Genomic DNA, 72,089 nt, shown 5'->3' with positions numbered 1-72,089 from the left:
GAAAAAGTATTTTTTTCCTTGAGATGAGAATTTTTAGGATCTCCCTGCTTAGTAACCTTTAATAGGCCACACAACAGTGCTAACTATAGTCATCATGTTGTACATTACGTCCCCAGTGCTTATTTATCTTACAACTGGAAGTTTGTACCTTTTGATCGCCTTCACCCGATAACCCCAACCCCCCACCTCCTTCCTCTAGTAACCACAAACATGATCTTTTGTGTGCGTGTAGGAGATCAGACAATATTTGTCTTTCTCTGGCTGACTTAGTGCACTTCAAAAGATGCCCTCAAGATCCATCCCTGTTCTCAAAAATGGCAGGATTCACCTATTTTTTATGGCTAAATAATATTCCAGTGTGTGGGGCAGGGTAGGTAGCATAAATATATATACCGTAAAGTCCTGGTGCTATAAGTAGTACTGAGCTGCCATTCCAGCTCTAGACTTCTTACTTCTAGAGTTCTTCTTACATGAGGAAAACAGAATTCTTATTTATTTAAGCCACTATAGAAGACATGATTATTTGCATCAAATACAGTTCTTAATGATGCACTCCATCTGCAGCTTAGAACTGGCTTTTTCAAGTATATACGCTATGCCACATATTGCTGTCAGCATTTTACATGTTTGTCATGTAAAATCTCCATAACTGTCCTATGAAGTAAGTGTGACTATCATCCTAATTTTATGTTAGAAGGAATAGAGATAGCTAACAGCTCACAGCAATAAGATTTAAATGCAGGAAATGGGGGCTTCAAATCCCAAACTCAACAATTCTGTATATAAAGCCAACCACGCATGAGGGGGGCACTTGACAGGATGAGCACTGGGTGTTATTCTGTATGTTGGCAAATTGAACACCAATAAAAAATAAGTTTATTATTAAAAAAATAAATAAATAAATAAAATAAAGCCATCCACGCAGTATCTGGTCCAAAATAAGTGTTCAATAAGTGGATGAAGTTGCTGACATTATCTTTGGCAACCACGTTATTATTAGATCTACAATAACAGAAATTTGAGTCCTCTGGCCTTCCTATCAGTCTTGCTAGAGACTATCTATCAATTGGCCGTTTAAGGAAAATAGCAGTTGGAATATTTTTTATCAATTAAATCCTTTTTCTATTTTGTAATTCATTAATTTTTGCCTTCACATTTTTAAATTACTGCTATTCCCTTTAATTTTTTGCATTTTTACATGATTTCAAATTGGTTTACTCAATGATTTTAAATATATTTTATAATAAAGCTGGTAAGGGCAATATATTTCCTCCCTAAGTATGGTGTGGATGTCAGTATTGATATACTTAATTCTAATTTTTTCCTTTTTGACTTAACACATAATTAGGAGAAATAAAGTAAAGCTGATTTCTCATTGATCAAGTTATAGCTTTTGATGGAATTAAATCAGTTACTAATTTTCATTTTAACTTGATTATGATAAAATGTTTATTCCTTGGGGAATTTATTTATTAAGTTGCTTCTTTGTGGCCTCATCGATTATCAATTTTTATGGATGTCCAAATGACACAGAAAAAGATCTATATCTTTTTGTAGGTTTCAAAGTTCCATATGCATCTATTAACCTTATCAATAATATTCCCTTGATCTTCTATGTATTTATTTGATCACATAGTGCGGGAAAATTGTCAAAATCTCTGACTAACATGTTTCCATCATCTCTTCCTTGTATTTTAATTGCTTTATTTTGTATATTTTGAGAACAGATTATTCAGCACATAAATATTGATGTTATATTTACCATCATTGTGAATTGTGTGCTTTTGCAATATAAAGGGGTTCTTTTTATTCCATGTAATTATTTTGGCCTTTGTCTGATTTTAATGTTCCTGAGCCCTGATTTCTTTTCTTTTCTTTTCTTTTTTTTTTTGGTTTCTTTTCATTTGCTTGATTCAACTTTAGTCTTTGTGTTTTTTATGCATTCACTTTTGTTCTCATAAATATTATACTTAGCCTTACTTTTGTCTTCTTGTTCTCTGTTTTCTGTTTTTATGTATCTTTTGTTACTTATTTGCTGTTTTGTTTTCCACACAGACAGCACTTGTCTGCTTTTTGTCTATTTCTTTTGAAAGATTTTTTTTTTTATTTTTAACTCTGCGGTTATCCTCAGAATTTTTCAAAATTATGTTCATGTAATTGTAAGAGTGACAAGTGATACAGAAATCTATTTAAGCCTTCGTATTTGGAAAATCTCCCCTCCACCTATTTCAGTCTTTATAAGTATTATCTCGGATTTTAAGTCCAGGGTTTCATTACATTACAGGCATACCTCAGAGATATTGTAAATTTGGTTCTGGACCATTGCAATAAAGTGAGTATCTCAATAAAGCAAGTCGACTGAACTTTCTGGTTTCCCAGTGCATATAAAAGTTATATTTACATGATATTGTAATCTATTGAATGTGCAAATGGCATTGTCAAAAAAAAAGTACATATCTTATTTTAAAAATAATTTATTGCTAAAAATTGCAGGCCATCATCTGAGCTTTCTGGAAGCCATAATTCCCAATCAACATAATAGATATAACAATAGTAAAAAAAAAAAAAAAAAAAAAAAAACAATAGTGTAAATATTTGAAATGTTGCGAGAATTACCAAAATGTGACACAGGAACATGAAGTGAGCAGATGCTGTTGGAAAAATGGTGCCGATAGAACGGTTTTCACAAACTTTTAATTTGTTTTAAAAAAGAAAACAGTATCTGCAAAGTAAAATTAAGCGAAGCACAACAAAATGAGGTATGCCTGTCTTATTTTTGGTGTTTTCATCTATCTTTCAAGAGTAAGTTTTTACAAAATCTTACACTAATTTACATTTTTTTAAAAATCTTACACTATCTTAAATTGCTCCAAGTTACACTACTGTGTTTTCACCTCATGGTCACTGCACTGATTAATTTTCATCAACTGCACTTAGCAAGAATACACCATCAAAGTAAGAAATTACCTTGATATTTGGAGGCACAGGGGTGGCTTGGTAGGTTGGGCATCTGAGTCTTGATTATAGCTCAAGTCACAATCTCAGAGTCGTGAAATGAAGCCACACAGAGCTCCATGCTCAGTGGGAAGTCTACCCGGGATTCTCTCTCCCTCTGCCCCTCCCCACCACATATGCACTCTCACTTTCTCGCTCTAAAATAAATAAATCTTTAAAAAAAAATTTTTAAATTACTTTGACATTTGAAATATGGATGGACTGTTATGCCTCAACATTTGGCAAATCTTATCCTAACTTTTTATACCATACAAGAGAAATTTGAGTTAGGTTGGTCTGAGCTGATTGTCTTAGAATATTCACTTTTTATTAAGATATAATTAACATATCACAGAATTCACCATTTAAAGTGTACAATTCAGTTGTCTTTAGTGTACTCCCGAGGTTGCGCAACCATCACCACTATCTAATCCCAAAAGCTTTTCATCACCCCAAAAATAAACTCTGTACCCATTAGGAATCCCTCCCTCCTTCCCCCTTTTCTTCATCCTCTGGAAATCATAATATATCTTCTGTCTCTATGAATTTGTTTTTCCAAACATTTCATATAAATAAAATCATACTAGGTGGTCCTTGGGCCTGGCTTCTTTCACAAAGCATAACGTTTATAAGGTTTATCTGTGCTGTAGACATATCACTGCTTCATTTCTTTTTATGGCTAAATGATCCATCATATGGTGTTAATACATTTTGTTTATCCATTCATCAGGTGATGAATATTTGGGTGGTTTCTACTTGTAAGTGATGCTGCTATGAATATTCATGTATAAGTTTTGTGTAATTATATGCTTTCAAATCTCTTGGTTATATACATAGGAGTAGAGTTTCTGAGTCATATGGTAACTCTGGTAACTCTTGTTTAAGTTAAGAAACAACCAGACTATTTTCCAAAGTGGCTGTGCCACTTTACACTGTAAGCAGCAATGTATGAATCCCTTTCACTTTCTTCAAAACTTGTCAATTTCTGTTTGTTTATTTGTTTGTTCTTATTGCCGTTGTAGTGCGTGTAGAGTGATACCTCGTTGTGGTCTTGATTTGCCTTCCCCAAATGAAATTAAGCATCTTTTCATGTATCTAATGAGCATCTGTACATCTTTAGGGAAATCTTTTCAAAACTTTTGTCCATTATTTAATTGCATTATTTGTCTTTTTATTGTTGTTCTAACCTTTGTATATTTCCATACTAAATCCTTATCGGGTATATGATTTGCAAATATTTTCTCTCATTCTGCAAGTTGTCTTTGCATTTTCTTGGTAGTGTCCTTCAATGTGCAAGTTTTTAATGATGTGCAAGTTTTTAGTTTTGATGAGGTTTGGTTGACTTACTTTTTCTTTGACCGTGCTTTTGATATCATATCTAAGAAACTGTTGCCAGTTTAAGATCAAGAAGATATATGTGTACGTTTTCTTCCAAGAATATTGTAGATTTGGTTCTTAGATTCTTATGGAAAATTTGAGTTGTATTGTAGTATCAAATAAAATAGATGGAAATGGATAGTAGTTCATAGAGTAGACCTACAGCTTAGAAAATAGATATTTGGGGATGCCTGGGTGGCTCAGTGGTTGAGTGTCTGCCTTGGGCTCAGGGCGTGATCCCGGGGCCCTGTGATCAAGTCTTGCATCGGGCTCCCTACATGGAGCCTGCTTCTCCCTCTGCCTATATCTCTGCCTTTCTGTGTCTCTCATGAATAAATAAATAAAATATTTTTTAAAAAAGGAAGCATACTTAAAATCTTTACTTTTGGGAGTATAAATAACACATATAAGCTCAATAACGAATGGACTAGAATACACATGAACAAATATTAATTCATTTTCTACATGCTTTAACATATCCCTAATGTGGTTTAGATTTTATTTTTAATTTAGCTTTTAAAATGCTAACATGCTTTCACTGTCAACCTGCTAATGTCAGTATCTAGGTATATGCACCTAAATTCTGTGTTCATCCATCAATATAGTCAATTTTTTACATTTGTCTTTTTTGGTTTTGATGATAGATTTATAATTACAGATTAAGTTAAAGCTAAAAAGTCAGCATCTTTAATGTAACATTCTTTTTTTTTCCTTTTTGATTTTGTAGTATACAGAAAAATAATATGGCAACAAAATTTTCCCAACATTTTTACACCTATGAAAAATTTTTGCTTTTTCACATCATAGTCCTCATCAATCATCAATTTGGTTATTCATTCCAGCCCCTTTGCTAGGCACAAGTCAGCATCTTCAATTTGAGGATATAATGGAAAGAACGTTGTGTCAACTCTGCTTTGGGGGTTGAGAAGACACTATCGAATACTATTATTATTACCTAATAATGGAGGGAGGGTAGAAGTTTGATAGGTATAGAAGGATAGATGTAAGCTTCTCAGCTATCTTATTTTATTTTTGAAAATGAAAAAATCTCCAAAATTGCTCAGACTAGCAACACTATGTTTATTATTTTGAGCAATATTAGAGCCCCCAACACACAGTATAGCCTGAACCTTAGCCAGAAAATGCAGAGGTAAATAGTAATTATCTGGATGTTTTTCTTCCTTCACTATCCTTCACCCCACAAAGATGATAGATGATGATAGATTAGATAGATAGATACATTAAAAATAAACCTACTAGTAATTGAAAGGTAACTGGAAAAAAAGAAATTAATTAAAGAACATTAAAACTAGAAAGGAAGAAGTGATGGTTATAAGGAGCAAGGAAGGACTTCCATTTCCAACCAGGATTGATAAAGAGGAAAAGGACTCACCCTCTTTAAAAACTTAGAAAACCTGGGCAGCCTGGGTGGCTCAGCAGTTTAGTGTCACCTTTGGCCAGGGCATGACCCTGGAGACCTGGGATCAAGTCCCATGTCAGGTTCCCTGCATGGAGCCTGCTTCTCCCTCTGCCTGTGTCTCTGCCTTTCTCTCTGTTTCTCATGAATAAATAAATAAAATCTTTTTTAAAAAATTAGAAAACCGGACAAAATGTGTGACACTGTTTTTAAACATTGGATGATAGGGAAACATAGGAAGTGAATCTAACAATTTTCCCAGCCAACTTCCTGGAGAGAATTTCTATGCCACAATGTAGGGGGACAGAAACCCAAACAGAATCCCATGACTTAGCTGAGTTAGGGAGACAGAATGCAGAGTTTAGGGAGACGGAGGGCTAGGATTTGGGGCCAAATACCAAAGAAAGAACTAGACACAGAAAGAATTCCTTCTAGAGGTCTGAAAAAGGATTCTCTAAAGATTTTGCTAAGAACTGACCTGTAGATAAGTATAAGGATGTTATGCAAGATCAGAAAAAGTCCCCCCTGTAAGAAGTAGGAAAAACAAACTCTTTAGCCTCGAAGAAGGCTTGGAATAGTTCATTTTTTTTCAGGAACCAATGTGCAAATACATCTCAATACACAGGGAATTCAGTAGAGTCCTAAAGAACATACATATTGCATTAGGAGTGAGATCAAACTAGCCCTAAAGCAAAGACATCTCAGGACCAACCCCAGCAAAGCTTAAAAGTAAACAAAGAAATTATAAAACTCTTTCAAATCACTTAGTATTATCCTAAAACAAATCCCAGTAACATTTAATGGAAGATTTTAAAAATTAACATCAAAAAAACAAAATTCATTTTATCCAATATCTAATCAACAGTTATTGGGCATGCTTTCTGGTTCTGGGATAAGATGGAATAGAAATTTCTCCCTATTCCTCCAATTGGGTATAGCTAAAAAAAAAAAAAATACAGAACAAAACAAAAAACCCTGAACATTATATATAAAGCAAGCATAAGACAATTTTGAAATATATAGAGAAGAAGGCAGGCCAGCTTGGTGTCCAAAGAACACCACCAATGAGTTCCCTAGGTCTTCCTTTGGCTTAACATGTCCACACTGGGTGCTAAAGAATCCAGGAAACCAGAAATGCCAATGGATACAAACAATAAACAAAAAATCTTCAAGAATATTCTGCTCTTTTATTCTAGCCAAAGGACAAGGAAGACTACTTTTAAACAACCACCACTTTATTTCAGCTAAACACTATGGAGAAAAACCTCAGCTCCATACTTTCCCTCAGCAAATGCTGCATGGGAAGTCTAGTCTTCCATCTTCACTGGACTGTAATGAGGCCAAGTTGATGTTGGATTTTCTGATTGGGGACCTAAAATTTCATCACTGTCCTGCAGTAATGAGCCCTAATTTCCTTATGGTATCAAAGGAGACCATATAAAGAATGGAATTATTTAGGTAAAATCATTTATATTCATTTCCTTGTTTAAAATTATATGAGTAGAAAGTATGAGAGAAAAATACAAACAAATGACACATTTCAATACAAATCTAATATTTTAATATCAATTTTGGTCTAGGTCAATGATTCCTACCTTCACAGAGTTAGAACGTTTTTCATCCTTTTTGAGTTTCATGTTGTTTTTAAAATTAAATTCCATTAAAATCAATTCATTTTAATTTTTTAGATTATGCATGTAAAGAAGTAGGAAAATGACACAGAACAAAATAAATAACGACACAGTAATGACACAGATGATAGAAGAGCATGAAATGAGACTATGTGCTCAGTGTGTGCAAGAAGATATAGGTATCCACAACGTGATGAAGAGAGAAATGAAGGATACAAAAAAAGACCCAAGAAGAATCTCTAGAGATACAATATGTCAAATGGAAAATATAATGGATTGGATAGATTATCCCAGCAGATCATACACTGGAGAAGGAAACATCATTGAACATTACTGAAATTATATAAAGGGAAACATCAAGAAAAAAGTATTAAAATTAACACAATGTCAATGAACCATGGAACAGATCTAGCAGTACTATGTATGTAAAAATGGGATCCCAGAAAAGAAAGCAGATAATATTTTTGTAGAAATAGCGAATGAAAAATTTCCAAATAATGATTAAAACTAAAAACTAACATGTCCCAGAAGTTCATGAAACTCAAGCAAAAGAAATGTGATAAAGAGTACATCAAAGTGCATCATAGTCAAATTTCTAAAAACTGCTAATAAAGAAAAACATTTTTAAAGCAGTTAGAGAAAAAGGATGCATTACATACAGAGGAACTATTGAAAACTATGAAAATAGACTTCTTGTCAGAAATTATGTAAGTCAAAGGACAATGGAGAGATATCTTTAAAGTTTTAAGAGAAAAACTATCAGTTCAAAAATCTATGCACATCAAATATAATTTTTAAAAATAAAGATGAAAGGAGAAATTTTTCATACTAACAGCAGCTGGGTGAAATCATCACCGCAGTACTGCACTATAAGAAATGTTAAAGAGGGATCCCTGGGTGGCGCAGCGGTTTGGCGCCTGCCTTTGGCCCAGGGCGCGATCCTGGAGACCCGGGATCGAATCCCACATCGGGCTCCGGTGCATGGAGCCTGCTTCTCCCTCTGCCTGTGTCTCTGCCTCTCTCTCTCTCTCTGTGACTATCATGAATAAATAAATAAAATCTTTAAAAAAAAAAAAAAAAAAAGAAATGTTAAAGAAATTACTTCAGGCAAAATTAAAATAAAACTGTACAGAAATTTGGATCTATACAAAGGAATAAAAGTGGAAATGATAAATATGTGGTAAATATGAAAGGCATTTCCTTTCTTTTTAAATCTTCTTAAAAGATAATCAGTGGTTTAATGGAAAAATAAAAATGAATTGTGAGATTTATACTATGTATAACTATGAACATTGTGTGAACTGCCAGACACTGATGTCAGGAGCGTAACAGAACCTGAGGGCAATAGAAACTTCATTTTTGGAATCCTCCCAGATTTTGCCCCATGCATCTCTTCCCTTGGCTTATTTAATGTACCCTTTCCCACAACCACAACTATGAATGCCATAGCTTTAAGTGAGTTATATGAGTTCTAGTGATTATCAAACCTGAAGTTGATTTTGGGAACCCCCTTGAACTTGCAGTTGGTGTTGGAAACTTTGAGAAGACTTGGAAGCATAAAGGATTATACCCTCAAACGTTGCATCCCGGCAACTCCAGGTAACAACACAGAAGAAAAGTACAGACCAATGTTCCTGTTAAATATTTAGGCAAAAATCTTTAACATAATTTTAACCAACAGTCTTAAACGTCTATGGTGAATTGATTTTCAGTAAAGGCACCAAGGCAAGTCAATGGAAAGAGAAACGTTTTTTCAACATAAGGTTCTAGAATGATGAAAATCCACATGCATAAATAAATATCCATCATTACCTCTCAGAAATGAGCTCATATAATCTAATGTGACAGTTAAAACTACAGGAAGCCCAGAAATAATATGGGGAGAAGTCTTTGCAGACTTAGGTTAAGCAAAGTTTTCATAGAATAAAAGACAGAAAAAGCATAAACCTGTAAAACTGATATATTGAACTCAACGAAGTTAAACTTATTTGCTCTTCTAAAGACAACAAAAGGCAAGCCGCACTCCAAGGGAAAGTACATACAAAGCATTACATACAGAAGGTTAATACACAGAATATTTTTTAAAGAATTATAATTCAATAATAAAAAAATGAACATCCCACTTTCAAATTGGAGCAAGAAAATTTTGAAGCAAACAAATATATATGGAAGGTAAATAAACATGTAAAATGCTATTAATCATTAGAGAATTGCAAATAAAGGTAATTTGACACCACTACACATATTAGAATGGATAAAATTTTAACTTTGACAATTCCAAGCATTGGTGAGAACACTGATACCATCTGGAACTCTCATTCATATCATTATGGGAATGAAAAATGATACAAATATTTTGGAAAATAGTCTAACACTTTTTATAAATTTAAACATTACTTACCATACATGCTAATTATCAATGTGCTGTGTTAGGTTCAAATTCATCATCATTCAGTAGAAGGCACAAAAGAGACATTGCAGGAACTAGGGGTTTCTCTTCTCTGTTCTGGTCTGCTGTGTTTTGTGGGGTTTTTTCCTTGTTCTTGCCGCACAACCCATCAGCAGTAACTATATGGGGTTATCCAGTGCTGTATGCTCCAGGTGCCCAGAACTTTCCACCCTTTGCAACAATTTGAACCAAACAACTGCCTTGTTATGGTCTTCCTGATGTGGACACAATATTCTGACAACTTCATGCTCACAATAGCAATGCTACTGCCTCTCTGTACCTGCTCCCCATCTTCAGCTCACCTATAACCCCAGAACATTATCTCTTAATTGCCTGGCAACTATGGACCAGCTTTGACCATAGCAACCTGGTGAACCTCTTCACCATCCAGTAGGCCACAATAATACCTTGTCCAGTTAAGTTTAACTCCCACTAGAGGAAGGCTCCCCCTCTCAACTTTATCATTCTGTGGGTATTCACCCTCATTCCTGTAATACCCTTTAGAGTTCCCTTTATATTTGTATAGTGACTTTCCTATTATAACTTAATAATTCCTTATACTCCCACAACTTAAATTACTATGTAGTTTCTTCTCCTGATTGAACCCTGGCTGATAGACCATATGATTGGTTCATCTGCTCCTAGGAATTTGCTCTAAAAAAGACACATGTAATTTTTATTTAGCAACTTTCAAGATTTTCTTTGCTTTAGATTTTCAGTGGCTTGATTGGATGTGGTCATCTTTGTGATTATCCTGCTGGAGTTTGTCAGTTTCTTGAACCTGTATATTCAAATCCTTCAGCAAATCTGGACTTTTTGAGCTGTGATATCTTCCAATATTTTTTTCTGCCACATTGTCTTTCTCTTCTACTTCCTGAACACTAATCATATATATTTTAAACATTTTGGACCTTGTCTCTGTAACAAGTGTCTGGGTTCATTTTTTATATTTAAGTACTGACAGCTTTTAAACCAAGCCCTTCTCCTTTCCCTTTCTATCCTACATATGGAGAAGCTGATAAGAAAGCCTCTTTAGATACCAGCAGGAGACTCAAATCACTACTCTGTTGCTCTTTCCAAATCAGCTTGAAAGGACTGCCCAGCTCTCCCAAATGGCCTTGCTGTATAAATAATAAACTTTTCATACCTCTTAGTGTATGTGTGTGGGGTGGGGTAGGTATCATCAGTCCTTAAACAGATTTTGGGTTGTGGATCCATCTACTGTTTTAAGATGGATGGCCACAGTAGTCTTACAAGGACTTCTCTTTTTTTTTTTTCTGAGTTACAGATTAAATAATTTATATTAATTGTTAATCAGTTTTCAAATAAACTGACTCATGTTCTAAACCATATATGTTGTTAAGACCCTAAAAGATTATTTTTTGAATATTGCATTTTCCTGTTCTACATTTTCTGTTCAGTCCTTTTTTATAGTCTGTATTCCTATCCCGAAGTTTACTACATTTTCATTTATTGTGAACATATTACCTTTTATTGTCAACATACAATTCTATACACAGTTATCTTTCAAAATGAAGGAAAAATAAAAAGCTTATCAGTATATAAATATCATTGTGTTGTCATTGTGTTGTACCCTGAAATGAACATAATGTTGTGTCAATTATACCTCAATTTTAAAAATAAAAAAAAACTCAGAAACATCTGGAAAAAAATTATCAAATAAAATGGTAGAGAAGCTATCACCAGAAGACTTCCAATAAAGGAAAATTTCATGAATTTATGAACAGGAGGGAAATAATCCAAGAGGAAAAAATCTACTCTGCAAGAATTATTGATAAGCTAAATATAATAGAAAATATGTAAGAAAAATATTTGAAAAATTGATTAAATGAAGAAATAAAAGTAACTTATAATTTAGCTAGAACTAAAATACCTGTCAACAATTGGATGTAATTTCACGGGGCTGATCAAAACTAATGTATTCTAAGATGCTCCTATGATTCAAGTGTAGGGAATACTCTTGGGCTTTGTAAATATCTTTGTAATTATCTTAGGCTTTGTTAAAAATACATATTGAATAGTTAGATTATGGATTAAAAAATAAACATAGAATTTCCAAACAGGTTTAAGAGGGAAAAATGAATAAAATGAATAAAAATAGACAAAAGAAAGTAATAATCAAAAAGAAGGCAAGGAAGTGGAGCTACAACAATAGAAATGGGGAGATATCATGGAAAGCAAACAATGATATAGCCCAATCCAAATAAATAGTACAATAAATGTAAATGGACTACACCCTGCAGATCAAGACAAAGATGGCCAAACAAGATTAAAATTCAAAATATTATACGTTGCTTTAACAAGACACATCCACGCCCGTCCTTGCGGACCGCTCCCAGACACCATGCCACAAGGAGAGTGACCTCTTCCTTTGTTTTCACAATGGAAGACTCGGGAAAGACTTTCAGTTCTGAGGAGGAAGAAGTGAACTACTGGAAAGATCTGGCTATGACCTACAAGCAGAGGGCAGAGAACACGCAGGAGGAACTCCGAGAATTCCAGGAGGGAAGCCGCGAATATGATGCTGAACTGGAGACGCAGCTGCAACAGATTGAAACCAGGAACAGGGACCTCCTGTCGGAGAATAACCGCCTTCGTATGGAGCTGGAAACCATCAAGGAGAAGTTTGAAACTCAGCACTCCGAAGGCTACCGGCAGATTTCAGCCTTGGAGGATGACCTTGCCCAGACCAAAGCAATTAAGGATCAACTTCAGAAATACATCAGAGAGCTGGAGAAAGCAAATGATGACTTGGAAAGAGCAAAACGGGCCACGAACATGTCTCTGGAAGACTTTGAGCAGCGTTTGAATCAAGCCATTGAAAGAAATGCCTTCCTGGAGAGTGAGCTTGATGAGAAAGAGAATCTCCTAGAATCTGTTCAGCGACTGAAGGACGAAGCCAGAGATTTGCGGCAGGAGTTGGCTGTGCAGCAGAAGCAGGAGAAGCCCCGGACCCCCATGCCTACCTCGGTGGGAGTCGAAAGGACAGACACAGCTGTGCAGGCCACTGGCTCTGTACCATCCACTCCCATAGCTCATCGGGGACCCAGCACTAGCTGGGTCAAGATGTTGCTTTAGGAAATCCACGGAAGCTGAAGCCCCGGTGTCCCTTTGCGGGAATCGTACCTTTCTTCCCCTCTTTAAACTAGGTTTTTGTGTTTTGAAGCTAGTTTGAGAAATAGGAGCAAACAGTCACATTAGCCAATGAGGCCATTGCCCGTGGCCCCAAGAAATGTTGTATGGTAATCCCCATCCTCCTTGCTGGTGTGTTGCAAATGGGACAGGGACAAACCGGAGCCTGTGGAAAGGGTGCTAAGGTGTGGATGCTGAGGCTACCCCATCATTGTGAGCTGACCAGACCCCCGAATGGTTTTGAGATGCGTTTTTAATATCTGGAGATGCCGTAAAAGTGGGATGTGAGCCCATCTCAGACTCAGGCTATCTTCTAGAACAAAACTTTGCTCTGTGGCACAGGAAGGGTCTGTGTGATGAAATCATGTCTAGGAGAGCAGAGTAGAATAGACACATGCCTTTTAAAAAAGAAACTAGGGTGTAGTGTGCCTCTGGGACATCTTAATCTGCCTCTTACTGAGGCATTTGGAGGTGTGCTTGTTTCAGAGGGGATCTTGTGTAGACCAAGTCAGTTGGAAAGTTCGCATCCTCTTTAGATCAATCCTGATCGTTAGTTTTCCTGGAACTTCTGCCCTGGCCTGAGGTTGACTTTTGCTTCAGGACCCTGACAGTCTTTGGGGTGGCATGGCCTTATGAATTCAGCCCTTAAGAGCAGGACTTCATTCAAAGCTTTGATAAAATCATCAGGGTGACCTCCAAATAAGATTAAACCACAGGATTGTTGTGGAGTTTAAGGGAGTTGTCTATAAAATGTCAATAAAGCTATAGAAGATATGACTACAAATTAATAACTTAAAGCTAATATTTAAATGGAACTGTACTCCGGATATGGAGAAGATACATTCTGTATAGGTCATACATGAAATTATTGATGGTATGGAAACACTGTGAACCATGTGTTAAGCCACAAAGCTAGCTTCCAATAATTTTAAAGAATTTGTATCATACATCACAAATTCCCGATGACAATGAAATTATCTTAATATTTGGTACAAAAAAAGGTAACTAAGGAAATAACACATGTTTGGAACTTAAAAATGCTCTTTTAAATACCTTATTTCAAAGGAAAATTCATAGTGAAATTGGGAAATACTTAATATTCAATAACAAACTCATGATAAAAGGTAGATATGCCTTCAGAAATTGCATTGATTGAACAGAAAATAAAATTGTAAACAATTTTATGTTAGCAAATGTAAAAATGAGAGGAAATAAAACTAGATGAAATGGATAGATTCCTTAAAAATGTGGCTTACCAAAACAAACACAAGAAGAAAAATATAGTAATAGTCCTCTTATCATTAGAGAAATTAATTCATAACTAAAACATTTCCCACAAATAAAATACCAGTCCCAGATAACTTTCCATAGGTCTCCACCAAACAGTAAAGGAAAGGGCAAATCTAAGATTCCTCTTTCAGAAAACAAAAAAGAGGGAATTGCCCCCAATTTATTTGATGAGACTACCATAACCTTGATAACCATTAAAACAAACAGTAAAAAAATTGGAATGTATTCAGCAATCTCATTTATGCATATTGATGCTGAATTTGTAGAGTAAGTATTATTATTTCAAACTTAGCAGGAAAACCTAACTATATCCGTTTTTAGGGCTGCTATATCAAAGTACCAAACATGGGCAGTTTAAAATAACAGAGGGGAGCTTGAGTGGCTCAGTCAGTTAAGCAACTGACTTGGCTCTAGTCATGACCTCAGAGTCCTGGAATCCAGCCCCAAGTGGGGCTCTGTGCTCAGAGAGACTTCTGCTTGTCTTCCTCTCTCCCTGCCCCTCCCCTTGCTCGTGCTCTCTCTCTTTCTTTCTTTATCTCTCTCTCTCTCAAAGAAATAAATTAAAATCTTTAAAATAAAATAAAGTAAAATAAAATAAAACCACAGAAACGTACTCTCTCATGGTGCTGAAGGCCAGTGTAAGCAGGGCCATGCTTCCTGCCATGTCATTAAAGGATACTTCCTTGCCTCTTCTAGTTCTGGTGGTACCAGGCACTCCTTGACATGTGGGAGCATAAGCCCAATTTCTGCCTCCATTTTCATATGGCTGTCTTCTCATCGTGTCCCTGTGTCTTCATATGATCCTCTGCTCTCTTGTAACAAAAACAGTCAGACTGCATTAGGGCTCACTGTAATGACTTGATCTTAACCTGATCGTAGCTACAAAGACCTTATTTCCAAATAAGGTCTCATTTATTGGTACCAGGGATTAGGATCTCAACGTCTTTTGAGGGGACACAATTTAATCCAGAGCAGTGACCAAGTTGTGTTTAGCCCAGGAATATAAGACAAGTTCCATATCAAAAAACTGATTATTACAATTCATTATACTAATGGATTAAAGGAGCTAAACCTTATAAATTTTCTAAGCATATGCAGAGAAAGTGATAAAATTCAATATGTCTGTGACTACTAAAATAGGAAAAAAGGAGAAAACTCTTAGTCAACTGAGGAATCAGAAGGAACTTCCTAAACTTGTTAGATGAATATTACAAATATATAGAAAACAAATCTCATATATAATTACTGCCATGGAAAAAACAATCTACAGATACCTGTTATTCCTATTCATTTTTAATATTTAATGGCTGTCCTAGCTAGTGTAGTACGATGGGATGAAAATAATAAGAAAACAAAAGAACTGGTAAAAACAAAATCAAAACTTATCATGAGTTAGTGATTACTGCTTTTTTTCTTAAAGAAAATTCAGAAGCATCTCTAGGTAATTTTTTCTATCAATGGTAGTATAAGTAATTTTAGTGGATAAAACATCAATACAAAAAAGTTCGATTGAAAATATTTAACACTAGCAACAATCAAAAACAGTAATTTTAAGAACCTACACAATAGAAGCAAAAGCTGTATGGTGTAACGTTATAAGGTGATAGATGGTGGTGAACATTGAGTAATGTATAGAATTGTCAAATCAAAATGTTGGACAACTAAAACTAACATTATATGTTAATCACTTCAATTAAAAATTAAAATTAAACTGTACTTGGAAATAAAGTGAACTAAATGCAAGGATGTGCTTTAGGAATAAAATTATATAGTTTTTTTTAAGATATTTAAGACTTTTAAGTGGATAGATATTCCATATTCTTGAAGAGACTCAATATCATGAAAGTTAATATTCTCCCACAAATAATTTATAGAGAATTCAATCCAAATCCTAACCATATTTGTTACCACTGAAGTTGCAAGTTTATTTTACAATTTATGTGAAAGAGCAAAAACCCCTGAATAGCCACCAACTTGGGGAGGACTCTTAAGCTAATGGATTTGAAGACTTATCATAAAGCTATGTAATTAAGATCCTGTAGTATAACTAGATAAATAGATTCCTGGAACAGAACCGAAAGTCTAGACACAAATCCATGCAAAATGGACTGTAATGATTTAATAAATCTAGAGCTTCATATCAGAGGGGAAAGGGCTATTTGAAAAAGTTCTGGGCATTTTAATTATTCTTATTGAAAACTGTTATTAGATTTCCTACATCATATCATATACACACACACACATGAAAAAATTAGCTACTAATTGATTGAAAATCAATGCGAAAGACAAAAGCATAAAACTTTTAAAAGATAACATAAGGGGCGCCTAGGTGGCTCAGTCAGTTAAGCATCTTACCTTGGGCTCAGGTTATGATCTCATGATCAAGCCCTGAGCTAGGCTCCATGCTCAGCGAGGAGTTTGCTTCTCTTTCTCCCTCTGCAGCTCCCCCTGCTTCTGTTCTGTCAAATAAACAAATAAAACTCTAAAAAAAAAGATAAAATAAGAAAATATCTTTTATGACTTACAGAACTATTATGCAAGACACAAAAACGTACAATCTACAAAGAAAAAGATTGATAAACTTGAACTCCATTAAAATTGAAGATGTCTGATAATTAAAAGTTACCATAGAGTGAAAACATAAGTGCCAAGGGTGGAGAATATATTTGTAACACACATAACTGTAAAGAACTTATGTTAAGAATATTTCAAAAACTTCTATGAAATCAAGGAGAAAAAGCTAAACAACCTAAGTTAAAAAAGATTTGGATAGACTGTATAGAAGGGGAAAAAATAACAATACATGGTAGATGGATAATAGGTAGGTAGATAGATAGGCAGATAGGTTGATAGGTAGGTGCGTGGATGAGTGGATGGATGGATGGATGGATGGATAGATAAATAGATGATAGATGATGATAGATGATAGATAGATAGATAGATAGATAGATAGATAGATAGATAGACCAAAAACAGTGTTCCTTAGTAATCAGAGAAATAAAACTTAGCCATAATGCTATATTGCTTTACACCTATGGTTAAAAAAACAATTTTTAAGTTCACGCAACACAGTGTTGGCAAAATGTGGAGCTACAAAATCTCCCACCTACTGTCGACAGGCACACAAAGATAATCACTTTGGAAAACAGTTTGATACTTCCTAGTAAATTTGAACATAATTTTTCCAGCCTAGGATTCAACAACTCCACTAGTTAGTACATACTTGAGAGAAATTCTTGCACATATATGAAGAATATGTATACAAACATGGTCATAGAAGCATTGCCTGTAATTGTAAAACCTGAAAGTGTGTAATATCAATCAACAGAATGGAAAATAATTTGTTATATACATATAATTGGGTATTAGATAGCAATAAAATAAAATATCTGTTACTTACATTAACAGATAAATCTCAAAACATAACACTGAACAAAAATAAGCAAGTTAGAGAAAATTATATCCAGTTTTTTTATTATATAAATGTCAAACAAGTAAATCAAAATAATAGATTATTCACATAGATAGGAAAACTATAAAGAAAGGCAGAGAAAAGATGAATACAAACACCTTGATCCTATTACCATTGAGAGGAAAGGAGAGGGCACAATAGAAAGAAATCAAGGAGGATCATAACAAAAAGAATATCAAGGCAATATTTTATTTCTTGAACTGGGTAATAGATTCATGATGGCTCTCATTATTATTCTTTACATTGGACATAAATTTTTATGTATTCTTTTGTATGTATAATAAATTTAACAATAAAAAACTTTAACAAGGGATCCCTGGGTGGCGCAGCGGTTTGGCGCCTGCCTTTGGCCCAGGGCGCGATCCTGGAGACCCGGGATCGAATCCCACGTCAGGCTCCCGGTGCATGGAGCCTGCTTCTCCCTCTGCCTGTGTCTCTGCCTCTCTCTCTCTCTCTGTGACTATCATAAATAAATAAAATTTAAAAAAAAAAAAAAAAAAAAACTTTAACAAAAAAGTAAAGACCCAAGAACAGAAAACACATTTTGAATAAGAAAAAGGAGACACTCACCCAATCAGACATTAAAACTTTCTAAAGTTACCAGTTTTAGGACTAGGATAAGAACAGACAAATAAACCAAAAATCAATACAAATTACCTAGGAACAAAATAGAGGCTAGAAACGTGTATGTGGGAATTCGTTACATGATAGAGAAGTATGGAAAATCTCTGGGAAAGAATTCATTCATCAGAGGTGGGACAATAAATACACAAAAATTATATTTCTTTTTTTTGGAATAAATTATGCAGAGCAGGATGAGTGAGTGGTTAAGTGTCCCATCACTGGAGTCAGGTGGCCCCATTCTGATCCCCTCTCAGGTACAATAGAATCCAGGGCCGGGGTGGGTCACCTCGCCCCTCTCTAACTCAACCTCATGCATTAGTAAAACGGGGATGATACAATCATAGTAACAGACTCATAGCCTTGTTAAGATTAAGGAAAATAATCCTTTTTAAGTGCCCTGTTTGGACGAAAGCTACATAAATGGCCAGCTTCCACAATTTAACGTGATGGGGAGAGGGAGACGGTTTTTAGAATCATTATTTGTTACTTTTCTGTCTCAATCAACAGACTTTGAGTTCGAGCAGCTTGAAAGTAGCAATTATGCCTATTCAACATCATATATTCAGTGCCCAACACAGAACTTGCCATGTGATCGATGCTTAATAAATATGCATCATGTTGCTCTGATGTGAATTAAGAAGGGAAGGGAATGTAGTGCTGCTATAAAAAGGAAAGAGTCAATGTGGGTGCCAGAAAATGCCACAGCTTTTCACTACTGTGTGGAGAAAAACAAAGCAGTGTTTTAAAGGCCAAATTTAATGGATTCCCAAGGTTATGCTACTGTGAAATTATACTACTGTGAAACAGGAATTAGAATCAGTCAATCCAAAATGTAAAATACCATGGAAGATAAGGTAATAAAACATAGTATACTTTAAATGAATAGTCCAATTAGCCAAACACCAGGGAGAACTTAAATCAGAATGTAACTTTATATGAGCAGAACAAGGAGCAACTATTAATACCGACAAGTAAAAAGGACCAAACAAAACAAAACAAAACAAAACAAAAAAAAAGGAGGGGAGAAGTACAGCAATTATGTGATAATATGCCATCTCATAGGATACCTAACCACCAAAGACATAGCGTAATGCATCCACATAACTCCTTTGTAAGATACTTAACATGCATAATCCATGACTAAAATAAATCAGCAGAAATGAAACCTGATGAAAAACTGTATGCCTACTTTCAAAGAATAGTATCTGTGTTAAATCAGCAAGTGTTATAGCAGGACAAAGTTCACAGCTGCTTAATTTTATAATATGTTGATAGTCACTGATTTAATGTTTCAAAATAAAACAGGCAAAAAAAATAAAATAGGCATACGAGAAATATATTATTTAATTGGCATCATTATAAAAAACACTAAAGAAAATATTTTATTTTGAAATCTACATCAGAAACACTGTTTTAGGTGACATTAAAAAGTTTCACAATATTTTGCCTAAAAAAGTGTGATATAAATATACTATCTATAAAAATTTATAGCGAAATCTTCAAAATACTTTGCCTTCCTTTAGAAATATATAGCCAAGAGGTTTACATGTCAGGAGAATTATGATGAGATACTTCTTTTGCCTCCAAAAAAGGATATTTTCAATTTCATGACCAAGAAGAGAATCTAAAAAGCTCTGTTTCTTCTTGCTTTTTCATTATCATTCCAGAAATGATTGACCATATATCAAAACTGGATCTTCCAAGCTATTACGTTTCACCATCTGGTTAACCTTATCAGTAAAGCACTAGAAAACAAACCTCACACATTAGAATTTCATCCACTCTGCGGAGTTATCCTGATCATAAAGAGTTGCCCAAAACTGAGATAAATTATTATGGAGACCAGAAATGGGTTACATTAACTATACATGATTGAATTCAACTAGAAGAATGGCACCTATAACAAACCCTAAGGTATAATGCTGCTGGTGGTGGTGTGCATGTGCAGAACAGAAATGCTGGTCGTTCACTTCATGTTTACCCGATGCAGCATGAGTACATTTACTATATATTCAGATACAAGGACATTTAGAGTTTTTGAGTCATTAGCAATAATTATGCTTGATCCATAAGGGCATCTCAACATTCTGTAACACCCACCATGCACTTCTCCAATGTTTCCGGACCAAATCAGATTTGATACAAAAATTGTCAGGATCCTAAAGTTATGTCGAAACTAATGCCCCAAAAGTAACGGGAACAACTCATGAAAACTGTAGAACTGAGTTTACATTTAGGATGAGAGCCCAATGCGCTATCCAAACTGTAGTCCTAGGAAATATACATTTCAGCCTAAAAATTAATAAAATGGTCCCAGAAGATTTTAATGGAATTAAATGGAAGATAGCACCCAACATTCCTGTATCCTTTTCATCTTTGCCTGTATTAAATGCAGGAAAGAAATGGCTTTACAAGTGAAAGAAATTATTTGTGATTTAAAATATTCTGGGGATAATACACAAAGAAAGTAAGGTGCAAATGTGATAATAAATGCTCATATTGCTTACTTTGGGGAATGTAATTATCGTGGCTGTGGTTATGATTTTTGGTAGTTCAAAAGCTACCTTATCATTTCGCTACACACAGTATGAAATTAAGTTTGGTGTTTTGCCCACAAGAGTACTCCATGTCACTCCTAACACAGTTTCTCCTTTCATTCTCACAGAATGCCAAGAACTTCCAAAATGCATTACCATGCAAATGTCTCGGGTGACTTTACTACACATTTATATTGCAAGGTAATCAATAAATTATTATTTCAATATTTATTGGAATCTCAGAATAAGAAAGAAGACAGATTACACAAATTCATCTTCTGTGATTAATGGATGTTCTAGCAAAAGGCATACCCTGATGGAGTAGGTCAGTATGCAGACTATATTACTGAATATTTCAACCCGGGTTGTAAATATAGTATCTGTTTCTCTTAGGGACTGTCACACTGAGTGCAGTATAAAAGGCAATAAATTTCAACAGATTAATTAACTCTTTGGTTACTGGGGCTGTGTGTCACCTATCCTGGCACCTAATAAAAATTCCTTTAATGCCAAGACATAAAGAAGGGCCTCTTTGGAAATGAGTTATTAACAGCATTTCATGAATAGATGGAGAAATTGTAACTGAGCCATTTAAGTGTCATAAAGTGCAGCAAAGGCTGCTGGAGGCCTCTGAGGGACGCCGAGCAATACCATAACAATCAAATCTGAGATGGAAGAGGGATTGAGCTGTCCACTCAGAATTTTTATATTGTCAAAGAGCAGCGAGGAAATAATGTGATCAAGAAGTGAATTAACCTTGTGTGTGAAAGAAAGGGGATGATCTGATGGAAAAGGCAGTAAAGTAAAAATCACTCCATAATGCCTGCATTGCAGGCGAGCCATGAGGGGCTCCTAATGTCTGCAGGCTGTCAGAGAACAGATTCAGACCTCTAAGTACTATAAACCCATTACCTGCATTAGCCTGTAATTGGAATACATTTATTCATGCTTTTTTAGTTCTTCGGGGTCTATGTCTTGTATACCCACAGAGCATTAATTCCTATAAATGTTCTATCTTTGCAGACTCCTGCAAACAAGGAGACGGTCTTGGGTGAGAATTAACATTCAGTGAAGCAAAAGAAGAAGAAAAGTGCTCTGCACGGAGCAGGAGGTTTGTATATGCACCTTCCATTTCGTACTACACTGTTTAATTCGGCACCTTGACTGTCTCCCCCAAAGATTCTCTGGATGCTTTCTGATAATGTCCAGTTGCCACGTTCTTCAAATTGTTATATTTCACGGGGAGGGTTCCCCACAAGCAGAAAAGAATATCAAATACTAACCAGCTGTTTCTCACTAACGCTTGCATAACTATCTTGCAAAATGTAAATTTTTCACTTTCTCACTTGAGATTGAATATATGACACTTATAAAGTTCTACAGAAAAGGCATGTAGTAAAAAAAAAAAAAGGAAAACCCATGTGGAAATAATAATATAATTTAAATCAATATTTTTTTTTACTAAAGACAGCACCTTTATCCTAGGTCACTTAGCAGAACCAAGTAGGTGCCTGGCACATAGAGCCTCTACCATGTACCAGGCACCACTCTAAATGCTTTAAATATATTAACTCAGGTCACCTTGAAGACTGCCCTGTGAAGTAGGTACTTTTACTACTATCTTCATCTTATAAATTAGAGAACTGAAGCACAGAGAAGGTATGCAAATTCTTGAAGGTCACACAGCTGCCTTGAACACCAGCAATTTTTCTAGGAGTCTGGATTCTTAGCCATTTTGCAAAATTGGCTCACCAAAAAATAGTTAATAGATCCCGCATACTACTTAAATTACTCTCCCCAAGCAGTGAATATTCTATTTGTGCTATAATAGTTAAACTTAAAATTAAATATGAGTGTCTGTGTATGTGTATATGTGTGTGTGTGTGTTGTTCTTGGGGACTTGACACCTTCAGCTGTCCTTTTCTTCTATCTCATCAAACATTCTCTTTTTCTGTCAGGGAAAGTTGTGCCCTAGTCTTCTGACTTTATGACTCCATCTCCTTGATCCTACAGCCCCTTAGTGCTTTCTTCAACCCTTCACAGCAGAGCTTCTCTGAGGAGTTGTATTTGCATGCTGTTTCTACTTGCTCCTGTCCTATGCATTTTCCAATCTCTTCCAATCTGCCTCCTTCCCCACCACTCCACAGAAACTGCAATGTTAAATTTTAAGGTTGCTTTTGAGTCTTGTTTTTCTTTGACCTTTTGACAAATAGGACACAATTACCCACTCTCTCCTCCTGCCTTTGTGGCTTCTAGGCTACCACTCTCTGCCTTCCCTCCTACCTCCCACCTACCTGAGTTTTTCTTCACTGGCTCCTCTCATACCCAGCTCTGAGATGTGGAGGTTCATCACATTCTCTCAGACCACCACCAAATAAATAAAGAAAAAAAAAGGAACTACTTTTCATTCAGTTGCTTAAGCCAGAAATCTAGGTGTCTTCCAAAGCCTCTTCATTCTCCATCTCGTTTGCCAGATATTGGCTTCAGGGCAATATTTTATCCAGTTCCAGCCACCAAGTATGAAGGAAAGATTTTCCTGATCTGTACAAAGACACATAAGAAGTGCCTCTCTCATCCAGGTGATGGCTCACACCACAGCTACAGGTCTGTGGCTCTTTGAGAAGACATCACTGACACGGCAAGAAAGGCAGAGCAGAAAGTGGTGAGCACCTGGGTACTTGATTGTGCTCCAGGATTGGCCAGCCCTACAGCTGTCTTACCTCTAGACATACTATGTCTTCATACTATGTAGTGTATATTATGTACTACAACAAACTCCTCATGGTTTAAGATGCTTTTTAGTTAGATCTTATACTATTTGAAATCAAATGCAATTTGACACATTCCTCCTCCATCAATTATCTGCATAGTAAATCACCTCCAAATTTAGTGGTTCAAAACGATAATAAATGTGTATGTCTCACCGTTACCTTAGGTCATGAATTCAGAAGTGGCTTAGCTGGGTAGTCCTGGCTTGAGATTACCCATGAGGTTGGAGATGTGATGTTGACTAGGGCTGCAGTCAACTAAAGGCTTGTGGGGGGGTGGGGGGGAGCAGGGACATCTAATTCCAAAATGGTTCATCTGAACACATCATACCCATTCACAACTTTGTGCTTGCCATTGGTGGGGACCTCAGATCCTTCCCGTAGTGGATTCTCCATAGGTTGCTGAGACATAACATGGGATTTTTTTGGTCACTGATTTAATTTCTTTGCTGGTTGTTGATCTGTTCAAGTTTTCTATCTTTTCCTCTTCCAGTTTTGCTAGCTTATATGTTTCTAAGAACTCATTCAGTTCTTGCAGGTTTCCAATTAGTTGGTATATAGTTCTTCATAATATTCTCCTATAATTGTTTATATTTCTGTAGTGTTGGTTAGTATTTCTCCTCTCTTGTTGGTGATTTTATTTATTTGGTCCTTTGTCTTTTCTTTTTCATAAGTATGGCTAGAAGTTTACCAATTTTATTAATTTTTTTTAGAGAACAAGCTCATGGTTTCATTGATCTGTTCTATTTTTTCTAGTTTCTATCTCATTTATTTCTGCTCTAAATTTTTTAGGAATTTATTTATTTATTTATTTATTTATTTATTTATTTATTTATTTATGAGAGAGATACTGCAAGCTAGGGGAAGAGCAAAGGGAGAGGGATAAGCAGACTCTGAACTGAGCACAGAGCCCCATGTGGGGCTCGATCCCAAGACCCTGAGATGACCTGAATTGAAATCAAGAGCTTAACTGACTGAGCCAGCTAGGTGCCCCTATTTCTGCTCTAAACTTTTTTATTTCCTTCCTTCTGCTGGCAAGATACAGAATCAATGTACGGAAATCTGTTGCATTTCCATACACCAATAATGAAGCAACACCAAGAGAAATCAGAGAATCCATCGCATTTACAATTGCATCAAAAACCGTAAAGCTAGGAATAAACCCACCCAAAGGGGTGAAAGACCTGTACTCTGAAAACCAGAAAACACTAATGAAAGAAATTGAAAGGCATTCCATGCTCATGGATTGGAAGAACAAATATTAAAATGTCTATATTACCTAAAGTGTTCTACACATTTAATACAATTTCTATCAAAATGCATGTTTATTTTTAAAATCTAAATATTATCATATTTTGATAAAATATAGATATTGATCTCAGAGCCAAAGAGATTTTAATTAAGTGGTTCACTCTGAGGCATATTTTCTAATGTCTTTTGTTTATGTAAGTAATAAATACATAACTTATGGATTTTCCTCCTGTATTTAATTAAGCATTTAAATATTGCACAAAAGAAAAATATATATATTCTTTAATTTAGAAAATAACAGAAATGGCCTTCAATGGGTGAATGGATAAACAAAATGTGGTAGATTCATATACTAGAATATTATCAGTAGTAGAAAGAAATGAGCTATCAAACTACGAAAATACATGGAGGAACTTTAAATTAAGCATGTTAATAAGTGAAAGAAGCCAATCCAAACAGGCCACATACTAGGTAAATCTAACTATATGGCATTCTGGAAAAAGCCAGAGGTTCATGAGAGAGGAAGGAGGGATGAATAGGTGGAGCATAGGGATTTTTAGGTCAGTAAAACTATTCTGTATGATACTGTAATGGTGGATACAAGACGTGTCATTACACATTTGTCCCAGTCCATCGACATCAAGAGTGAACCGTACTGCAAGCTATGGATGTTACTTAACGATCATGTATCAATGTTGGCTTATCAATTGTAATAAATATATCAATCTAAAACAAAATGTTAATAATAGGAGAAACTGGGGGAAGGTACATGAGAACTCTTTGTAGGTATGCAAAAATACAAAGTGTGTGTGTATATATGCATATATACTTTATATAATGTACACATATCGCATATTCTATATATGCATATAGAGAGTACACATTATATATAATGAATAAGAGGGATTGTAATAATTTAGTGTTAACTATGTGGTATTAAGTATTAAGGTAGCTGAAGACAGAGAAAGGGGAACAGAAAGAGATAATGAGGTATAAAAACGAAGTCCCCAAATGTGAGGGATTGTAGACGTGGATGAAAAGAACATAGTGCAGGCTGCTGAAGCAGAATGGATGAAAGCTCAGAAGGAGAAACACTATTAGGGGTACATTTCTACTAATAATGAACATTATAATATTAGTATAGGACAGTGAAGAAATTGGCCTTGACTGGGCTTGTGATTTATTGATGTATTCAACAAATATTTATTTGAGCAACACCGTGATAGGATGCTACAGAACTTTCAAATGTATTAGATGTCAACTCTACTCTCAAGAAGTTAGCTGGAAATTGAGAATTATAGGATTTTATAATCTAGGAATAGATCAAGAAACTGATCAGCCCTGTTTTACTACTCACTGTATACACACAAAGACCGACATAGACAACCAAGTGCTCTTAACAGGGGAAATTATGTCCATGTGGACTGTTTCCCTCAGCACAGAAATGGTGTTATTTAGGTCTGAAATGTTTCTTATATTTTTCTATTATTTTTAACACAAAAGAAAACCTTTTATTTCTATTACATTTATCTGTCGGTGTGTAAGAGATCTGTAACCACTGACTCTTCCTACAATCATGAGCTGCTGTTGGCATGGAGGATCTGTGGGTATTGCTCCTTCTATAGGGAACTGCATGTCTGAGCAGGAGTAGTCTTGGCCACTGAGCAGCCTCAAGGCTTGGCTTTGTCAGGAGCACTGCTCTGGAAGACAGCATGTCAGGATTGGGAACCCTAAGGGATTATCTAGTCACGTCTACAGTTCAGGGATCCCTTGTCTAAAAACCTCCCAGACAAAAAGGCCATTCCAGTCTCTGCTGTGCATTGCATGAGACAGCTGATTTCATTTTGGAAAGCAACTGTTCTTCAAGTCAAGGGAATGAGAAATGATGTATTGTACATCTCAGTTTAGTTCCAGGACTGCCTTCCAGAGCCACGTAAGTCTAATTCCTTTTTTTGTAACAAACTCTTAATATTTGAGGACAATAACTGAGGACCCATTTATTTCAATGATTCTGCTTTATGTCACAGTTTCCACACCTGACCACACCACAGTCCCTCTCTTCTGCATAAAAATTTTTGTTTAGGGCACTTTTTGTGGCTCAGTTGGTTAACTGGTTAACAATCAATATACCTTTGGCCTGGGTCATGATCCTAAGGTCCTGTGTAGGCTCCCTGCTCAGGGGAAGTCTTCTCCCTCTCCCTCTCCCCCTTCCCACTGCTTGTGCTCTATCTCAGTCTCTCTCTCGCTGTCTCTAATATAAATAAATAAAAATCTTTTTTGAAAAAATTTTTTGTTGGAAACCCAACATTTAAACTTATATCATGCACTCACACACTTGTTCTTTCCTTCCTTCTGTCACAATCAGTTTGAAAGGAACAGTTAGTTGGACCTACCAAACATGTCAGGATTAATTGCATGATGAATGAATAGCAAATTATACACAATATGAACACACATGAAAATATATAAATGTAAAAAGAGATATAAAAAAATAAATAGCTCTTTTACCATGTGAGGATACTACAAGAAGTTTGGGACCTCAAAAGGACCCTTACCCCACCTTGCTGGCACCCTGATCCTGGGCTTCCAAGCTGTGAAAAACAAATTTCCATTGTTTATAAGTGAAAAAATAATAAAAATAAGCAAATATACATGAAAAGACCAAAAAATAAGTTCTATGTTTTATATAGACTGAGCCCCTGTTTTGGCTGAGCCTAATTTTTCAATTAGGAATCTGTAAGATACCATTAGATGAAAAAAAGCCAGGTGCAGAAAATTATGTATGGTATGTGTGTGTAAACCTCTTATGCATAATATTGCTAGAAACGTATTAAGATACTGGTAATATTGGTTGCCTTCTTAGGGGAGGGAACTAAGTGAATGAGACCCATGGTGTGTGATCAACTTTTCATTACATATACTCTTGCAACTTTTGAATTTTTAACCATGTGGGTATATTATATAGTCATAAGTAGCATCAAAATTTTAAGAAGAAAATAGAAATTAAAAATATTTAAATAAGGAACCGCATACTATCAGAATGAAACATGTCTGGGGTATTTTCTCTGACAAGTAGTCTGAAACCTAGCCTAGTAATTAAGCACAAGAAAAAAACAAAATAATCCCAGAGTCGAGTTCAATCCCCAAATTGCTGACTCTTTTCCAAGATTCCCAACATATACATGAAAAGGTAGGAGTAAAGTAATCCACTTGTTTGACTCTTAAAATCACATTTGTATATTAACCATTACCTTTAAATTTTCATGCCCTTACAAATTTCAACCATCCAGAATTACATTTGCATGTATGTCCTGATTGAAGGTTTCAAGAAAATTTAAAACTATGGCATTGCTGCCCATTTCAGCAATGTCAGTAGCTAATATGTTCACTAATCTAATGAGATTAAAAATCAGACATATATTTTTAAAGGTAAGGCAAAATAATCTTCAGATTGTACTATTTCATAAACAGTGGTAAAAAATATTTTTGTCTATCATTGAGGTTTAGAATGTGAGTGAATGACTATAAAATATTCCAATTACTCTTAATAAGCCACAAACCAATAAATAATGCATTTCAGATGTCCAAGACAAACCCAGTCAATCCAGGAATTTGTAATGTGAAATAAGTCAATATTAGATTTGGGAATCATTCACTCAACTACATGTACTATAGGCCAGTTATATAAAGAAATGTGCCAACTACATATCAAGTTATAAACAGAAGAATTAAGAGCCATTAAAGAAATTTTATTCTAACTTCCTTATATATAAATCTGTGCATTTCACACATATTCATTGAACACCACTGTATTAGGCAGAGAGGATAAATACATAATATGGTTACTGTCTTCTAAGAGCTCCCAGCTAAGTAAGGAACAGAGAGAGAGAACAAAAACTGCAAAACACTGTGATTTCTACTCTAATAGAAACCAACAGATGCGATTCATAAGAATTGCAGTGGCCCAAAACAGGGAATCAATTGTTCATCTATTTGGCAAAGAGGGGAATGATGAGGGATCTTTGAGAGGGTGCTACTTCTCACAAGGTAGACAATATGCAATGGCACAGCCTTCATTTAAATTCAAATCTCTGGATTTCTAATAGTATTCATTTTGCTACACTGTTCCTAACAACTTGATCAGAGATCATCAATACTTCTAACTATAGCACACACACACACAGGACTGACATTTAATTTAAGCAATATTTTGAAGCTGTGTCATGCATACATGACATGACATACCTTAAAATAAGTAAACAATTACCTATTTTACAGAAGAAAAAAATTTAAATAAATCAAACCTTGTACTGAAAGCATTTAATACTTATACACATGCACTGTATGATACACATATGTGTGCGTATGTAGTTTCACATAGAAGTTAACAGAGATGCATAGCTAATGATAAGAATTATTTCAAAACCACAAGTCCAATTCAGCTTATTTATAATGACTTTGGTGCTGAAAGCTTATTAACTAACCAGCTGTCAGACTGTGTTGCTACAAAACTCTTATCCCAGCAGGATACTTAGATGAGAAGCAAGGATGAATCTTTTCATTATTGCTGTCTCACTTATTTAACCGAATGTGTTTCTGAGGGATTATCTGGTTTAATGCAGTTGATTCGATATAAAACTGAATTGGCTACTTGGAATGTCCAAATATCCTATCCTCTTTAAATGTGTGCAAGAAATGAAAACCTCTGATGTTATGTTTGATAAGAAGTGAAGTATCAGAGCATGCCACATGTCAATTCCCAACAGGTAGCAAAAGACCAAGTATGGCAATGTAATAGATAATGTTTACACTTTCAGAAAACTGACAATAAGGTAGCAATGCCCTGGCTTAGTTAACAATACAGTGGCAATGCCCTGGCTTTGAAGAAATACTGATGCTGTACTAATGTGTCAAAGCCAATAATAATAATTATGAATAAGGATCAGTGGATATTGCCACCTATTTTAATGAGAATACAACTGGTATTTTCAAAGCTCCTATCAAGAATGGCCTTTAATACGAGACAAGGATGCCACTTAAAACAAAAGAAAACAAGACAGGGCATCTGTGTGGCTCAGTCAGTTAAGCATATGCCTTCAGCTCAGGTCATGATCCTTTGAGGTCCTTGGATCTAGCCTTACATCAGGCTCTCTGCTCAGCGGGGCGTCTGCTTCTCCCTCTCCCTCTGCTCCTCCCAAGATTAGCTTGCTCTCTCTCTCTCTCTCTTACTTTCTCTCTCAAATAAATAAATTAAATTAAATTAAAAACCCAGTGGCCTTTAAGAACATTTAAGTATTGTCTGTTAAAGTGATTGAGCATGACATCTTCCCAGAATCAGATTTCTCTTCATAGAGGTTATAGTCAGCAACATGCCCTTGAAAATAGAGTTTGTGTGTAACGTTTGAGTGCATCCTGGTGCCATTCTCCAGTCCCTCAACTTTTTATGCTGTCACACATGCAAGAGAAACTTCTCTGCTTATCTCATTAGCCTGTTTTTATTCCATTACCTTTAGGAAACTTAAGACAATACTTGAGGGAACGAAAGTAAGAAAGAACACACTGTCTTCAACAACACAGCATGCTAAAATTAAATAAATCAAAACGCTAGAATTTTTCTCCAAGTTATATTGGTTCTCAGCCTTTTTTCATGGTGAATCCAACTGGCTGTTTTTATAAGAAACCATCTTAGTAGATTTCTCTTTCCCTATTGGCTCTATTGCAGATAATGCTAAATGTCTAAGTGAATGAAAGCTAGCTGTTTTCTTTCTAAAAGAATTTATATTGCTAAGACCTAAATCACATTACAATAATCATACATGGCGTAAGCAGGAAAACAGAAATATATACATAGAAATATACATGAAATAAAAATTTATTTCGTGAAAAATTATTACAATGAAATAAAACTAAAGACAGCAGAATCATGGTCACATATTATTTGGTTGTGATGAAAATTGATTAAAAGAACTTCAGAAGGAGGGGAGGGGAGTTGCTAAAAGGGTTATTAAGAAAAGAGACTTCAGACTTCAAATAGTTGCTCTAAATTCAATAGTCATGTTAGCAATTTATGGGCTTGATTATACCTTCAAAATGAACAATAACCCAGTAACAACTCCCATAGAAGGATACTAAATTTTTATGATATGGAGTAATCAGATTGGCAACCATACGTATAATAGACTTGATTCAAAGGAGAAACAATTCATGATAACAAATTTCTTATAAAAAAAAGGACAAACTCTCATTTTTAAGACTAATTCAAGTAACTGAGAAAAGCCATTGTCACATTGAACCTCATTGTGGTATTTCACTCTCTGTCTGTATGAGGATAACAAGAATGCATATGAATATCTTAAGCAGATACCTATGGAAAAATGCATCATGATGCTCTCAGTACAATAAAGGAAAATAATGGGTCTTCAGTCATTATTAACACAAATGACATTTTAAAAAGGGAGCTAGGGGATCCCTGGGTGGCTCAGGGACTTAGCACCTGCCTTCCACCCAGGGCGTGATCCTGGAGTACTGGGATCGAGTCCCGCATCAGGCTCCCTGCATGGAGCCTGCTTCTCCTTCTCTCTCTGCCTGTGTCTCTGCCCCTCTCTCTCTCTGTGTCTCTCATGAATAAATAAATAAAAATAAATAAAAATAAATAAAAAATAAAATAAGGGAGCTAATATTTTTCTAGGCTTTTAAATTTATCATTGATTATAAAATTTTATTTTAAGGGCTTTAGCTTTTAAGTAGAAAGAATTATTTCTTTAAACTTTATATACAATACCTTAACAAATTAAAGAAAATAGCCATGTTCCATACTCTCCAGACTTCATTTAATTGTATCTATTTAACTATAAAAACATCTAAAGAAAAATAAATTAAAAATAAATAAATAATAAAAATAAAACATCTAAAGTACAGAGAAAATAAAAGTAAGCAAAAACATATCTTTGTTATATATGTTATAAACTGAAATAGTATAGAATACAGTAAAGTTCTCCCTACTTCTTGGATTCTTTGTTTATTTGAAAAGCAAAAATACAATGTACTTAGAAAGCAGTTTTATGTCAATTATATATGGGTATTATTTTAATATATTAAAATATTAAACATACCTTTATATTGTACTATTAGTTTCTTGGCAGACCTTCAGAATGCATTTTGCATGCTGATTTGAGATTTGTTTTTACCTACTTTCTATTATTAAATATAAGAAACATTGCCTGTAACCACAATTACAATTAGCCAAATTTTAGTATGACTTTCACAAATCACGCTAGTATAATAGAATCTTTCAACTTATTTATTACAGAAGTTAGTTTAAAAAAATCTAAAATAAACCATAATAGATTTTATAGATAAATCAAAGCTTTGATACTAACTATAAACTTTTATTCAATTGTATCAATGAATTAAAACTTACCATTTCCATAAAGCATCTTGGGAAAAATTAGCTGATAAAGATTTCCTTTGAATAGTTCTCTGAAATAGATACAAGACTGATTTGTCCAGCACTAAGTTTTGCTAGGTAACAATTGTTTTATTCTAAAAATGCAAAGCACCCTTTTAATCTCTGCTGAAATATTGTCTCCTAAAACACCAGTGCAGGAGACCCTGGACTTGTACAGTGTGGTGCCCTGGCTCAAGGCATATTCAAAATTCAAAGTTCTTTATGAAGAGCATTTCTGCTGAATCCATTTGAAAACAGAAAGTAATAATAGCTTTTAGCTTAACTTGTTTTAAAATAACCTACTTCCAGCTATTGGATGGTCAAAATCTGTGCCCAGAAAATACAGAAGCAATAAGAGCAAAACTCCACAAGGATAATGTTTGCCTTTGGTGTGTGAAATTACAAATAAGATACTTCATTTGTAACTAATTCACTCCAATAAGATTTCCATGTTGTTCCTACATCCCTTCTCAGCCAGACCCCCAGGATGATCCTCTTTTCTCTCTCCTTCCTCCATGAAACATTGATCTGTGCTCCTGGATTTTCTATAGTACTTTAACTCCATCTCCCTTCAAGTGTACCACCAGAATTAATTAAAATGCTCTGAAACTGCTCTAATACGGTAGCCAATACTCCTGTGCTACCTGAAATGTGGCTAAACCTGCACTGAAATATGCTGGAAGTGTGAAATTCACACTGGATTTTCAATATTTTATGTAAAATAATAATAATAAAATATATTATTAATAACTTTCATATTATTACAAAGAAAAAAAGGAAGGAAGGGGAAAGAACTGAAGAAGGAAAGAGAAAGAAAAAGAAGAAAGAAGAAAGAAAGAAATAAAGAAGAAAGAAAGAAAGAGAAAAAGGAAGAAAGAAGAAAGAAAGAGAAAAAGAGAGGAAGAAAGAAAGGAAAGAAGGGAGGAAAGGAAACAAGAGTGTTAAAAAGTAAAGCAAAACCCAGCCCAAGATGGAGTCACTTATGCTAAGCCAAGTACCAAACTGGAGTTTAATATCTAACCTAACGGCAGTTTCAACCACACACCCCCGCCCCACCCAAGAAATGTAGTCTTAACTGGTCAATCAGGAATTTTCTGGTCAGCCCCAGTGAAGTATGGGCCTCCTCCATCAAGTGAAAATGAAGTAGTCTACCTAATAATACCCCATTTCTTCCCTTAAGGAATGTATCCTTGTCTGAAGAGATCCTTTCTTTCCTTTTGCTAATAATTTTCTTGCCCCATTTTTCTTCCTATAAAAACCTTTCATTTGGGACACCCGGGTGGCTCAGTAGTTGAGCATCTGCCTTTGGCTCAGGTCATGATCCCCGGGTCCTGAGACTGAGTCCCACATCGTGCTTCCCACAGGGAGCCTGCTTCTCCCACTACCCATGTCTCTGCCTCTCTCTGTGTGTCTCTCATAAATAAGTAAGTAGGTAAGTAAGTAAATAAATAAATAAATAAATAAACAAACAAACAAATCTATCTTAAAAAAAAGAAAACTTTCATTGTATACAGCTCCCTTCTTGCTGCTAGATGAGATGCTGCCTAATGCATGAATGGCTTAATAAAGCCAATTAGATCTTCAAATATACTAAGTTGAATTTTTGTTCTTTAACGATGTTGATCACATGTTGAAATGATACTCTTTCATCTATATTGGATTAAATGAAACCACTTTTTCCACTTTACCTTTTTAAAGTAACTAGCAGGAAATTTAAAATTGCATATGTAGTGTATATTATGTACTGCTCTAAGAAGTAAAAGGAACCAGATGGTAAAAAAAAAAAAAAAAAAAACTCCATAGAAAGCATTTTAGGAATAATCTTGTAAGACAATTACTTATTACAAAAGTAATTTATCAAATAACTTATTACAAAAATTACTCATCACAAAAAAAAATAATTGTCCCAAAAGGGATTCTCCAACTAGGTGCTAAACAAGTCAAATAAGTATATCTTTCTCATTACATATGTGAATTCTTCACTTAGACTTTTGTGTCACACAAATTATTAATGCTGAGAAAGAAGGGAAGTGGGTGCTAGTATCCTCCCTCATATCATTGACGCCTATCACACTATAATTAGTTGTGTAAGTATCTCTACCCCAAGACTGTGAACTTTGTGAGGGCAAGAATCTGTGTCTGTCTTACTCAGAGATATGTCCACAACACCCAGCAGAGTGTCTAATTAATAAATGCCCAATTAGTATTTACTAAATGAATGTGCAATAAAAGTTAACTAGTTTTTCTGTTCAGTGGCCCTGGAGCCACACATTTACGAATCAACTTCCTAACTTGAAAATACTATCCAATTATTCTTTACAGCAGAGATAGAAAGGAAGTGATCAATAATAATAATATGTAAACGATGATGTGGAGTACACAGTTAGCTAGATAAGAGCAAGGAACTTTGACTTTGATGGTGAAAAAGACAGAAATTGCCAGTTACCTGTGCAGCGCAACCAGGAAAAACCCCAGGGGAGCTTGCAAGTGCTCTTCCCTATAACCACTGCCCTAAAGTAAACCATAGCTTCAATATAATTTATTTACACTGTGGTTTTGACCAACCCCTACCCCCTCCCTGCAGGGAATGTCTGCCATGGTCATTCCCAGAAGGACCATATAGGGCCAAAATCTCCCCATCCCAATCTGTACAAAGAGTCACTTTGATGGTTAGACGCAACCTCAGTTGGGGATCATCCTGTGCTTGGACCTATAACCCCTATGCTGGTGCCACCTCTGGGCCTGCCCACTCCCTAACCTGGAGTGTACTTTCTCTCTGACCACTATTAAATGCATGCTTGCTTGCTTGCTTAAGAGTTTGGCTCTGAATTCTTTCTTGGCCAAACTCAAGAAGAGAGGTGGGGGAACAGGACTCCCCACTAGCTAGAAGGTAATATTAATAAAAATAATAAGGGCATCTATGGGGCTGAGTGGGTTAAGCCTCTGGGACTCTTGGTTTTGGCTCAGGTCATGGTCTTGGGTTCTAAGATACCACTTGGCACTGGGCTTGGAACCTGCTTAAGACTTTCTCTCTCTTGTGATCCCTGGGTGGCGCGGCGGTTTGGCGCCTGCCTTTGGCCCAGGGCGCGATCCTGGAGACCCGGGATCGAATCCCACATCGGGCTTCCGGTGCATGGAGCCTGCTTCTCCCTCTGCCTGTGTCTCTGCCTCTCTCTCCTTCTCTCTCTGTGACTATCATAAATAAATAAACATTAAAAAAAAAAAGACTTTCTCTCTCTCCTTATCCTTCTGTCCCTCCTCCCCTCTAAAAATAAAAAGAATAATAATAGCTAACATTTACTGAGACCTTAGCAGATGATACCCATTGTGCTAACCATTTAACACATTTAACCCTTTCACTTAGTATTATAACTAACCAAATTAAGTACTGTTATCATCCCCACTTTACACATTAGAAGACCAGAACTTAGAAGATTTAAGTCATTTACCCAAGGACACCCAACAAGCAAGTACCAGTGCAAGGATATAAATGTAGTCTGACTCTAGAACTTAGACTTAACACTACACAAGATGATTTTCTGGGACATTCAAGAACCTAAGAAGCATAAAGAATGCCTCCCAAAATTGTCCTGGGAGATAAAATGCAGGAACATTTATATATACGTGCTCATCCTCCACCGGGTGATGGTTGCCCAGAGATATTAACTTCTCCAAACATTTTTTTTAAGAGTGTGTCAGCAGTTGAGCATCTGCCTTTGGCTCAGAGCATCATCCCAGAGTCCTGGGATTGAATCTCAAATTGGGCTTCCTGCATGGAGCCTGCTTCTCCCTCTGCCTGTGTCTCTGCCTCTGTGTGTGTGTGTGTGTGTGTGTGTGATGAATAAATTAAAAAAAAATCTTTTTAAACAGTAAGAGTCTATTTATTTAAGAGAGAGAGAACATGAGAGGGGGGAGAGTCAGAAGGAGAAGCAGACTCCCCACTGAGTGGATAGCCTGATGCAGAGCTCAGTCCCAGGACCCCAGGATCATGACCTGAGCCAAAGCAGACACTTCACCAACTGAGCCACTCAGGCTCCCAATTCTCCAAACCTTTTAAGGGACAGTTTTGTGTGGGCGTGGGCATGTGTGTGTGTGTGTGTGTGTGTGTGTATGTGCACAGGTGCATGCATGCGTATACAGAAAGTTTAATTCCCAAGAGTTAGCAGAATCTGCTAGAGAGCCTACTATTGCAACACTGCTGAAGCTGTAGTTGATTACCATCTTCTTCTTTTCCCAACATCCATCCTAGATTCATTTCACCCTTGGCCAGTGCCACAGCTGATTGCTTGCTTACTGGGGTGACAGACATTTGAGCCCTTGGTTGCTTTGCCCTTATAAGGCCATTGTTACTGCCTACCTTCAGCAATTTTACTGCCCATGGAAACACCAAGAGACACCCCTTGTGAATCCTCTAGCTTTGTAGACAAAGATCCTCCTTGCTCCCACTAAATACAGTAGCGTTCATAATGAACAAGTCCCAATAAGAATCCAGGCCTCTTCTCTACCTGCTTGCCCACTAGTATGAGGTACCCATATAATCAAGCTGTAGTCATAACTCCAGTTTCAGTGGCTCCTATTATGGTCCCTGGTTCCTCCATGCAATCAGAATCTCTAATTATTAGAGGAACGGGAAGCACAACCTCTCCAGTTAACTCACTAAGAGGCATTGGAGAAAGGCCAATATTATTTCCACTTCTTGGTTCCCAGTCTCATATATTCTAGCTATGTAGGGCACAAGATCATATCTATCAGCTAGTGGTTTTAGGCACATCCTGTACGGTGGCCTTCTAACTCTATCAGGGTATTGTTTCTAAGAAGAAGATTTGATGTTCATTAGACCATAGCAATGTCCTATTAGGCCAACTGCTTCCAGGAGAGGTGACACACAGTAGGACCAGTAGAACCCATGATCATGTAGCCAATTGTGACACCTCCTTTATCATAAAGTAGATCCCTTAGTCAGAGACAGTATATCAGAAAATCAGGTATTTTGTAAATCCACCAGATTGTGGTACTGGCAGGTGTACTGTGAATAGGACAAATTCATAACAAGGGAGTTATCAATCCCATAAGGTCAAATCTCTCCTCTCTCTAGGAAACACAGGCTCTTACGTAATCAACCAAGTAGCTGGTTGCTCTCCTTTCAGGATTTACCATCAATCTTTGCTGCTGACAGGCTGGACATTTCAAGAGTTATACCAGCTTTAGTAAGCAGGAGCTTTAGCTGCAGGGCCAGGCATGCACCCCCTCTTTGACATCATGGCTTGTTATGCCTACAAGCATATCAGGCAAGCACTGAATTAGCTTGAGAACAAAAGCTAACTAGCCCATGTTGGACAAGTCATCCTGGCCATTTGCTTACTGAGTGCCTCCTCTGTAATAAAGATTCTATACGAGGCAGACAAATAGGACACACAGATTCATGAATTTTGTGCACACACCCTTAGATCTAGCCACAGGCCTCTTCTATAGCTCCTTGTCTCCAATCTATCAATCTTCTACCTTTTTACTCCTGAAGAGAAGTAGACCAGAATCAGGAGGGAAGAGACCAATTCTCCCTCCATACTAGGTGGACAATCAAGTGCTCACAGTTCTGTCCAATGGGGGGTATTTCACCCAAATTTCTTCTTAGGGCTGTAATAGAGCAGTAACGCATTTTCAACTCACACCAAGCTATTCAGCCAACCAATCCTTGATAAAGATCTGCATTGGGCAGCCCATGTGGCTCAGCGGTTTAGTGCTGCCTTTGTCCCAGGGTGTGATCCTGGAGACCCAGGATCGAGTCCCACATCGGGCTCCCTGCATGGAGCCTGCTTCTACCTCTGCCTGTGTCTCTGCCTCTCTCTCTCTCTCTCTCTCTCTCTTGTGTGTGTGTGTCATAAATAAATAAATGAAATCTTGGAAAAAAAAAAAAAAGATCTGCATTGTTGGTGGTGTTGCTGTTGTCGTCATTTTCATTAATTCATCTTGGGAAGTCTGTCATGAGGCCACAGGTGTGAGCTGAGGGAGATGTATTGGTGCAACAGAGGTAGAGGATATCTAACTTACTTTGCTTGGCTGCTCAGGCCTGATCTTTAGCATACCATTTTCCTCTCAGGTAGATTGCTGCTCTAACCTGTCCAACCTTACTTATGACTCAGTGGATCTGAATTTGGTCACAGCTAGGTCATGGTGGGCATCAGCCCCTTCACAGCCACTTCATGTCCCATGATTACAGTCTATGAGGCCCCAGGAACATCACAGGAGCTTGTCCAAATCAAGAAGTCATCTGCTACAGAAGGCAAGCTCTGCCCTGCCACCTAACATTGTTCCCTATAATAGGTGCCTCCAGCCCCAGTGAATCTACCGGGTCATGAATCTCAAGTGGAAGAACTGCTGATACTCCATCCAGTACAGCTTGGATCTGCTACAGAGCAGATCTGGGCCACACTCAGAGCTGAAAGTGTTTCGAGTCACTTCGTGAATAGATTGGAACAGTATTCCTAAATGTGGTTTATATGACCTCCAAAATCAAGGGGCCCTCAAATGCTGCCTCTCTCTCTCTCTCTCTCTCTCTCTCTCTCTCTCTTCAATAAGGACTGCAAAGTGCAATAGATTTTCTTTCACTTGAAAGGATGTAGCCAATGCTTCTGTGTCTCTCCTGCCTTTCCTTCAGCAAATCTCTGATTTGAGCCATAGCTCTGATGAACATTTTTGTGGGAACTCAGAACTACTTTGTACTTGCAGTATTTCAACTCAAGCAGACACTGTATCTCTGCCTCCTGCCCCAGGGTCTCCTTGATACTACAGGTGTCTTTTAGACGGTGCTCATGTATGTTCTGAAAGCTGGAGGGATAGGAACTGTGGGTAAATGATCCAAACTCCAGTCCTGCAGGCTTTCCAGAGCAACAACCGCTATATGAATCCTGGCATTGCCTTTGCTCATTCTCCGTCCTCCTCTCCTTGTTTACCTTCTACTTCCTGGGATGACTCTCCAAATTACCTGCACACAAGTTCTTGTCTCAAGGTCTTACGTCAGGTGAAACCAAATTAGGAGAGGATGCCACCGACTCATAAATCATTAGATGCTTCTAAATTAGGCATATTCTGAATCCTTCTAGGTTTTATCTCCCCCTCTGTGGCACTCTTCCTAGAATATCTTCTTAAGATATCCAGCACTTGCCTTCTGTTCTCTTGGTCCAATGAGCAGGATGTCAATGATATAGAGGACTTCATGACAATCAAGGTTCTAGCAGGATTCAATGTTGACAGAGAGGAGAAAAGTTATCCTAGCCCTAGAGAAAGAAAGTGAAGGTGTACTGAAGTCATTAGCACAAGGGAATGAAGGGCTTTTGTTCCACTTTATGGATGGGACATTTGCTAGCTTGATAATCATTTGACAAGTATGAGAGGCTGTTTTATCTATTTTAACAAAAATAGGACATCTGGCACAATAGCACGTGCTATTGGAGCTACCACATGGTTAAGTTTACAAAATCTACCAAAATTCAGCATGATACTCCTGATTTTTTTCCAAAGACCAGAAAGATGAGTTAAATGAGTTATGATGGAGGTCATCATCTGTACATTCCTTAAGTGTTAGCTGGGGCAATCTCTGCAATTCCTCTTGGGTACAATAAACTTCTGATTTGTTATTCTAGTCCTGCGAGGTGAGATGATTTCAGGCCCTTTCACTTGGCCCTCCTTAGCACAAGAGCTCTTAATGACAGTGTCAGAGAGGAATCTATCAGTTGTTAAGCACGTCAGTGCTCCCCAATTACACTTGGGGGAGTCCATAGACACATTGGACACATGATGACACAGATTTTGGTGTCAGTTTTCGTCCCTGTGTAATTCACTTTCCACACTGTGCTCCTCCCTGGGCAAATGGCATTCGGTCCCTTTGGGGAATGTATTTAGAGCATGTATTGTAGATAATATGTAGTGGCATTACAGGGTTCTTCCTCAAGGTACCTGGCTTTCCCCTCAGTTGATGGGTCTGAGTGTGAGGTTACTTGTATTAAGGCAGTTAATGTCTGCCTTTTGCTCACTACTTCTTCTGTCTTCTTCTGTTTGTTCTTATGGCTATTCAAGGCAAATAATCCACTTGGGATACACATCTGCCTCACTATTAGGAAAACATTTAAAAAAAAAAGAAAACACTTTGTGAGCTTGTAAGCCAAGGCAACCTGGTTTCCACCTTGGCTTTCTACTAGTTTTAGTAATTACATCTGCCTTGCTTACCTAAATGCTGCCACAGGGCTTCTGCTCTTCTGGAATCCTATTACCTCTGTCTTACCCACTATTTATTAGGGATCCTAGTTCCATGGAAGCATCTCCTATTTCAGCCTTGGCTTACAGAGGAAATCAAGTTTCTCAAAGATACCAGTGGCCTTCTCACCAGTATTCTTCATTGTTTTATGGAAGGCAGTGCCCACCCAGCCCTCCCAGGAAAAATGGTCAAGTATTGGATTCTTCGTTCTCACATAATAAATTCATTCCAAAAATACCCATCTCCCTGATTCTTTCCTTGATATTCTGTCAAGGTCATTTTACCAACCCTACTTCATTTACTATGGGCTATCATTGCACCTAAGTTTCAACAAACCATCTCAGGAGGGCATTGGAACTGCCTCTAAGTGACCTAATCTGACTATTACATTGAATCATGGAGATTGCCCCTATGTTATTGAATCCTCTGTGATCTAGCCTGATATCTTGTCCCCTTCCCCCTACCCCCAGTCCAATACCTCCTGGATTTTAGCATGTGTCCTCCTAGTCACTGCCATTTCTTATCAGTTAGATCTAGTGATTCCTTGGGTGACACAATTATTTCCTTCCAGAGAAGGGACTGCACTTCTCTACTCAAGCTGTACTAAGAGCTCACCCTAATTTTTAGTCTGGAGGCAATGAAGGGAGGTTGGAGCAGATCTTGAAGACAAGCATGATCGTGTTAGGCACCTGTCTCTGATGAGGTCTTTTCATTGTCTTCAGGTGGGAGTGGTTCTTTTTCCCTGCACAAAGGGGAGGGGGGGTTTTCTACCTGCCCAAAGGGCTCAAGGGAATTTCGAGGTGGAAGGCTCCTGAGATCACCCACACAATTTTCCCCTTCCTAGGTTCTTCTCTTCCCCTATCAAGGCCCTGAATCTAGCATTAGAGATCTGCCGAGGATGCACATTCAGTTACCAATCAACTCAGCCATCTCTATAACTAACTCTTGAACAGGAGTTGTAGCACTCTGTCCTGTGGATGCAAACAATGAGGATCTCTTTAGATGCTGATATGAAGGTTTCCTATCTCTCCTGGTGAGCCCTGAGTTGATAGATGGATGTCCATGAAAGTCAAAATAATAGAAAAAAGAAAAAAAAAAGAAAAGAAAAGCCAGCAAATTCTGCTGTATTTCTAAGTGCCCTTGTCTCTTCCCATTCAAGTGTTACAGCTACCATGCTCTAGTATTTCATTGTTCATCTTCCATCATGCACAGGTAAAAGAAGCCTTAGTGATTGTGATTCCCCAGTGCACCAGGAGATATTCCTGTTGCTATCTGACTAGTGAGTGACCTGGACACCTGAGGGGCTGCATTTGATGCTTTCTTCCTACACCAATGTTCTTAGGTTGGTTTCCCTCAAGAGCATAACCAAAAACAGGTACTTGTGGACAGGTCATTTGAAAGGTGATCCTATTGAGAAGCAGTGAGAGAATGAAGAGAAAGGTATACCGCAACAGCTGAAGTTGCTGAGCAGACAATTCAATTTCCCCAGGACCTCTTGAGAAGCACCCAGAATGGCCCTACTGAACTGCCTTGCTAAAAGTAGAGGCAGAAGGCTTTATCCATCGGATACTGTCATCCGTTGGTTGAAGGCTGGCCCTGGAGTGTTAACTCACCAACACTTCAAAGGTGTGCAAGGTGTGAGTGAAGAGGGCTACTGTTGCCATCAGTCCACAAAGTCAGAGGCTCCTCAGGGTAGAAAGCATAGAATGGAAGAGAAAGGAAGCTGTCAGGGAAGAGGGACAACTTTGCATGAAACTCCCTACAACCAAGTCCAAAAACAGAGGCAATGCTCAGGATATGAGTCAGGACACCATAGGCTTTTGATGCAATAGGACTACGAATTTCTTAGGAGTTGATAATCAGTTCATAGCTGCACATCTTTAGTTACCCACAACTGCCATCACTAGGGTCTCACAGTGATGTAATGGAGTCAGTATCTATTAAACATCTACTCTATAATAAGTACTACTCAGATACCTATCATTTACCTCACATTTGACATGTAAAAATATTGCACTTATTGTACTACTTTGCTAGAGTTGTCATAACAAAATACCACAGACTGGTGCCTTAAGCCACAGATATTTATTTCCTCATGGTTCTGGAGGCTAGAAGTCTAAGATCAAGATATTGGTTGGATTGGTATCTTCTGAGGCCCCTCTTCCTAGCTGTCTTCACATGGCCTTCCTCCTATAAATACGTTTGTCTTCAAATTCTCTTTTTTTCTTTCTTCTCTTTTTTTATTTTTTTTGACAACTTCTGCATATCACCTTTTCTCCTCCTTTTTTCTTTCTGTTAAATGATTGCTATTCTTTCTTTGAGTGTATTTAAGGGATTCCCTACAGAGACAGCCAGGTACATGATATACAAACCCCAGCTCGTCCTGGAAAAAAAAAGTTCTGAGACCGCCAGCCACTTCCCAATTCCCAATCCCCCTATCTTTTTTTTTTTTTTTTTTTTTTTTGAGAATGCCCATCAGCTCGGATTAGGGCCCGCCCTTATCGCCTCATTCTACCTTAGTTACCTCTTGAAAGATCGTGTCTCCAAGTACAATCATACCTTAAGATATTAGCTGCTAAGATGTAAACATATGAATTTGGGGGGAAAACACAATTTAGCCTATAATATTGATCTTTACACTAAAAAATATTTTTAATATTAGATTAAAGTACTGCTTATTTGAATTAATATAAAAATTACTCTGAATTCCTAAAGTTTTTTTCCCATGTACAGTTTTTTTTTAAAGTTTTATTATTTTATTTATTTTTCAGGCACATGATATATCTTTATGACTGTAACTTCATGCTTTATTTAAACATTACATTCTATGTTATTTCCAGTATTTTCTTTCTCAGAGTCTAAAACAAATTCCAGCTATTCTCTTAGTGTATTTTCCAATCAGTCTGGAATTGGTGTTAGCTGATAGAAACAATCTAGGAAGGATGGGACTTGCTAGTAAAGAGGGATATGATAAGCAGCCCTCAGTGAGGCAAGGCTGAATTTTCACAGATCAGCTATTACCAGTTTTCCTGTTTTAGTTTTGCTTTTGGAGCTCAGCATATTAGCATTACTGTAGCTCTGATTACTGCCTCATCTAATGTCTCTATTCATTTTGATTAACTCTACTTCAACTGCCCTTCCTTCCCCCCTTTTCCTCTATTCCAAAACCCAATGGAATCCTTATAATCTAGGTTCTGCTTTTTAGAGGAAGCTTTCATAAGCCATGCCAGCCAATATTTCACTTGTTCTGGCTTCCTGTACTATTGTCCTAACACTCATTTTCCATTTCATCTTATTTATTTACCAAATATTTACTGAGTGCAGACTGAATACCAAGATGTACCAAGTTCTAAATGATGGCACCACACCTCTGAATGAGACAAAAGTCTCTGTCTTCATAAAACAAACGTTCCAATAGGGCAAAATAGGTGGGGGAGGCACAAGCAACAAATATATGGGAATCAATCATAACTGTTATGAAGACAAGAAATGCAGAGTGAGGACAGTGTCTTAGTGCTTCTAGATAGGGTAGTCAGGAAAAGAACTGTCTGACCAGGTTCCATTTGAGCAGAGACCTGAAGAAAGTGAAGAAGCACCTCCTGTGCATATCTGAGAGAGTAGTGCTCCACACAGAGGGAACGGTAAGTCCAGAGCACTGGTGCTTGGTGTTCTTGGAGAGGGTAGATGGATTCTGAAGAGAGGCTGTAGAAAGCTGTAGAGAGCTTGATCTTCAGATCAAGATCTTTCTTCTTCTTCTTTCTAAGATCAAGATCTGAGAAACCATGGTAAGGGTTTTGAACTTTAATCTGAGTAAAACAATAAGCCATTGAAGAGTTCTGAGCAGAGGAATGGTAAATTCTGTCACAAGTTCTAAAAGGATCATTCTGGATAAATAAATAAATAAATAAATAAATAAATAAATAAATAAATAATAAAAGGATCATTCTGTCTGCTGAATGGAAATTGGAATTAGAAAGATCACAGGGAAATGGAAAGACCTATCAGAAGGCCACCATAATTGTCCAGGCATGAGTAGAGTGTATCTTATCACATCTCTTGTACAGTAAGTTGTTTTATACTGACATTTATTTACCTTCTCTTGTGTATCCATAACTCCTCGAGGGCAGGGAGCCCATACTTATAATTTATGGATTATGTGTATGACTCATGAATAAACCCATTTAATAAGTGCTCAATAAATGTTACCTGAATGCTTTTAAATCCACATTAATTAGGTAACACTATGGCATCATTAAAGGCTTTGTCACTTACTGTTTCTTTAAGGAAATTAAAATTCTCTAAGTCTTAATTTCAACATGTATAAAAACGCTGATAACACTGACCTTGTACGAGGTTGGTAAGGATTTAAAAAAAAAAAAAAACTCCAGCCAAACTCACCACTTACGGTAGGCATTAGAGGCTACTCTTTCATATAAACCCTCACACCCGATGCAAAATACAAGTGCTGCCCTTTCTGTATAATGCTTGTGAAATTTTAAAAGCTGCACATAACTGCCTGGATTCTAGCATACACATTGATCCAGTTCGTCCCCTTCTGGGTATCCAAACCACATACTCAAAAAATAGTCTGGCTTCCTTACAGTAAATCTGGGCCTTCCGTGTCATTTTATTTTACCTAAAAATATCTCTTATCCCATCTCGGTGTTTATGTCATTGCATCTCAGTGCAGACCTAGCCCTCTACGCAGGATGCGTGTTTAGGTGTGACGATTGGTAGAGCTACGGGGTTTACATTCCAGGCAGTAAGAGGCACCGTCGAAACAATGCCAGCAACCTTCGTGCCACGTGGCAAGGTGAGGTTGCTGTAGCTACAGGGTGAATTGTAACGTCAGAAGCAACCCAGGTGCGCCCACCTGGACACCTTCAGCAGAAAGCAGGTGCAAGTCAGGCAAGCGCATCAAAACCAAGACAGGTAAGGGTGACTACGTCCGTCTCGTTTGGATCAAGAAGAACAGGGAAGAGGGAACTCCGGGGTTTCTAAATCCAGGTTCAACATTCTCCACTAGGCTTCTTTCCCAAATTTCAAATTTCAAATTTCCGCGCAGGGCTCGCGGTCTCTGGCACGGCGGTCTACGGGGGGGCGAGGCACGGGCAGCGCCAGCCGCAGCAACCCGGGAGGCTGCAGAGGCTCCCAGCCCCGCAACAGGCGAGCGCCGATCGTTGGATGAGAACGCTCGACCGGATCGGCGCTCCCCGCTCCCGAGCGCGGAAGGCGGCCCTCGCGCCGCCAGGCCCAGCACGCTCCCGCCGCCTTTCGGAGAGCACAGAGCATGCGCGAGAGCTGACCGCGCCCCGCCCCCTCCCCCCCCCCGAGGGCCCAGGCCGCCCAGGGGGCGGGGCGGCGCAACCGCGCACGCGCGCGGAGACACGTAGGCGGAAGTGGCGCGCGGGCGCCGGCGATGCGAGCCCCCTGCGAGGAGGCGGCGACCGCGGTGGGAAGCGCAGGAGTAGGCGGAGAGGAGAAGAAGGAGGTGATGGCGACGGACCTGGGAGGGGGAGACGCTCCGTCGGGCTGGCGCCCCTCGGGCTGCGGTCACCGTTTCGGGTGACGTGCCGGCCCTGGAGTGGACGTGTCCCCCCTGCCCTCCGGCCCTTCGCCTCGTGTGGGACCCGACCCCCCGCCCCTCCTCCCAGAGAATCTTGGCACCGTTTATCTTCATCTCCCAGGAGCGTGCGGGGTCGGGATGGAGAGCGCGGCGACTGCCTTCGTTACAGAGCGGAAACCCGCGGGCTCGGCTCTGGGGAGCAGTCCCGGCGCCTCCCCGCCCTCTCCCCACCCTGCGGCTGGCTGGCACTGCCCCAGGGCCCTGTCTGTGGGCTCAGCCCTCCGGGACGGCCTTGTAGGCTCATCGCCAGGGGCCTGCGGAGAACCGTCCGTGGCCTGGGCTCCCCAGACTGCATCTGGGAGCTACTTCCGGGTTCTGTGCTAGCTGGGGGGACTTGGGGTCATCTGCTGGCCGCGTGATTTGTAGCGCAAGGTGCTGGTTCTTGCAAGGTGCTCGTTCCTGCCAGGTGCTGGTTCTTGCAAGGTGCTTGTTCTTGCCAGGTTCTGGTTCTTGCAAGCTGCTGGTTCTTGCAAGGTGCTGGTTCTTGCCAGGTGCTGGTTCTTGCCAGGTGCTGGTTCTTGCCAGGTTCTCGTTCTTGCAAGGTGCTCGTTCCTGCCAGGTGCTGGTTCTTGCAAGGTGCTGGTTCTTGCCAGGTGCTGGTTCTTGCCAGGTGCTCGTTCTTGCAAGGTGCTCGTTCTTGCCAGGTTCTGGTTCTTGCAAGGTGCTCGTTCTTGCCAGGTACTGGTTCTTGCCAGTTGCTCGTTCTTGCCAGGTGCTGGTTCTTGCCAGTTGCTCGTTCTTGCCAGGTGCTGGTTCTTGCAAGGTGCTGGTTCTTGCAAGGTGCTGGTTCTTGCCAGGTGCTCGTTCTTGCCAGGTGCTCGTTCTTGCCAGGTGCTGGTTCTTGCAAGGTGCTGGTTCTTGCAAGGCGCTGGTTCTTGCCAGGTGCCGGTTCTTGCCAGGTGCCTGTTCTTGCAAGGTGCGCGTTCTTGCCAGGTGCTGGTTCTTGCCATGTGCTCGTTCTTGCCAGCTGCTCGTTCTTGGCAGGTGCTCGTTCTTGCCAGGTGCTGGTTCTTGCCATGTGCTCGTTGTTGCCAGGTGCTCGTTCTTGCAAGGTGCTCGTTCTTGCAAGGTGCTCGTTCTTGCAAGGCGCTGGTTCTTGCCAGGTGCTTGTTCTTGCAGGGTGCTCGTTCTTGTAAAGTGCTCGTTCTTGCCAGGTTATTATGTTTATCGCCTAAACTTCCCCTAGACGTCATGCGGATCCTCCAGTTTCTGCAGCTTAAAAATTTCTCACCCCCCCACCACCACCACCACCTTATTTTTCTTTTAAAGAAACACTGAAAGAAGGTGGAATGCTTGCTTTGCTTTGCTAACGGAGGGTTTTGGTTTTTGGTTTTGGTTTTTTTTAGCGTTGGTTGGGTATCTGCATTTCTTCTGTGGTAGGATCTCAGAAGTTGAGAATCGGTTTTTGGATTCATGCTTTCCTGAGTGGATTGGGGTAGTTCGGGACTTCGAAGAGAGAGTTAGGGCAGCATCTGAAAACAATTTAGACAAAGTGTTATTTGTACTTAATCTCTTAATATTATATCAAATCCTAAATTTAGATTTATCCCTTGGGAAAAAAAAATAGACCGTCAAAAATTAGCTCCCTGTTTCTTGAACCTTGTGTAATGAAGTGTGTACAAAGAAATGAGACCGAAATCTTGTTTTCCGTTGTTTTATACTCATAACCCCCATAGGTCACAGTGAATATTTAGAGTCCACTTCATATATAGTGTGGCAAGATCATTTGTGACCTTGAGTGTGACAAAATTACAGAATCAAATCTGTTCGGGTCATTTGCACTATAATGACAAAACTGCCTCATACGCTACCCTTTCCTAGTGGGAGACTCTTCTAAAGGTTGGAAAAACCTAGATTAAGAAATCAACTGAAATGATTTTTGACTTAAGTAGGTCATTTTAAATCAGTGTTATCACCAGTTATTTGACTTCTAAATATCAGTATGTGCTAGAAATCCTGCCTTTTAATTCCGTTTTAGCAGTTATTTGGTACCACCAAGTAGTGTTAAGTCTCTGTCTTTTCTTTAGGAAGAGACCTCAGGCAGTGATTCACACCTGTGGGTTTTTTGTTCCGAGTTTCAAGGGTTACTGTGAGCTTCTAAAGCAAAGCAAAATATTGATCCTTTGATTTGATTTGATTTTTCCTGTAACAAAAGGACACTGGCCTAGTTTCTTTAGATTTGATTAGTAACCGTCATTAATGTCTGAAATGGAAGGCATATGGCAAACATTTAGGATCACAGTTACTGGGTATCAGAGTTTACAGTATCTTCCTTCATCAGTCACATGATCTGACCAGTGATGTTCTCATTAATAAAAGTGCATCCTAAATGCACGGCCTTGCAGGGCAGATTATCTGGTGCTGGTACATCAAGTAAGCAAAGGAAATGAATTTATTTCCATGTTCATTTCAGATGCTTTGTGGGAAATTTCAGTGGCGATGTCAATATTTTGGCACAGATGTCCAAGAAGTGACAGTGCTGGAGGGATTTAACTCTACATGTCCGGCACAGAACTGCGGCTCCTAAGATTGCCAATAGGTGTGTTAAAAGCAGCAAATGGTCGGCAAGGAGCAGGATCCTGTTGATTAAAACGGTGCTTACTAAAGTGCAATAGAGTCCTTCGTTTCCTATTTCACTATGTGCAGAAACAGTGAAAATGATTTGGTCTCTTCCCTGAAAGATTTCATAAGCTTGTGAGAGAAGCAGACCTGAAAACAAAAAGTTACGCCGTTATGACCTAGGTTTTTGTAAAAATATCTGTAAAGTGCTAGGAGAGTCCTGAGAATCAACCAGCTTATAATGTATAGGACTTTAATCAGAAGTGCAGCATACTGAGCATTCATGTTGAGCAGCGTGAAAGGGTTCAGAAAGGGAAGAAGAGATTAAACAGGCTAATCTAGTAATCTACACAAGAGAAAACAGCTACTAATGGTAGGGTCAGAAACAGATTCTCGGTGTAGTTATGGATGTAGAGTCATCAGGAACCTTGGCAAAACATAGAATGTGGAGAAAAGGAAAGGATCTAATAAAATGCCAGTAAATGAGATTGGGAATATAGGAAGAGCAGGTTTGTTTGGAGGGGAACATAATGAGTTCACTTATGGACACTTAAAATGAGGTTTCAGTGAAAATCATGAGTAGAATGCTTTTGAAGAAGCCTTTGGAAATAGAGGTCTGGATCCCAGAAGAGAAGTCTGGGTTGGAAATCCAGATTAATATTTCTAGCTGCACATCAAAAGGGTGATGAATCCGTGTCAGCAGACCATATCACACTAGCAAGTTCTAAAAGTTAAAGGACAGCCAACATTTGTAGTCTGTCTTACTGTATGCCAGGCACTTTTACATTTATTTCATGAAGTCCTAACAAAAATTCTATGCTAGGCACTTTTTTTTACCCCCCTTTCAAAGATGTACAGCCTAATGTTCAAAAAGGTTAAGTAATTTGCCCAAGACTTTTCAGCTAATCAGTAGCAAAGCTGGGTTTTGAAGTCAGATTTGTCAAAATCTAAAGCATAGGGACAGCGCCATTCTCTACAGCTTTCTGATAACAATAGCTGTAATTTTATTGAGTCATTACAGTATGCCAGCCGTTTTGCTAAGTTAAAAACACCTCAGCAGAAGGTGATTAGGGGAGAAATTTTGGAAACAATAAAAACAGGAAAGAAGTCTTCTATTCTCTCCGCATAAACATATAATCATTATTTGTACATTCCCAACCTCTGTTTTCTATACGATATTTAGCATTGCTCATGAAGTTTGCCAACACCAGAGTACCTTTGAAAAATTGTATTCAGGTAGACAGCAAGTGATTGCAAGGTGGGGTGTTGAGGGCATCCAGGGCAAGGGCCAGTTTATTTGGCTCATCTGAGTATTTCGGTGCAGAGTATGCTAGATATCAAGGATGCAGAGACAAGTAAGATTTGAGTCTTGCCTTTCCAGTTTTCTTCTCTCCCAACTGTGGGGATTAAGGAGAGTATGACAAAAGAAGGAAAGCTAAAGTTTATTTCAAATCCTGACCTAGAGACCTAGAGAAAGAAGACATTAAGGCTGAAAGAACATCATGAACATAAGGCAAGGGTGTTTAAAAGTCCATGGTGTATTTCGGGAATGCGATAGTAGTTCATTGTGGGCAGTTCAGGGCTTGATTGAAAGAGGTAGAGGGTGGAGAAGCTTACCTGGGGCCAGATTTATTTGAATAGTACTCTATAGCCATGCCTGCACACATGAAAAGTAGTTACTTGGGTTTTTGTTTCTTCTACATTCAAGATCATTTAAAGCATGATCTATAAAGAAAGTCAGATCTCAGTCTGCAAGATGACTTAAAAAGTCTTAACTCAGAGATGACTGATTGAAGCAGTGTGGGAAGGAAGAACGATATATAAAGAAGAAGAAACAGGTAAAGGAATAGAAATACAGTAAAACTTTTTATAATTATGCTTTTTTTCTATTTAGAAATTTGGCAGGTGCTCTGTAAAAAAAAAAAAAAAAAAGAAAAGAAAAGTTCTTTGATGCCTGAGTATTGTTAGTTACGAGTTGCAGTCCGAACCTTGGTCCGAATTTAAATTACTGAAGATGGCCTCCTTAATCTCTGCAACCAGCAAAGGAGAAGTGATCATGAAGAAGTGACTAATTCTTGCCATTTTAAGCCCTCATGACAGTTTCTTTTAAAAAGATTTCCAAATCTGTCTAAAATATCCTTATCTATCCTCTTTCCTCAACTACTATAAATTTTAGTTCCCATTGGGATTGTAACAAACAGCCTTTTCTAGGAAGATAATTTTTTCATCATAACTTTCTTCTTTAATTGTCGTAATTTTTCACTCTCTCCTCAACTTTTACATGGAACTCATTCTTCGGTTTATATAAATCCGAAGAGAAACTGACAATCATATGCGGAGCCCTCGTGATTTTTTTTCACAGTCTTAACAGAAAATGTTTTCCAACTTTTTCTAATCCCAGAGGCTTCTCTATTTCTTTTTAATAAAACAGCTATATAGAGGTATAATTTTATACAAAAAAAACTGTACATGTATAACATACACAAATTTAATGAGTCTGGACATACACATGCACCTGTGATACCATCACCATAATGATCAAAGTAATGCACATTTGTCACCTCCAGAACCTTCCATATTTCCCCATTTGTGTGTGTGTGTGTGTTTGTGTTTAAGAATGTTTACCATGGTACCTACCTCTTAACAAATTTTTAAGTGCACACCACTGTGTTAACTGTGGGCACTATGTCATAGCAGGTCTCTGGAATTTACTCATCTTGTTTAACTGTAATTGGATATTCATTGAACAACTCCCCAAAGACTTTTTAAATTAAAATGAGGGCAGCCTGGGTGGCTCAGCGGTTTAGCACCGCCTTCAGCCCAGGGTGTGATCCTGGAGACCCTCATCGGGCTCCCTTCATGGATCCTGCTTCTCCCTCTGCCTGTGTCTCTGCCTCTGTCTCTCTCTGTGTGTCTCATGAATAAATAAATACAATCTTTAATAAATAAATAAAAATTAATGATTTTCTCCAAAGAAAACTTTTTTTAACCTAAGAAATGCTGTTGCTAAAGCATATTATCCTTTCTATTATCTCGGATAAATCTAGGTTTTTTAAGTAACTTATACTTGTTTATTTTAAAACATCATTAGCAAATGCATTTTAGAATTGGCTTAATATTTAATGGAGTATCAGCTCTTTTCTGCAATCAAAGATTGATTTTAATGTTAAAGATGTTACTCAAACTTCATGGACTTTAGAAATTATATGCTTAATACATATAAAACCATAATAAAAACATACTTCTATGATGAAATAAACACTAAGTTAAAAAAAAAAAAAGAAACACCAAGTTAGCTTTTGATTTTTGCTGTGGAAATGAGAATGGCACATATTTAGTGATGTATTGATCTTTATCAGGTGAAGATAAATTGGAGAGTAGACCTTGGTTTTGATTGCTTAGAAGCTCAAATATAGGAATTAATACATTAACATCCAGAGAGGATGACATTTACCTGTATAATTTTAAACTGTGATAATGAAATATTTGGAGCATAGTATCTTATCCAATGTTTTGCTTTAATTGCTTATTTCCTTCTTTCTTTAGGACTTGCCTCAGCAAGCACAAGAAACACTGAACAAAGGAGAGGAAACCAACAAAGATAATTTTAGAAGCACTGAATGCAGCAAAATAAGAACAATGGATCTCAAGTTCAACAACTCCAGGAAATACATTTCTATCACTGTTCCTCCCAAAACACAGACAATGTCACCACACATCAAGTCAATAGATGACATTGTAGTGCTTGGCATAAATCTCAGCAGATTTAACAAACTTACTCAGTTTTTCATATGTGTTGCTGGAGTTTTTGTATTTTACCTAATTTATGGATATTTACAGGTAAAAAAGTTATTTACAAGATGCTAATTATTTGTAACAATTGAGATCAATATGGGCATTACAAATAGTTTTGTCCAAGATATTTTTCCTTACAGGATGCCACTTTATTCACATTTTTTTTAGTTTTTTACTATAGAAAATAGTTCTTAAAAGTCTGCTACTTTTAGCAGAGATCAAAATTTCATAGTTAAATATTTCAGATGGGGAGCAGCAAACAGACAATCTTAAAAAATTAAAATTATGAAAAAATTGAAACATGTTAAACAATATAGGTAATGATTGCACCCATATGTTTCTAAAAGACAGTGGTTCAAGTCTTCACTGGTATTTTAGAACATAATTCTCGAATAAATTGAATAATAACACAAAAACCATAATCTAGTCCATTGTTGATCCTTGGAGCTCAGTAATAAATGGTCCTTTTTGAAGAAGTATATCAGGACGCTTTATAGTTTTCCAGGAAATGTCTTTAATCCTATACTATCTAAATTGTTCTTTTTATAAAGCACCTGTTGTGTTCTTATTCTTTTTTGGCTTCCTCTTCAAATCTACTTTTGTCAGAACCTTATTTTTCTGTGCAAAACATTTCTAACATTGCCACAATTTGTCTCCAATTTGTACTATGTCATGAGATAGTTACATACATTAGACAAGCAGCAAATTTCTGGCCTTCAAAGACATGGCTGGATGGGTGAGGAGCCATGCTAATATGAACACTGTTTGAATAGGGACTACTATTCCTAATGGTCAGTTCATTAGTATTTCAGCCATTACCAGCTCTGCTTTTTTATGCAGCTTTCTAATGTGAGAAAATCCATTATAATTCAAGAAATAGAAAGGGATGTGTTTTGTTGAAACAGTTAATATTTCTGGTATTGTTTAGGATTAATCAGAATGATCTTAAAAATTATTGTACTCTTTCCCATTGTCCTATAGAGATGAAATATAAAAGGAAGTGTAAGTAAAGAAAATGGTGGAATTGACTATTTCTTAGTTTGTAAAAATGCTATGAGGAGTATTAGTGTAAAACTAAAACATGAATTAAAAATCTTAATATTTATAGTAACTAATTTCCCCACTAGATGATGATACAAACATTCAGATATCACAATGAAGAACAATGAAAAATAGTAAATTTTGTTAAATAGATTTCGGTTTCTTGTTGAGAAATTTTTTTATTCTTCAGAATACCATTATTACCAAATAATTTGGGTACAGTTAACCATTGTGAAGGAAAATGAATTAGAAATTTACCCTACAAATTTTATTAATCTTTTTCCGTTTAATGATCAGAGATTTTTAACTTGTAAGATATGCAAAGCTTTTAAAATTAAATAAATATTACTTTCACTTTGTGAAAACGGACATTGCTACTAACTCTTACATATAATAGCATGTTAAAGAAAATGAGGTTTTGTTAGCTGCATTTATACAGTATAGTGAAATCTCTCTGAATGCTACCATATGTAATAAAGCTATTTTCATATTTTATAGTTTTTATGCCAGAAAAATCCTAAATATCTTTCAGATTTATTGCATATGAAATCTAAATTCAGGGAATTACACTATCCTAAATATACAAAATCTATTTCAGAGTCTGTGGTGGGGGGAGTGATTTATTGTCTTACTTAACTAAGACTTAACAAGTCTTCTTAGTGGCTTATTAACAGTTAATGGAATGTTGCTTCATGATAGAACATTATGTATTGACAAAGTAATCATTTCCTTTACAAGGAGAAATTTTGCATAATGTGTGGCACAGATAGTCCCCAAAAATAATATTGGTTTCAACTGATTAAATTCCTAGAAAAACAAGCTGGAGATAATAGACTCTTAATGAAATATATTTGTTATACAGTAAATGAGTCCTTGAACCAGCTACCTTTCACATTGTTGGGGCAATTGTTCATTTTGGCATGTTAAAAAAAGAAAAGCCTGGGATAACTGCTTTATACTTATCCCTCCCTCCCTTTACTTTCTCACCTGTATATCTAGTATCAGGTCTTTGGAATGGCCTCCTGAACTTCTCTAATTTTACCTCTGAGAAGCCTTGTGATTTTAGTGTTTATTTTATGTATTATGTTTTGTTGTTGGGGGTGAGGCTGGAGTTCTTTTAAAATGTCGTGTTTATATGAATTTATTGTGAGAAAATTGGTCTGCCCCAGAGCTTAACAGTACTCATGTATCTTTTGACAGGAATTAATATTTTCAATGGAGGGTTTTAAGTCCTATGGCTGGTACCTTACATTAGTACAGTTTGCATTTTACTCCATATTTGGCCTAATAGAACTTCAGCTTATTCAGGACAAAAGGAGAAGGTATGTGGTTTTTATTTTTTTTGAGTGTTAAGTTCATTAGTAATAAATTTTTTGTTTTGCTCCTTGGGAATAGGGAGTGTATTATACATGAAATATATACATTTGCAATTAATAAAACATATCTAATGCCCCAAGGTTTTCATCAGTATAACCAACTTATTAAAAAGTATTAAGTATATTTCCATTGTACACTGAAAAAAGTAGTCTTGTGTAATGTTACTAGAAAAATGTAGTTTAGGTTAAACTTATAGTAAATGTATCTTGAAACAGGAGAAAGTACTCAGATTTACATACGTGTTCTTGTAAATTGAACTGAACTGCATGTGATTACTGAAAGATTGACAGTGCTACTAAAAGATCAAAGTGGTGAAATGAACAATCAGTGCCACTTTTATAGCAGTTTTTTAAATGTACAGCTAATGTTTTGTTTCATGGGATATATTCCATTTAACATTGCCTTATGATGTCCAGTCACTGAGACTGCATGTTTAGACATCAGAAACTTCATAGCATGCCTTTTCATCAGAACCAAAGGAGTTTGACATTTGACTTGACTATCTAGATTTGAGAAAGATCTCAAAATATTTTTAAAGATCTATAGAACAATATGCAATGCAAACCTGATTATAAACAAGAGGAGGTTAGGAAATTGAATATAACTTCTTGGTAATGTAAGTGTGGTTATCCTGTCATATCAGATTCTAAGATGTGAATATTTCATGTATACACTATGCAGTTTAAATGCATCAAGGAGCTATAATACTAATATCCTGTCTTCATTGATAGCGGTGTTTAGTCTTTCCAAAAATAAAAATAAAAATAAATATATATTCACAGCTACTGTTTTTTCTTATAAAAATGTTTTTGAGATTTGTCTGAAAGTAACTATAAAATTTTAAGTGTTTAAGTATTCCTTCATAGTTCTAATTTTACCCCTCAACCTCTCTTTATTCCCAATAAATTATTATAGCAGTGATAGTAAAAAATGTTTGAATCTGAGGATAGCATCTGTATTATTTTCATGTTCTGAAACTGCAGTACTCAGCCATACAGGTGATAAAATAGAAAGAATTAAATATATCTGTCAAGACTAATGTATAGGAAAGCATGATGATTCATTACCAGTTACAAACTGCTGGACCTCTGTTTCCAAAGTAAAAGTATCTAATGCTATCTTTATAAAATGGAAAGTGACACAAAGATACACCCCCTTCGAAAAAGATACACTTCTAGGGTGGCTGAGTCAGGTAAGCATCCGACTCTTGATTTCGGGTCAGAACTTGATCTCAGGGTCCTAAGTATTGGGATCCACACTGAGCATGGAGCCTACTTTAAAAAAAAAAAAAAAGGTAACACCTCTCTCTCATCTACTCTAGTGAAATAGGGAGTGGGCCTCCAGCCATGTTTATCCCAACCCTTAAATCAAATGACCATAACAGTTTTAAAGTTAAAATAATTTGTGTTTGATTTAAACAGAAATGGAGTATAGGAGAAGAATTTACAGATGTATAATAAATATAATTATGAACTGAAACTTTTCATTTCCAAGGCACATTAAAAACATTTTTAGAAAAAGCTATCAAAGGTATGTTACAGTGAAAATATGCTCAATCACATATTTCTGAATTTAAGTGGCACTGCTCTTTAGACCTTTAGACAGCTCTTTGCTTAGTTTTTTTTTTTTTTTCTTTCTTTCTTTTTTCCTATGTTTGTATGAATACCTACATACTTGAAAGAGTAAAGGATTTGGAGTCAGAAAACATGTATTTGAGTCTTGGCACAGCTTCTAATTAATTCTCCTAAGACCTCAGGGAAGTTTCTTAAATTCTCTGACATTTGAGGATCAAATGTGGTAATGTGCAAGGAGCACATTGTAAGCCCTACCACCCTAAATACACTACTTGCTATTTTTTACCAAAGTTACATTGAAACTGTATTATAGCTTTGGGTGAAGTTTTAAAAAAGGAGATATGTCAAATTGGTGTCAAAGGAGCTATTGAAAGTCACAATGACACACACATACACACACCCTCTGCCTAAAGAAGTAAGAAATTGGGATGTTAAATAGAACGGCGAGATGATGAATCTAACCTCCTGGTCTCACCATTGAGCAAACACACCTCGAGGAGAGCTGGGGTTTTCATGAGACTGTACAGTAAGTCTCTCTCAGAGTTGTGACCCTCTGTATAGAGGTCTCCTGAATTTTAGGCTGGTTTTCTTTCTAACCTGTGTTGTGCTATCTCCATCATCACCATTCCTTATGATTTGTTTCTGATTTCAGTTTTTTTTGTTGTTGTTGTTGTTGTTTTTTTAATTTTCTGGCCACAGTTTATCTCTGAGGGAATTTGACCAACCATGACTTCTGTCATTACTTGGAGGAGTAGTGCTATCCACCCCTGATGATACCTCACTGAGGGTTAAACCCCACAGACAGCATGTAAATCCGTGTTTGTTACATTGGTGCATATGCGCATGCCACATTATTTCCACATGGACTTTAAATGTTGACTACTGTATTAGCAGTTGAGTAGGAACGGCCTCGAAATTGAAATATAAGTGGAAAAGATACATTTTAATTGAATTTTCCAGTAAATTATTTTACCTTATATCTAGCCAAATAAAAAATATGGAAGAATTTTGTGGTCTTGATTTAAACAGGAACACAGATCCTTAAATGGAAGCTACTTCTAAGTATGCAGCATAATCTGATTATGTGAGTAGTACTTCATGTGTTAGTCACACCAGTGTACAAGATTATTTTAGGCCATTAAATATCTAGTCAAAGCGAGCATATGCTTGCAATAATAGCTCAAAATTCTGAAGATGCCAAATTAAAAACCCCTTTAGGAAATTCCAATAGGACCCAAAGTAGCAATTTGGGGTCATGAGGAGAGAATCAGATTCTTCATCTTGAAGTTGATTATTGTAACATCTTATGGAATACAGGGTTAGAGTTGAATCTTAAAACAATGCAGTAATAAAAAGCGTATTTAGAGTTTTAAGCTACTGTGTTCTTTTTCTGGAGATAATCTGCTCAGGTTATATTAGCAGAAGCGCTGAGTATATTTTTCCTAATGCTAGATGGGAACATTAGGAAACAGAACAACACTTTAGAAGTTGAAAATTAGTTAAGGTGCCTTTTGCCACAATGGAGGTCAATATTGTTTAAAACTCAACTCTTTTTTTTCTAAATTTAGTAGAGATAGTTTTTGTATATATAGATAGAGCAGCTATTAAAAAAACTCTTATACCAACATTTTCTATCAGTAAGAATCTTTAGCTCTGGTACACCATTTTTCCACGCAGTTGACAGTTCTTATTTGTGATTAATTAAATAAGGGTAAATTATTATTTTTACCAACATTCTTTTATACAAGTGTGATAACTTCTAAAATAGTGCTTCTTCACCAATATTGCTAGAAATATTCAACAGAAACTAGACATTTGCACATTGTAAACACATTATCTTACAATAGTATGAATTGGGTCCCGAAATGAAGGTTTTAAAAATTGTCTTTTACAGAATACCAGGAAAAACCTACATGATAATAGCTTTTCTAACTGTGGGTACTATGGGGTTATCAAATACTTCCTTGGGCTACCTGAATTATCCTACCCAAGTCATCTTCAAGTGCTGCAAATTGATTCCTGTTATGCTAGGAGGAGTTTTTATTCAAGGTATAGTAATGATATATTTTCATACTGTTTGAAACTAGTAGGATATGTTATGGCATCTAGCATTAGGAAAAACATTAAACTCCCAATTTCATTGAACATTCTCGGTCTTGGAACAATTCTGAGTGACATCTTATAAAAATAAGGTATTCTAAAATATACCCTACTATTCGAAATCAGTGATTCATACTTGAGAAAAATAAAAAGAGTATCTTGTTTTTTTTCTTTTAATCTGGAATCTACCACATTTCCAGAAATACCACGTATTGAAGGCATAGCTCAGAAATACCTGGAAATCTCCCTTTTTCAGTTCTTTCATTCTTCTGCTCCTGAGGACTCCTCCCTCTGCCTCCATTAAACAACTGGACAATTCTTGCAATGAAATAAAACTTGACCTGAGCAGAACTGCCTTTTTTTTTTTCCCTACCAACTCTTCTGGCTTCTTGGCTTTCTAGAGTCCCAACTAAGTTATAAGCTATGTGAAGTTAGGAGTGAAAGAGGAAGCAGTAATAGCAAATGGAACAAGTTTTTGTTGTAGTTCTGTTTTGATAATGAAATGTCCCTGTATCACTGAAGTTCTTATATCGCCTAACTTCATTTTTGACATTCAGCGCCTTCTCACAAAAGCCCTTTTCAATGAAAGTATGTATGTCAGCTGCTTCACATACAATTTCAGGGTCACTGTTCATGCAAGAAAAAGTAGAGACCAATCCCTATTAGAAACCACATGCATGTATATTTCCTTAGCGATCCTTATGAAAAAGTCACACTACATGATTTTATTATTGAAATGTAGATATACTCCAACAGGTTAATTCTCACCAATCTAGGAGTTATCCAGTTATCGTAGTTGCAAACTTCAGCAGTCATATAGTCTGAATAATTGCTCTGGCTACTTTGAAAATATATAAGCTATAAGAGAATTCTTACCTTCTATTATATGTGAGGTAAAGGAAGCACTCATGTCCACAAACTTTAAATGTTCATATTTACTCACTACCCTAATATATAAAGTAGGACTTTATATCTGACTTACAAGGACATGTTGGTGCTCATTGGTCATTTAATTCTCAAAAGTCCTTCTATGACTACTTCAGGCATTGATCTATCTGTTCTTCATATATTTTTGACTTTGGATATAAAAAGCACACCCTGCTCTACTTGGTTAGACACAGATCTAAAATTGTGCCAAGTGGGCATTTGTGTAATGAGGTTGGTTTACATTTATTTTACACAGGGAAGCGTTACAATATTGCAGACGTGTCTGCTGCAGTATGTATGAGTCTTGGCCTGATATGGTTCACCCTGGCTGACAGCACGATTGCACCAAATTTCAACCTGACAGGTAAGGAAATTATTCATACTACTGGATTTTGCAGACATTTTGGTGCAGCAATTTCATAGGGATTTCAAATGATGATATGACATCTGTGATTTTCATATCTGACATAAAGCTTTCAGACTTTCCATATAAGACATAGTAAAAATAATACAGTTATGGAAATGTAAGAGTTGTTTTTAGTGCTCTTGTATTTTGACCTGACAAGAGGCTGTTCGGCCAGTCAAAATCATCTGTGTTCGAGTACATGATACAGCAGTTTCTCATGGGCTGAGTTGGGAGTATGCATATGCGTCATAAGAGAATCAAAGTAATGTTTTATTCTTTTTTAAAAAAAACTGAAATCGTATGTATGTCATTGTTTTAGCTAAAGAGGAAAGTTATGCTGTATGTTAATATTGAACTGTGTACTCTAAATATAGTTAGAATCATAAAGTGCTTAAACTTTCCACTGTGAAGTTAGCCCACACTGTGCCAGGTGGAGTTTTATAAATAAAACTTAGAACTTTCACAGGCAGAATAGGTATTATAGTACATTTAGATCTAAAGAAGAATAAATGTGTTCGAATATTGTTTTTATTCTAAATACCTTGAAGAGAAATTATTCTATATACAATATTGTCATTCTTATACTATTGAGTTTTATTCATAAGCTTATTATCATCCTATCTCCTAGACTGACAGAAACGGTATTTAAAATACCTAGATGTGGGCAGCCCAGGTGGCTCAGCGGTTTAGCGCTGCCTTCAGCCCAGAGTGTGATCCTGGAGACCCGGGATCGAGTCCCACGTCAGGCTCCCTGCATGGAGCCTGCTTCTCCCTCTGCCTGTGTCTGTTCCTCCTTTTCTCTCTCTCTCTCTCTCTCTCTCTCTCTCTCTCTCTCTGTATGTGTGTCTTTCATGAATAAATAAAATCTTTGAAAAATAAAAATAAAATACCTAGATGTTTGGGGAGGGGGGGACTCTTTGTGGCAGGAGGAGGAAAAGGTACAGGTGAAGATGATGTCACCCAAGGCTGCAGACTGCATCATGGGGAGTTCCTGTGGCCAGGCAGAAAACAGCGAGAAGCCCAATGCTGAGGATGTGGTGACTGTCATCAAGGGGAAGGCGGAGGAAGTAGAGCTTCTGGTGGAGAAGGCGGACATGATTATCAGTAACTGGATGGGCTACTGCCTCTTCTACAGGTCAGTGCTCAGTGTGGTGCTCTATGCCCCAGACAAGTGACTGGCACCTGGTGGCCTAATCTTTCCAGACTGAGCCACGCTGTACGTGACAGCCATTGAAGACCAGCAGTACGAAGACAACAGGATCCACTGGTGGGAGAAAGTACATGGCTTTAACGTGTCTTGTGTCAGAGATGTGGCCATCAAGAAGCCCCTGGTGGATCCCAAGCAGCTGGTCACTGACACCTGCCTTATAAAGAAGGTGGACATCTAGTCTGTCAAGGTGGGACACCTGACCTTCACTTCTCCCTTCTGCCTGCAAGTGAAGTGGAACACCCTGTGGCCTGCCTCAACATCCAGGTTCACTCACTGCTGCAAAAGGATGGGCTTCTCCACCAGCCCCAAGTCCCTGTGCATACACTAGAAGCAGACAGTGTTCTACACGGGGGACTACCTAACAGTGAACACAGGCAAAAAGATCTTTGGCACCATTGATGTTTGGCTCAGTGCCAAGAATAATCACAACCTAGACTTCACCATTGACCTGGATTTCATGGGCCAGCTGTGTGAGTTTTCCTACTCTACTCACTACCAGATGCACTGAGGTGGCACCTGGTTTCTCCCACCCCCGCTGGGCCAGCCCTGAATGGCTCCAGGGGCGGTGATGTTCTTAGGCAGTTTTGGGATTTCCCCATTGTCTCTTCCCTCAGAAGGGGATCTTGGGGGCCTGGGCTGGGGAGGGCACACCATGACTGTTTTTCATAAATTTATTATATGGTTACATTTATGCCAGTAAATCCTCAGCTGGGGAAAAAAGAAAAAGCAAATAAAAAGAGGTATTCAGAGGAACTCTGATAAACAGGGGAAACATTTTTAATTATTCATGAGAAAAAAAAATTATTCATGAGAAAAAATATTACATAACAAAGACTCAAAATTTTTACTGGCTATTAGTTTGCTTTCTTTACTTACCTTGTTAACCAGCCTAAGTTAATGGATTAAATGTACAGTAGAGCCTTTTGCAGCAACCCTTTAACCAGAAGATTTGGGACTTATTCCATCTCTTTCAACTTTGATGGTTCACAGTACAAGTGATCATTACTTCAATGAGTCTTTCTCTGAGAAAGCAGGTTATAGTTACAGATGTGTCTGACATGGTTTAGATTTTTTCAGCACTACTTCAAGTCAGCAACCCTAAAAGGAAGATTATATATGAAGACTGAGGCAATTGACTCTTTCACTTTTGAAAAAGCAGTTCTAGAGAAGGCACAGAACTTGCAGTCAGAGACCTGGCTTCAAATTCTGTTTAGATCACTTAAAATTATAACCATGGGTAAAATGCCAGACACTAATGCTTCCCCTTTAAAACAGAGATAATGATGATAGCTTGCCTCACACAAGGGCAGTGGGAGGACAATTGACTGAGGTCATGGGCTAATGGATATGAAAGCTCATGCACGTACAGGGGGCAAGGGTGACGATAATGATGGGATGAGGTGGTGTCACTGGTCCTGCAACTTCTCATGGTGCTGTAATGCTAGCATATTCTGACTCCCATGGAGATGTTTGGTAAGAGAATGAGAACCTAATACTTCATCATTAAGGATAATTGATGAGCACTTATCACAGTTCCTGATGTAATGCAATATATTATCTAAAGGAGATTAGATTGACTATTAAGATAGTTAATAGTCATATTAGACACATATAATAGACAATAGACATAAATAAAGCTTAGAATGTATGAAGTGAATATATTAGAATTTACTTATTCAGATAAATGTCTGCCTTTAAATATTCCCCTCAGGGTGCAATTCAGGTATTTTCACACCATTGTCATTGTTCAGAACATTTTTGGAATAGCCTGTGAGGAGCTAGGATACTATATTCAACAGCTTGTCTTTTTGTTTCAAGGACAGATTTGGCATTTGAAATAAGTAAAAGAGCATTCAGAATTAGTGGATAAAAATGTACGATTGGGTACTAATTACCACAAGGTTAGACGATCAAAAGGCAAATTGAAGAGTATGAAGACTTGAAAGTTCTCAATTAAGTGCACAAACACTTACATGTATTTTTCTGTTCCTTGTGATTGCTTATACATTGTTTAAGAAAAATGCAAAGGAGAAGCTTCCTTAAATTCCATCAGACTCCCAGAAGTAATTCAGGCTGCCTTTTATGTTTTCTGTAAAGCACCATGGTGGTGAGCAGTGCCTCAAACACTTGGAGTTAACAGCTTGCTCTCAGGTTGACATGCACATTTGCATGAGTGTTAATTTCCAGATTTGTTTATTGCCAATTGTACCTGTTATTATAACCTATTGTTATTAAGTAACAGTATTACTTAAATTGTTCAAAAACAATTTAAGAAGAGAATTGTTTCTGTTAATTGAAACAATTCGGTTGACTAGTCAATAAAATCACTATTAAGTATGGAAGAAACAACTGTAAAAAAAGCGGGATATCCTACAAGTGTGAAAGGATTCTGCTCCCCAGCTGTTTGAAAAGTTCTTGTGTTTCCCATGTGCTTGTAAACAAAAACAACCAGGGAAGCATTAGCAATGTGTGTTATGAATATGGTTTATACAGAAGAGAAAGTGCAGAATTTTTGTTAGGACCCTTACTCAAAAGACTGGCAACTGCATGCATGTTTATGTGTCTTAATAACGTAGGTAATTAAAAAATGATTTTCATCGGTCCTCAGTCCTGATAGAGTTCCTAAGAGTTTCTTCTGTATTTAATACAGTATTCCTTTGAAACATTTCATCTAACTTAAAGACAAAACTATTATTTGATATAATAGTGAAACAGTGTGACAGCGTTAACATACTTCATTAGCATCAGCTACTTGTTTTTGTTTTTGTTTTTAACATCATATATGTGCCGATTAGAGCTGGTTGTGAATAAAAACCGTTAACTTCTACTGAGAGTGTGATTTAAGATCGGCTTTTCGTTTTTCAGCCCAATTAAATCGCTGGTGAATCTTGATTATCATTCACATGTTTAAATAAGGAGGTTATGTTTCTCTTATGCTTTCTTGAAGGTGTGATTCTTATTTCCCTGGCACTGTGTGCAGATGCTGTCATTGGAAATGTCCAAGAGAAAGCTATGAAACTGCATAATGCTTCTAATTCAGAAATGGTAAGTACTCCTGTGCTTTTTCCTCGTAGCAGACAGACTCCAGAGTGGTGCTGTGCTTAATTTTATGAAATAGTTATGGTAGTGAAGACTTGCATGGCATTTTTAAACTAGTTTGTCGTCATTATTTCCATAAAAGTAATACATTCAAACATTATGAGAAACCAAAAAGTAAATATACTACTACCCCTGCTAAGAGCTTATGGTATAGCATTTGATAATTTTTTTTCTTATTTATAGTTTTTTACATATTAAAAAAAATCCTTTGTTACATCACTTTTCTCCTCTCTTTGTATTTGGTATTATTTTTCATTTAGAAGTTTTTAATTTTATTGTAGTTTATCTTTTATCTTTTCTTTCATGGCTTCTGGCTACTTCTTATGATTAATAAGGGCTTTCCCAATTCTGAAGGTGTAAGAATTTTACCCATGTTGTTTATTCATTTTATGATTTCCTTTTTAATTAATCTTTTCTTTTCTTTTCCTTTTTTTTTTTTTTTTTTTTTTTTTTTGTGAGAGAGAGAGAGAGAGAGAGAAGGGACAGAGGGAGAGAGAGAATCTTAAGCTGGCTCTGTGCCCAGCTTAGAGCCCAACACGGGGCTTGATCCCACAACCCTGATCATGACCTGAGCCAAAATCAGGAGTCGGACACTTAACTGACTGAGCCACCCAGGCACCCCTAATTAAATCTTTGATCCATCCAGAGCTTTAAAAAATTTTTCTTCCATATGTCTCTCCACTTGTCCTAATATCATTTATTAAAAATCCACTTTCCAGCTTAAGTGCCTTCTTTATCCTATCATATTCTAATGTAGGATTCAGAATTGTATTCTTTTGAATTTATTTCTGCACCAGAACCATATGATGAGTGCAGCTTTATCATACGTTTACCATCTGTCGGGACTAGGATTATTCCTTTTGTTTTTCAGAATATTACTACCAGTAGTTATTCTTGGGTGTTCTTATCCCCAGATAAACTAGAAAATCCTATTGTTACTGTGATTGGTATGGATTTGAATTATAAGTTAATTTAGGGAGAATGGCACCTATACACTAGTCTTTCAGTCCAAGAATAAGGTATGACTTTTCTTTTATTTAAGAGGCTTTAAAGTGTCCCTTAGATTTAAAAAAAATTTTTTTTTCATATAAATCCAGCATATTTCTTACTGAACTTAATTGTTAGGGGTTTCATCTTTTTGCTGTTGTTAACTGGAGATAATGCCCTTTCTTTCATTATATCTTCTTCCTGGTTGGTATTTGTATATAGGAAAGTTATCGTGTGTGTGTTTACATTAATTTTATAGCCAACCCCTTGCTAGACAGCATACCAGAGTAAGGGTGTATAGGAATGGTCTTTCCAGTTACTTTGTCACCACGGTGGGCATCTTTAAGAAGTCTTCAATCTTGGTCAGAAGTTTTCTTGATCATTATCAGCATTCTTCCCAGATAAGGTAAAGATAAGAGAATTAAGGCAGTGGAAGTAGCTAGAAAGTTACTATAACACAGTGGTTAAGAGCTGAGACACTGGGCTAAGATCACATCATTTATATCCTAGCATTATGAGCTCTCTTATTGGGGGAAAGTGACTTACTATCTCTGATTTTTAGTTTATCTGCAGATTGAGGAGTGATCATTAAGAGTGTCTGACTCAAAGTCTGGTTGTGAGAAGTTAAGTGGGGTAATTCACGTAGAGCATTTGTAGCACAGTACCCACCACTTCACAAGTGTGCAAGTGTGATGACAGTGCCCCTGCTTATTGTGCTTATGGGGAATATAAGGAACTGGGATAGAAAGATTAGTAGGAAAACTGGGAAATCAAGCAATAGATATGCTATATCCTGCTTATTTTCATTATCTGTTAATATCTTTACAAACTTAATGTTTGGACTTCATGATGTTTAATAAGTAGCTTTAGAGTTGTTTTATGTATATTTTTGGAACTCCAAAATTCAAATGTGGTTCAAGTTCAGTAATCAAGCCCGGCAAAAAAAATGAGTATTATGTAACTATATATGTGAAAGGATCAGTACTACTGTATTATGATGTATATAAAATAAGTTATAAACTTATAAACAGGATCTAATCCTCATCTCCAGAAAGCTAGGCCATATTGACACAGTGATGTAACTTAAAAAATGACTTACTCTTCAGATTTAATTGAATAGATTAATTGAGTCATATATTGAAAATTCTTCATTTTCTGCCTTTGGTTTGATAGCATTTTTTTCCACTTTGTTTTTATCTACCGTAGGTTTTGTATTCATATTCAATTGGTTTTGTGTACATTTTATTGGGATTGACATGCACTAGTGGATTAGGCCCTGCAGTAACATTTTGTTCAAAGGTAAACACTAATCACATTTTTTTTTAAATAAACATCTTCCATTAAATAGTTCCCTCTGTATTTCTTTATATTTCTTGTTCAAAAAGATTATATTTATGTAATTTGATAACTCCTTTAATGTATGCAGATCAGAAATTATTTCAGAAATGAAATTATTTATATTTAAATTTATTTTATCCTTGCTCTACCCTATAAGTTAATTTTTAAGCGATTCATAATGTAAAAGTTGGGGATTTTTAATTTCATCATTGTTTTTCCATTAAATCAGAACTAAATAAGAATCTTTGCTTGACTGCATTGTTGAATGGCTTATTATTGCTCAGGAAGTTGATTAAAATCTGTAGTTTTATTTCATTTGTAATACCTCAGGGTTTGTTTTGCATTTTCCTAACAGTCTTTTTTTATATGTTGCAGAATCCAATTCAGACCTATGGTTATGCTTTCCTTTTTTCCCTCACTGGGTATTTTGGAATCTCCTTTGTTCTGGCTTTGATTAAAATTTTCGGTGCACTTCTTGCTGTAACAGGTAGGAATGATATACCTGCTTAGATTATTAAGTAAGCATTTAAATTTTCTGTGATGCTCCTTTTCAAAAGATATGGGCAACATCTACTCTGCACTAAGGAAACTGTCAGACTTTATCCATTTATCTTTTTGGCCTATATTTCTTTAAAATTCTAAAGAAAATGATGTTTGCTCGTAATTTTTTATTTGAAGGGTTTAATTTTAAAAATAAAATATATACATTTATCTAAATATTAACTTTTAAATACATTAAAAGGACTTTTTATTAAAAAGTACGATGGGCTGAATACCCTCAGAGAAGAAAATCCTGTTTTTATATGCACTTTTAATTTATAACTGAAAAACCCCCATTTTGATGCACTTAAAGTATGGTATTTTAAACAAAGCTTTTTGGACCTTTCATTTGTACACTTTCTAGAGCATTAACCAGATTAGTCTTTCTTGTCCCTAATAATTATCATGTACCTGCTTTATGCAGGAACTTTGCTTGGCACTTTAGAGGAGCGGTAGTTGTATTTGTTTGCTTTGGAGGAATCAGGAGAACAAATGAGGGGTTACAAGTGAGGCCCAGTGAGGAGGATAGATGACTGTGTGTGCTAACCTTGTGTCATTTTCCAAGTGAATGGTCCAGATAAACAAATACTCTCAGCATCTCCCATATGGAGAGAGACCTGAGTGAAACCCAGGATTGGAAGCAGGGTGGCCTGCCATGAAGTGTGCTGGATTGGGATGTGAGAGGAGGAGACCCAGGCCCAGCTCTGATGTTTAATGAAAACCTGTGATCTGGAGAGCAATTCTGTCCTCTTCTCTGGGCTTCGTTTGTCTCTCGTGAAGAGACTGGTTTGGACTTGACCATGTCTATCAGAGATACGTAGGATTTACATCATACTGCATAAATGCATTAGTCATTTACCTGATTTTAATATTTTGTAGTGTTAGGGGGATACTTCTTTACTACAGAGTAAATTAAGCAAAAGAATAAATACTTCTCTTTATATAAAAATATACTTGATTTCTAATGGGTCTCTATATTAGTTCACATATGACTCCCTTTTTTGTTTATTTATTTATGACTCTTTTTAAAGTTTACATAGCTAATGGTAAACAGAGGGCATGTAATTATAGATCAGGGCCTATCCATAATCTGTCAAGTCATCTCATGCTACCAAGAAAGATTGCAAATTCATATACTAAGCTCAAGTTCCAATTTTGCTTATAAAATAATAATTACTCAAAAAATATTTGATAATAATTGATATGTATTGATTAAACCCTGTGACTGGTATAAAAAAATGTGAGATGCAGTTCTTGTTAGTTGCAGACAGGTTTATTTCTGTCTTGTGTAAAAGAAATTTAGCCGTAATAATAATAGCCAGCATGCATATAACCCTTATTATGTACCAGGAGCCGTTTTACATACATTATTCATGTTGATCTCTCAATAATCCCATAATGAAGTAGGTACTGTTACTGTTCCATTTTCCAAAGGGTAAACTGAGGCACAGGGAGGTGAAGTGACCTGTCTAGTAGTCAACCAGCTAGTCAGTTGCAGAATTAGGATTCCAAGTGAGGCAGTCTGGCTCCTAATGTGTGCTCTTAACCCACATGCTATACTGCCTGCTGAGCTCATGTGGTGACTCCACGCTCATTAGGAAATCAGGTTCCTTCTGTCTTCTCTGCCATCTTCATCTTCATTTCAGCCAGTGGGATGGGAGATGATGAAGAACATACCTTTTCATGGAATCTTCCTAGAACATACCTTTCCTAGAAATAGAATTTCTGCTCACTTTTCATTGCTCAAACCTCATCATATGACCAGACCTGACTGTAGGAAAGTCTGGAAGGCATGTCCAGGTATAAATAGGGGTCCCTTTACCAACAGACAAGGAAAAATAGATTTGGAGAACCAGGCTCTGATGATGTGTTTTCAAAACAAATTCTTCATTTGGAATTCATTTATTCATGCCTTGGATAGTACGTGTCAGGAGCCCCAGAGTCCAGGAATATAGGATGAATAAGACAAGGAACTAAGAGACACAGTCGAGAGGGAGGGTAGCAACTGATAATGCAAAGTGGCAGAAGGCTACAACGGAGATATATGCCAAGGTGCTACCTCTACCTGCATGGGACAGGAAGGAGGGTTTCAAGCCTGACAGCAGATTTTAGGCTGCTTATAGTACTTGAAAGACAGGTAAAAGTTAATGCAGATGTGTAAAGAGGACTGTAAAGATTATTCATGGTCTTACCCAGAGATGACTGCTATTAAAATGTTAGTGTGTGCTTTAGCTTATTACTGCTTTTAAAGACTAACCCCTGCTCTCCCCAACCATAGCTTCCTTGGGAAAGCCTATCTTTCCTGCCAGACTAAGTGTCTCTAAGGGATGACCTGCCTCCCTAGTGTACTAGTATGGCCCTTTATCCAGTACTTATTACAGTTGTACTTTAACTGTATGGTTTAATGTCTGTACTCCTACTAGACTGTAAACTCCAAAGTAGCAGCAACAGTAACTTTCTGTTTGGTTTTTGTTTTCCATTGTTTTCTTGGTGTGTCACATAGATCTTGGCACATAGTAGGCTCTGTAAATATTTGTTGAAAATAATTTCCAAAATATTACCAAGATGGTAGGCACATTCTAAGCCAACCTTTTTTCTCCCTACAGTGACAACAGGAAGAAAAGCCATGACCATTGTACTTTCATTTATGTTCTTTGCTAAACCATTCACATTTCAGTAAGTATTTTTTAATTCAACAAGTTTCTCTACTTGTAGATACCTGGCTTCACATTTACTCCTAAGCAGCCTTAATTTCCTTATAAAGTATCAGTTTCATCTGGAACCCTAGTTTATTGATGTATCTTCTGCTGCTTCAAAATGTTATTATTTTGAAGAAATCATATTATAACCACAGTCCCAACGCCGGTGTGACCCTGTTTCCAGTATAAATGAACGTGAGTGACATCTTGAGATAAGGGATTGCACCTTGCCCTGGTATATACTCACATACATACAAAACCATATATATATAGTTTTTAAAGTTAAGTTTAACTCTACCTCAACAATGGAGTTGAGGTAGAGAATTATTCTTTATAAGTTTATTTAGTTTATGACTTATTATAAAGCATTTACTGTTTTCTTGACTGTCTAGTGTTTGTTTGGAATCATTATCATTTAAATTTATGCTGCTTAGTAATTAAGAAGGTTCAAACCTAGCAATTATCAATGTATAAACTTAAAGATAACCACAAAATAAATTTCACTGTATTTTCTATAAATTAATTTCTCTTTCCCCATGTGCTAGGTATACATTATAGCAGTCTAGCCAATTCCCCTACTTTCTCAGGACGTGCTTCTTTTTATCTCTTTATACTCCATCCAACTGGGATAAAGAGTTGGACCTCCAGACTGGATTCCCAAGATGGCCATTGGCAGATTGACATATTCAGTGCTTTAAGTATACTCTTCAGACTGTTGATGTGGACTTGAATTTGCTATTATCTTCGAAATTCAGATGAACTACATTTAGCATTTTATCCAATCTCTCTTTATATACTTAACATAAGTGATATGGAATTCTATCTAATCTGATCTAAAAATACTGTTTTTTGTTTTAATGCTATTGTAGATTTCCAGTAGCAAAATTTTATTTTATTGCAGAATTACTGTGAACTCATCACCAAGTTCTGTGGTTAACAATAAACTGTTACCATGATATTAACACTCTTTTTCTTCTTTCTCCTCTTAGGTACGTATGGTCTGGTTTGTTAGTTGTCCTCGGTATATTTCTCAATGTTTACAGCAAAAATATGGATAAAATAAGACTACCATCACTGTATGATCTGATAAACAAAACACTGGAAATGAGAAAGTCAAGGACGTTGGCACAAACTGTGTAGGGAGTGATTCGTCCTCTTTAAAATAGAATTCTAAGGGAACAATCATCAAATAATTAATTTTCCAAAGGGATTATTACAAAAACCAAAGGATCTGAAGGCATGCTGTCCTTTTGTGGATAGGTCACCTGTGAAGTCAGCCTCTTCCTCGGAGCACTTGTTTAACTGTTTGACTTCTGAAGCAATCAAGAGAGCCACATTTGCCACACCTTAGAATAAAATGTCAGTGTGAAGGACTCATCTTAGCAGTCTGTTGAGAATTTCACTGGAAGTGGACCATGCTGCAAAACTAATTGGATATCATTATGATATATCAAAGAAATTGATATAATAATATCAATTAATTGTTTTGTCTTCATTCCATTTTGTTGGTGTTATTTAAATGATTCTCTGTTATAAGAGTGAACAGATGATTTAAAGTCTAGAAAGAATTTCATTATAATAAAAAATTATTCTTTGATTTTTTTTAATAAATGTGTTGTTAGAATTTTGTTACGAAGAGGGAAGGGAAGGTTGGAGTAAGGCTTTAAACATTTAAACCATAAACTTTAAACCTTAGACTTCCCTCTGACCGTTTAAAAGTATTCTTTAGAGAAAACATGCTTTTAAGTTTTCTGTGCCATATAGATATTATAACAAAAGGAGTTAATATCCTGCATCCTGTAAGTATGTATCACAAGAAAAACTTGGAACTATCCATAAAAGAAGTGCCAAAAGATTTAATGATTTGAATTTTTAAATTAATTATAATTTTAACTTCTCAGGGCCTCCTTTTATGCCCATACTTTTCAAATTTTTTACCTTTGCCTATTAAGAATTCCTCCTCCCACCCCCCAATTTTAAGTAGTTTAGCACTGCCCAAAAATTGGTTTGTCAGCTGAATCCGTTTATATTCCCATTTCCTTTTTTCTTTTTTTTTTTTTTTTTTTTACCTGCCATCAGACAGAAGCAGATTTCATCTCACTTATTTGTATCCGTGGAGTACTCTTCTTAATGAATAGTGTGAAATAGTG

At 37.0% G+C, this 72,089-nt stretch overlaps 2 protein-coding genes, 1 long non-coding RNA gene and 1 pseudogene across 12 annotated transcripts; all 4 read left to right on the top strand.

The window, feature by feature from the left end:
• Positions 1-12,208: 12,208 nt before the first annotated feature.
• Positions 12,209-12,967, top strand: LOC112658515 (nuclear distribution protein nudE homolog 1). Its single transcript, XM_025444755.3, has one exon. It carries the CDS (start codon positions 12,272-12,274, stop codon positions 12,965-12,967), a length of 696 nt encoding a protein of 231 aa, XP_025300540.1. The 5' UTR covers positions 12,209-12,271.
• Positions 12,968-45,442: 32,475 nt separating this feature from the next.
• On the top strand, positions 45,443-71,550 carry SLC35B3 (solute carrier family 35 member B3). Of its 8 annotated transcripts, XM_025444770.3 has the most exons (12): positions 46,007-46,152; positions 48,701-48,826; positions 50,555-50,684; positions 52,393-52,686; positions 54,883-55,004; positions 58,528-58,682; positions 59,917-60,024; positions 64,224-64,321; positions 66,569-66,661; positions 67,076-67,187; positions 69,847-69,916; positions 70,929-71,550. In XM_025444770.3, exons 4-12 carry the CDS (start codon positions 52,486-52,488, stop codon positions 71,077-71,079), a joined length of 1,110 nt encoding a protein of 369 aa, XP_025300555.1. In that variant the 5' UTR covers positions 46,007-46,152; positions 48,701-48,826; positions 50,555-50,684; positions 52,393-52,485; the 3' UTR covers positions 71,080-71,550. The 8 variants fall into 8 exon arrangements, with proteins under 8 accessions (XP_025300572.1, XP_025300569.1, XP_025300559.1 ...); XM_025444784.3 differs by lacking the exons at positions 46,007-46,152; positions 48,701-48,826 and adding an exon at positions 45,540-45,593; XM_025444774.3 differs by lacking the exon at positions 48,701-48,826 and having other exon boundaries at positions 46,001-46,152.
• LOC125754379 (uncharacterized) lies at positions 46,233-48,694 on the top strand. 3 transcript variants are annotated; one of them, XR_007408378.1, is made up of 4 exons: positions 46,233-46,659; positions 46,830-46,863; positions 46,949-46,965; positions 47,323-48,694. It is a non-coding gene; the product is annotated as an uncharacterized LOC125754379 (long non-coding RNA). The 3 variants fall into 3 exon arrangements; XR_007408376.1 differs by having other exon boundaries at positions 46,233-46,863; XR_007408377.1 differs by lacking the exon at positions 46,949-46,965 and adding an exon at positions 46,915-46,931 and having other exon boundaries at positions 46,233-46,863.
• Positions 61,017-61,922, top strand: LOC118353361 (protein arginine N-methyltransferase 1-like; annotated as a pseudogene).
• Positions 71,551-72,089: the final 539 nt, after the last annotated feature.

Source organism: Canis lupus, chromosome 35 (assembly GCF_003254725.2).
Source record: "Canis lupus dingo isolate Sandy chromosome 35, ASM325472v2, whole genome shotgun sequence".
Taxonomy (NCBI): domain Eukaryota; kingdom Metazoa; phylum Chordata; class Mammalia; order Carnivora; family Canidae; genus Canis; species Canis lupus.
This window is presented reverse-complemented; position numbering and strand designations above follow the sequence as displayed.

Coding starts and splice junctions, on each gene's coding strand:
- SLC35B3 (XM_025444767.3), top strand. CDS start 46,081: ATGCGAGCCCCCTGCGAGGAGGCGGCGACCGCGGTGGGAAGCGCAGGA. Junction 66,662..67,075: donor CAGTAACATTTTGTTCAAAG/GTAAACACTAAT, acceptor TATATGTTGCAG/AATCCAATTCAGACCTATGG. Junction 69,917..70,928: donor GCTAAACCATTCACATTTCA/GTAAGTATTTTT, acceptor TTCTCCTCTTAG/GTACGTATGGTCTGGTTTGT.
- LOC112658515 (XM_025444755.3), top strand. CDS start 12,272: ATGGAAGACTCGGGAAAGACTTTCAGTTCTGAGGAGGAAGAAGTGAAC.